Source organism: Amblyraja radiata, chromosome 32 (assembly GCF_010909765.2).
Source record: "Amblyraja radiata isolate CabotCenter1 chromosome 32, sAmbRad1.1.pri, whole genome shotgun sequence".
Classification (NCBI taxonomy): domain Eukaryota; kingdom Metazoa; phylum Chordata; class Chondrichthyes; order Rajiformes; family Rajidae; genus Amblyraja; species Amblyraja radiata.
The window spans coordinates 5,881,221-5,953,309 of NC_045987.1; the positions used below are offsets into that span (position 1 = coordinate 5,881,221).

Below are 72,089 nucleotides of genomic sequence, written 5' to 3' on the forward strand. Positions count from 1 at the left end.
TACTAAACGTTATAGCCTTTATCCTGTATCTGTACACTGTGGGCAGCTAGATTGTGTAGTCTTGTATAGCTGATCATGTATAGTCTTTCCTCTGACTGGTCAGCACACAACAAAAAGTTTTTCACTGTACCTCGGTACATATGCCAATAATAAACCAAACTAAGCCGAACTAAGAGAAACTATGTCAAAGGGTATAGAAGTGTGAAAACGCAACACCTTCTGATTCAGGGACAGTTTCTTCCCAGTTGTTATCAGGCAACGGAATCATCCTACCTCAACCAGAGAGCAGTGCTGAACTACTATCTACCTCATTGATGACTCTCGGACTATCCTTGATCAGACCTTACTGGCTTCACCTCGCACTAAATACTATTCCCTTATACATTGTAAAGGGCTCGAATGTAATCATGTATTGTCTTTCTGTTGACTAAATCTTTTCACTGTACCTCGGTACACGTGACAATAAACTAAACTGAATCTCAAGAAACAGCTGCCGAATCTCTGGCAGGAAGCGAAGTCACCCTTCAGTTTTCACACCTGTCAAAATCTTTGAAAGTTTCTGATTGTCTAACATTCAGAAATATTTAGTTGTTATAATAAAAATGAAAACTATAGGAAAAGATATATAAATTATTCAGGAATGTAACGTGCAAAAAGATCAAATTGTTTAAAATCAATTAAATAAACTAAAACTATTTAAAAGCGATATTAAACTAGATAATTTCATATATTTTAGTTATTTCATTCCATTCTCATGGTCAAAATGGTGTTTCTGTGTCGGAAGGAACTGCAGATGTTGGTTTACACAACACAGACACAAACCTCTGGAGTAACTCAGCGGGACAGGCAGCATCTCAGGATAGAAGGAATGGGTGACGTTTCGGCTCGAGACCCTTCTTCAGACTGAGATTCAGGGGAGAGGGAGACACAGAGGTATGGAAGGGTAAGGTGTGAAAACAAGAGATCAAAGGGGACAAAAATCACGGAAAACGTAGAATAGATCATGGTTGGATGACGGGAAGGTGACAACGAGGCGTACAATCAGTAAAATTTAATCAGGACGACAGTCAAACTAGTCGGAGAACTAGGATGGGGAAGGGATGGAAAGAGAGGGAAAGCAAGGGCTACTTGAAGTTAGAGAAGTAAAGGGTCTGTCCCACGATGCGAGTTTACCCAAGAGCTCTCCCGAGTTTAAAAAAAAATCAAACTCGTGGTAAGTACGTAGAATGTACGTAGCGGGTACGTCGGAGCTCGTGGATGCCTCGTAGCGGCTCGTAATGCTAACGGCTGGTACTCGGGAAACGCAGAAACTCGTGAAGTTTTTCAATAGTGTGAAAAATTACCAATAGTAAAAAATACTCGTGATGAGGGGCCACGAGTTTGATTTTTTCACACTCGGGAGAGCTCTTGGATGAATTCGCATCGTGGGACAGGTCCTTTAATAATCATACCGCTGGGTTTCTAAGCTGTGTTCCTGTGTCAGGGTCTAACCTGCAGGCTGCCCAGATTGTCCAAGTGGATAACCCAGCCATGTGCCAAGTAATTGCTGCAACATCATGCCCCACTGTTGAACTCCATGTGCAATCCAACTTAAAAATTAATTTCCGAACATGCCCACAACTGCTGACTGTGAAGTTCCTTCCCCTTCCATCCAAGGGGCGCAGTCCAGCGTGCAACAATGCATTAGTCAGCTGAGTGGCGCAGCTGGTAGAGACGCCACCTCTTTAGCGCCAGGGACCCGGGTTCCATCCTGACCTCGGGTGTCACCTGTGTGAGGTCGGCATGTTCTTCATGTGGGTTTCCAAATCAGCGTGGGTTATTGGTAAAGGGCCTGTCCCACTGTACAAGGTAATTCACAAGTTCTCCCGAGTTTTCCCCTGATTCGAACTCGGAGAATGTCCGTAGAGGGTCCGTAGGAGTTTGTGGATGTCCCGTAGCGGTTCGTAATGCTAACGGTGGGTACTCGGGAAATCCGGTAAACTCGTGACGTTTTTTCAACACTGTGAAAAATGTCCACGAGTAAAAAAATACTCGTGATGAAAAAAAATTGTTACTTTTTACTCGTACGAGCCGCTACGAGGCATCCACAAACTCCTACGGACCCGCTACGGACATTCTCCGAGTTTGAATCAGGGGAAAACTCGGGAGAACTTGTGAATTACCTTGTACAGTGGGACAGGCCCTTTAATTGGCCACGGGGTATTGTCCCCAGAGTCCAGGTGATCAGTAGATCTGAGCAAAGGTGATCAGAACGTGCAGAGAATTGAAAAATTGGATTAATGTAGGATTGGTGTAAATATGATACAATACAATACGAAATGATACCACACAGTGCGATACGATATGATGGCGATAGGATACAATACGACGATACGACTCGCTACAATGCGATAGAACTATATTTATCCCAGGAGGGAAATTATTAGCCAACCGTCATAAAAACACAATATACATGAAACATGAAATTAAAGTGACGAGTAGAAAGGATTGGGGATGTGCAAAGATTGGGGGGGGGGGGAGGGAGTCAATCTACCCCACGACAGAAGGAGGGAGGAGTTGTACAGTTTGATAGCCACAGGGAAGAAGGATCTCATGTGGCATTCAGTGCTGCATCTTGGTGGAGCCAGTCTGTTCTCAAGTTGACCAGTGTGTTATGGAGATACAAAGTGGATGGTCACCATGGGGGTAAGGGGGGATTAACTGTTTCCATGCTGTTTCTCTCAATAACGAGTGTTTTGTTGCTGGCTTACTGCATCCTCTGTTTAAAGTTCCCCCCGACAGTGGACGTTTTTTTAAATATTTATTTCGAGAAGAGTACTTGCCCCCAATCAACATCAGTGAATGTCAAAGTGCAAATGGTTGAGAGCTTTAAGTTCCTAGGCGTAAGTATCACGAACAACTCTGCTGGGCCGAACATATTGAACCTGGGTCCAAAAAAAGCACATCCATGCCTCTAGTTCCTCGGAAGACTAAGGACGTTCGGCATGTCTCCAACAACTCTTACCAACTTCTACTGATGCACAAGACCACAAGAAAATGCAGAGAGTTGTGGATGTAGCCCAGTCATCGCACAGATTTGCTGTGACATCGGGGTGGTAGGAGAAATTCAGCGCGGCCAGTTTAAAAATTGAGCAAGGGCCAGCCTGAGTATTTAACGTGGCTGTGGAAAGGGCGAGTGGCAGCTTTGTGGAGCGAGTGAGCGAAGGCTGTGACACTGCAATCTCCCCTGACTCTCAGTCTGAAAAAGGGTCTCGACCCGAAACATCACCCATTCCCTCTCTCCACAGATGCTGCCTGTCCCGCTGAGTGACTCCCACATTTTGTGCCTATCTCTGGATCTATGGTCACTCGCTTCGGTCTAGACACGATGATGGTACAGGAATGATTCCGTACATGTGCAAACCTGCCCCAGGCAGTAAATTTGCAACAATTTGAAACTGTGAACACTCAAATTCAAGAAAATATTCAATGAGCTCTGTTTAAGTTTATAAGGTGCCTGACATTACTAGTAATTCCCATATATAGTGTGTTGTGACCTTAACAGGACTCTGAGAAATATCGTAAACTCACCAGTAAATGTTGCGGCCCGCTGCCTTGTTTTTCCAGCTGCTCGCTAAACTGAGGTTCTGTCCAAAAGCAGCTTATGCCTCCAATAGTCCAGGACACGTCAGACATGTTCATAAGAAATGAAGTTAAGAAACTTGGAGGGCGAAGTGTGCCTTTGGCAGTCTGGGCTAAACACACACAGAAATGCTGACTGCCATTTGAGTGAGCTGGGGAATTTGGAGAATAAGTCACCAGAGGAATTGGACAGATGAATAGACACAAAACCAGAGATGAGATGAGCCATGAACTTGTTGGACAATGGGTTGGGTGCTGAATCTTCATCAGATCGAGTCTCGACCCGAAACGTCACCCATTCCTTCTTTCCAGTGATGCTGCCTGACCCGCTGAGTTACTGCAGAATTGTGTGTCTATCATCGGTTTAAACCAGCATCTGCAGTTCCTTCCTACACATGGTGTGAAATAGCTTTAAGATGTAGCTTTAAGGTGAGAGGAGTATTGTTTGCAGGGGATATACAAGGTTTACATGGTGACTAGAATACTCTACCAGGTGAGGGGGGGGAGGCAGATTAGATAGCAACATTTAAGAGGCATTTAGATAGGCACAGGAACGGACAGGGAATAGAGAGATACAAAATATTTGCAGCCTGATAGGATTAGTAATCAGGAATCTTCCTACCACAACCTGAGAGCAGTCCTGAGCTACTATCTACCTCATTGGTGACCCTCGGACTATCCTTGATCAGACTTTGCAGGCTTTACCTTGCACTAAACGTAATTCCCTTATCATGTATCTATACACCGTAAATGGATCGATTGTAATCATGCATTGTCAATCTGCCGACTGGTTAGCACGCAACAAAAGCTTTTCACTGTACCTCGGTACACGTGACAATGAACTAAACTGAACTAGTTTAGACTTGCATTCAGCACGAAAGTCTTGGACCTGAGGGTTTGTGCTGTTCTGCACGCTCCATTCTTTCTAATAGGTTTCTTTGATCAAGGTCCAAGTTCAGAGCTTTTCAAGGAAAGCAGAAGAATTATTATCCATTTTCTAATAAGCCGTGCTGACAGAAATTCAATATGGAAGTTCTTGACTGTACCGGGATTTATGTTCTCGGAGAAATCTTATAGTTCTCACTCCTTGACAGACCAGGTTCACTTTCCCTGCCAAAGGATAAGGAATTTACACTTACAAATTGGAATTCTCCTAAGATATCTTGAGAGTAGAGTTGGATTAAAGTTGAATGTCCTTCTAAATGCTATTGCTGGAATCAATATTCCTCCAATTTTAGTTAAGATGATGGTACTGTTCTATGTTCTATTAACCAGGGGTCAAGATAAGGTATGACCTTTCAGGACAGTCTTGGCAAGAAATCTCTTCAGGCAGATCATAGTCAATTTTTGGAATCTATTGCCCAAGGGAAAGTCAAGGATTACATACAAGACATAGATTTTTTTTCATGTTAAGGAAATAAAGGATTTCAGTGTATTGCAGGAAAATAGTCAGCCATAATCCTTTTGAACGGCGGAGCAGATATGAGTCTATGAGCATGGGCAGGTACTTGAATATGGAAGGCATTGAGGAATACTGGCCTGTTCCTGATACTATTTCTCATGTTCTCATTATCACCCACTTTTGTCACCAAATATAACCATATAACCATATAACCATATAACAATTACAGCACGGAAACAGGCCATCTCGGCCCTACAAGTCCGTGCCGAACAATTATTTTCCCTTAGTCCCACCTGCCTGCACTCATACCATAACCCTCCATTCCCTTCTCATCCATATGCCTATCCAATTTATTTTTAAATGATACCAACGAACCTGCCTCCACCACTTCCACTGGAAGCTCATTCCACACCGCTACCACTCTCTGAGTAAAGAAGTTCCCCCTCATGTTACCCCTAAACTTCTGTCCCTTAATTCTGAAGTCATGTCCTCTTGTTTGAATCTTCCCTATTCTCAAAGGGAAAAGCTTGTCCACATCAACTCTCTCTATCCCTCTCATCATTTTAAAGACCTCTATCAAGTCCCCCCTTAACCTTCTGCGCTCCAGAGAATAAAGACCTAACTTATTCAACTTTTCTCTGTAACTTAGTTGTTGAAACCCAGGCAACATTCTAGTAAATCTCCTCTGTACTCTCTCTATTTTGTTGACATCCTTCCTATAATTGGGCGACCAAAATTGTACACCATACTCCAGATTTGGTCTCACCAATGCCTTGTACAATTTTAACATTACATCCCAGCTTCTATACTCAATGTTCTGATTTATAATCACTCCTTTTATTAAATCTCATCTCTACTGCCTTCCACCCCCAACTTTCAGTCTTATTCATATTAAGCATGTAATTATAAAATCATAGTAATGTTTGTTTTTAACTTGCTGGTTTTAATTATAATGTGAAATGTTTCTAACTATAATGTGAAATGTTAATCGGTGTTTGCATTTGTGTTTAATGTTTCTCAGTCCTAATGAAAGTTCTAACCGAGTGAACACCAACCCATTTGCAACAGTTCTACGTCATTCCACTTTCTCATCCATGCCCTACACATTTGCAGCCTTTTTTTTACAGAGGCCAGTTAACCTCCCAACCCGCACGTCTTTGGGACGCTGGTGGAATAACCCTCATCCCAATAATCCCAATAACCCTTTCTGGCTTAAGTCCTCCCTCCACCACCTCCAGTTTAAATTCCATTTGGAATATTTTGGAGGACCAAGAAACCAAGAAACCAAGAAGAAGAAACCAAGAACCTGAAACACCCAGAGGTATCCCATGCAGTCACAGAGAGAGCGTGAAAATCTCCACATAGACACCACCCGAGGTCAGGATCGAACCCGGGTCTGATAACAGCTGGGAAGAAACTGTCCCTTAATCTGGAGGTGTGCTCTGTTCCTTTTGCCTGATGGGAGAGGGGAGAAGAGAGGAGAAGAGGGAATAGCTAAGGTGCGACTCATCCTTGATTATACTGCTGCCCTTGGTTTGACTGCTGTAAGTCACTGTTCTATTCACTGCATCTTTATGGAGAAATTATCCAGCTTTTATTGGGAGAACAGTCCATAATGTTGGATTCATCTGGTCATTAAACAGATCCTGTTTTCTTGACGTAACTTTAAATCCTCTCCATTGACTATTGACTTTGAATCACATTCACCATTTCCAACTCACTGGTTGATGAAATACAGTCAATTAATTCTCAGTATCTGAAACAGTTGAAGGTAATCTCAAAGGTACACAAAATTGCCGGGGAAACTCAGCGGGTGCAGCAGCATCTATGGAGCGAAGGAAATAGGCGACGTTTCGGGCCGAAACCCTTCTTCAGGCTGATCTCAAGGTAATCTCAAGCCTGGTTGTCTGCAGTAATTAATCGTGGCATCATTCAGCTACATGTCCAGTATTCTCTGAGCAGCAGCATTAATAAGTATCGTAGGAACCACATCTTAAGTTCAAGTGAACTCCAAACTGCAAATTCTGCAACTTTAATTCAGAGCCATTCTACGTGAGTCAGATGCTAATTCTTTCCTATCGTGCTATATTATTGCAAGCCTAATGCGCTCGCCAAATACATTTAATTTAAAATCTGCAAAAGCAGCAATTAGCACAAAGTGCATTCGATTCTGGTTCTTTGACTCAGCTGAACTGAGGGTTCCACATCAGCAGTGTAGTTCTGCTGTCTTGTCTTGGTGACGGGATATGAGGTTACCTTACAATGCGGTACCTAGCAAAGGTTTTGTTTGTGATTGGCAAAAGTGTGGGAACCGGGGTGCAGGGAGCGGGGGGGGGGGTGAAACAAAGAAGGGTCTGGCGTGGGGGGACCAGCGTAAAGGGAGCGGGGAGGGGAACAAAAAGGACCTGCCGTGGGAAACTTTGTATCTTTGTCAGTGCCCTTTATGTGTCAACTATTTACATACCTTGTGCTGCAAAACAAAGAATATCACTGTGACTTGTTACATGTGACAATAAAGTATCAACCATTCATTCACATTATACAAGCGTGAAAATAATTGAACAGAGCAAGAATATACGAAGCTTTCTGATTTTGCTTGAAGATTGTTTACTTAGGGAATTTCTGCTGCCGTCTATTAGCATCTTTAGTTTAATTTAGTTTAGGTTAGCAATACAGCGCAGAAAGAAGCCTTTTTGCCCACCAGCGATCCCCGCACATTAACACTATCCCACTCACACTAGGGACAATTTTATTTTACATTTACCAAGCCAATTTACCTACAAACCTGTACGCCTTTGGAGAGCGGGAGGAAACCGAAGAGCTTGGAGGAAACCCACGCAGGTCACAGACTGCGTACAGACAGCACCCATAGTCGGGATCGAACCCGGGTCTCCGGCGCTGCAAGCGCTGTAAGGCAGCAACTCTACCACTGCGCCATTGTGCTGCCCACGTTTGAGGTTGTCTGGCAATTTAAGACACATTGCAATAATCGAAGCTAAATCTGTCACATTCTCGTTGGTTCAATATGAAATCCAATCATCCTTCCCTACAGGACCATGTGTAAATGATATCAAGACCACAGGAGCTGCAGTCTTTGAGTTAATATTGTCACATTTAATAAAATTTCATACCATGGACTATCGTGTAAAACTGAACTAGATACATATAGAGTGGGATACATTATCAGAGTGACATTCCTATTTCAAGAGGCAATGGTTCAATAGTGTTTTATTTGTCACTGGACAGTAAAATTTATTTTGCGTATATTACACCTTTGTGTCCGTTTGTGTAAACCATTGTCTGCAGTTTTTGTGTTTCTACGTTAAGGAATTGGGATGCGGACGTGGCCTTTTTTGGCGCCCTTATTCAAAGTCTGGTCGGCCGCACGCTCGGTGGACTGGAGCAGTTCCCGCGAACCGACGTCCCTCTCTTCCCCTCGCCCGGCTGTCTTTGCGTCCCGGGGTTCGCCTCCTGCGGCCGACCTTGAAGGCACTGGAGGCATTAACCCCGGATCACCCTCCAACTGGCCTGTGCTCCTCGCGCCCAATGGCTCCAGCTCTCTCCCGGTTACGACGTCTGATGAGCCTTCAGACGGGATCCCAGCCCCTAAACGAGCCTTCATAATCATAAGACATATGAGTGTCATATGTACTGAATCAGAACAAAGAAATTCTTACCTGCTGCAGCACAACAGTATGTAAACGCTGTACTGTGTGACAGATACATCTTCTAGATGAGCTGGGATGCATCCTCAGTGATGTGACCTGGGGTCATCGGGTGTTTTGGGTCTCACAACATCAGCCACCCTCGCCCAGGCGACCCAGCCGGGGTTGAACAAGCCCCGACATGCATCCCAGCAGCAACCGCCCACGGATCAGCCCTCTTAATCCAAAGCCACCTAGTGGCTTTCTCTGCGGCTTCACTTGCGGATTGAATGGCCCTCTTCTTTGCCCAACTGATTGAGGACTTTGCAGAGTGAGCGTCTTGCAAAGCCTCTACAGTCCACCTCCATGGGCTCATAGTATGTCTTCCAGACTCTGTCCTGGCTCATCTCCACCAGCTCCCGGTACTTTGCACGTTTCCTCTCGCTAGCCTCTTCAATACTCTCTTCCCAGGGCACTGTCAGCTCCAGAATGATCAGTTGTTTTGTCACTTCGGAGATGATGATCATGTCTGGCCGGAGTGATGTTGCTGTGATGTGTTGTGGAAATTTCAGCTGTTTGCCCAGATCGACGTGCAGCTGCCAGCCGGTGGCTGTGTAGAGGTACAATATATCATTTACAAACTGTTATTAAAAAGTTAAATGAATAAAATCCCGAATATAGTGCAAAGCAAAAGCCCGTCCCTAATATAACCGAGGCAGTTTGTAGTTTGAAGTTTAGATGGTGCCTATAATATTCGGGAAGCTGATGGTTGTTGGGAAGAAGCTGTTCCTGAACATAATAGGTCACGGTTTTCATACTACAATACCTTCTTCCTGATGGCAGGAATGAAATGATGGTCGAGTGGGTCATTGATGATGTTGGCTGCCTTTATGAGGCAGTGCCTCTGATAAATCCCTTCGATGCTGGGGAGGTCAGTACCCATGATGGACCGTGTAATCCCCTTCTTCCTGGGCATTCGAGTTTCCGAACCAGACCACAATGCAACCAGTTAATATGCTCTCCGCCGCTCACGTGTGGAAGTTGAAGTGAGTGTTGGTCGACATACCGGATCTTCCCAATTTTCCAAGGAAGCAGAGGCGTCTTACAGTCATTGAGTCTTCCAGCACAGAAACAGCCTTGGTGGCCCATGCATCTTGCACGGACCATCAAGCACCCATTTAGACTAAACCCACATTGTACTCCCCACATTCCCACCAATGCCCCATTCTACCACCTACTGCACAACAGAGGCAATTAACAAACCCACTCCAAATCCATCAGATGAGGGAAGAAGCAGAGCACTCAGGGGAAGAGTCCAAGGGTACAGAGAGAGCATGCAAACCTCACAGAGAGAGCGCATCCGAGGTCAGGATTAAGCCTGGATCTGTGGAGTTCTGCCACAGCAACTCTATTGGCTGCACCACTGCACACTTTCACAAACAGAATGCAGAGAAGATTAAGAGGAAAATGGTTAATGCAATAATATGATTTAATTGCTATATAACAAAGTGCTTAACTTGATCATTTAAGCTGCCCTTAATTATTCCAGTCATGGTTTTACTGACAGTGCACAGAGTCAAGTATAACTCACGGCTCAGACTGCGAATCAAGCACATCAGCTGCCACGCTTCCACCCTGTCTGCATTCACACACCCGCAAATACCCAATACTCTAAACTGATGGTTTTCTGCAGATATCCAGTATAACGAATGCTTTGCAATTAATAAACCAAAGCAAACTGATTTTACATTGTCGATGGACTCAAAAAGCTGGAGTAACTCAGCGGGTCAGAAAGCATCTCTGGAGAAAGGGAATAGACATTTTGGGTCGAGACCCTTCTTGCGACTTTCCTTATATTGCGTTTTTAATATTATAGACAAGATCCCAGTAACAGAATGACTGCCATTGTGGAATACAAAATAAACTCAGATTTGATACCTTTCATTAAACGTGTCGCTTTTATCATATTACTCATTCGGATAAATTCCCCTAATTGATGTTTTTTTGGGATTAATCGTCCATTTTACAAAACAGATCGTGTTAAACAAGACACAGGTGCAGAAGATTTAAAGCTGGATTAAAGTGGGTCTAATTGGCCACACGTATTGGTTATTCTTTAACCTCTCATGAACCTTAGTACCTAAGGTACACAAAAATGCTGGAGAAACTCAGCGTGTGCAGCAGCATCTATGGAGAGAAGGAAATAGGCAAAGTTTCGGGCCGAAACGTTGCCTATTTCCTTCGCTCCATAGATGCTGCTGCACCCGCTGAGTTTCTCCAGCATTTTTGTGTACCTTCGATTTTCCAGCATCTGCAGTTCCTTCTTAACCTTAGTACCTACATTTATTTGCAATATTCTTCAGCCAGCTTAGTTTAAAGCTGGTGCAGATTTAATACTGGCAGCCATCTCTATATTCAGCAAATGCCCATGGCAAACTCCAATTAATATTTTTTTTAATTCTGTAGGCAGTAAGTAGGCTTAAACACAATGAAAATGCACTAAACCAGCTGAATAAGTTCAGGATCACGAGATAAAAGCAAAAATCATTCAGTATTTACTTTGGAGACACAGTGTGAAAACAGGCCCTTCGGCCCACCAAGTCCATGCTGACCAGCGATCACCCCATACACAAGCACTATCCTGCAAACTAATTGTACTTGTAATTAATTTATTAGCCATGTATGTAAAAACACACAAGGAATATGATTTGCCATACAGGCATACCAAGAAAGCAACAAGTCACAGAACTACATAAAAATTAACATAAACATCCACCACAGCGCACTGTGATGGAAGGCAATAACATATTATCTTTTGCCCCATTTCTCCTACGGTCGGGGCAGTCGAAATATCTGCAGTCGGGGCGATCGAAGCTCCCGCAACCGGAGATCGAAGCCCCCGCGATCGGGCCGGTGGAAGTTCCTGTGGCTGGAGATCCCGAAGTCGATCCCTAACCAAGGGACAGCGAGCATCGCGGTGTTAAGTCCGCAGGTTCCCACGGTTAGAGCTCCCAAAGTCGAACCCTGACAAAGGGATCATCAGCTCCACGTTGTTAAAGCCCTGTCCCACGGTATGAGTCCATTCAAGAGCTCTCCCGAGTTAAAAAAATAAAATAAAACTCGTGGTAAGCACGTAGAATGAACGTGGCGTGTACGTCGGAGCTCGGGGACGTCTCTTAGCGACTCGCAACGCTAACGGCAGGTACTCGGGAAGACTCGCTAATGGCAGGTGAGCTCGGGAAGACTCGTGAAGATTTTTCAACATGTTGAAAAATGTCCACGAGGGCCGGCCCCGAGTACCGACGAGCGGCCATTACCGTAAATCTCCGAGTTCGAATCAGGGCAAACTCTTGGAATGAACTTGTACAGTGGGACAGGGCTATTAGGCCGCAGTGCGGATGGAGATATGATTTGGAAAAGTCGCATATCCGTCAAGGAAAGTGATAAAAAAAGTTTCCCGCACCCCCCACATAATAAAAGATACATACAAACATACATATAACAACAGACTAAAAACAACAAAAGAAGTAAGGACCAGACAGACTGCTGGCGAGGCTGCCATCGTACGGTGACAATTTCCAATTCTTACCGAAGCCGACAAACCTGTACGGCTTTGGAGTGTGATCTATCTCTCCCTCCTAACCCCATTCTCCTGCCTTCTCCCCATAAACCTCTGACACCCGTACCGACCAAAACAAAACATTTACTGAGCTTTCACCTGCAGTTGCTTTAGACATTGGTAAACATTTAACCAGCGCTTGGAATATCGTGTACAGTTCTGGTTGCCGCACTTCAGGAAGAGTGTGATAGAAATGGAGACAGTGTAGAAGAGATTCGTCAAGATGGAGGGGCCGTATTATAAGGAGGGATTGGCTAACCTTGAGTTTATTCCCATAATATGGGGGCTGAGGTGTGACCATTTAAAGGTTTACAAAATAATGAGGTAGTTTCGATCTTTTCCCCAGGGCAGCAGAGTCTAAAACTAGAGGGCACAGGTTTAAGGTGAGAGGATGAAGTTTAAAGAAGTAAAGTATTTTACAGAGGGTGGTGACTATCTGGAATGGGCTGCCAGAGAAGATGGTGGAAGCAGATACTATTACAATGTTTAAAAGGCATATACACAGGTATTTACCGAAGATAGACACAAAAAGCTGGAGTAACTCAGCAGGTTAGGCAGCATCAAGGGGGGAAAAGAATAGGTGATGTTTCAGGTCGAGACCCTTCTTCAGAACCAAAACGGCATCTATTCCATTTTTTCCCAAGATGCTACCTGTCCCGCTGAGTTACCCCAGCTTTTTGTATCTATCTTCGGATTAAACCAGCATCTGCAGTTCCTTCCTACACATATCCTTGGTTTCTTTTCCCCAGAGCAGTGCAGGAATATTAGCCACCGGTTTTAGCGATTGCATCCCACACATTGAAAGATATTGTCTTTAACAGAACTGAATGTACAGAGTGGAGTACATCTGGCTGTGAGCAATATGCTTAGCAATGCTTCTCCCCTGATGTTAGTAGGTGTCCAGCAGTACCATTGCTTTCTGATTAGACAAGTAAGAACCTCACTGTTCCGTTGTCGGTACACTTGACAATTCAACACTCTTGACTTTTGACTCCTGATTTGTAAACCAAATTCCATTGCAGTTGCAACAACTAAGGTTGAATTCACATTGGCCGCATTTACTGCCTACCACTAGCCTAATGCGGTATAACTTGTGCTGCAGCCACTAGATTACATTAATTGTGTTGTAGGACTCCCTGGTTGATCTGACGGAAGATTGCAGGGGATGATGTGTTAACATATTAATGTGCTACTGCGTGCCACAAGTATTTCATTACTCACAAGAAAGAGGCAGCTGGATATTTGCTTAGCTTGAGATCGGGGCCTCGGCTGTTTTAGGACGAGGTCAAGCAGAATGCTGCACTGCTGGTAGCTCCAACTTCCTGTCAATATTTCCAATTCTCAGTTGACTTTGCAGTTTCCTATCCCCAAACCTGCTGACTCACAGCTGACTCTTTGCATGCGACAAATTAATCTGTTGAGAAGAACGATGGTTAGCCTGTCATGTCCCCACACAATTTTAATCTTTTACTTAAAGCAGCTGTCAACATGTGTAATTACTTTTTGGATCTCAGGAAACGTCCATGTGAAATGTCACAACCACATCACGAGGATGTTGCCAGGACTCCGGGCCCTGAGCTACAGGGAGAGGTTGAGCAAGGCTGGGACTCTATTCCTTGGAGCACAGGAGGATGAGGGGCGATCTCATGGAGGTGCACTAAAATCATGAGCTGGATAGATCGGGTAGACGCACAGAGTCTCTTGCCCAGAGTAGGGGAATCGAAAACTGGAGGTCATAAATTTAAGGTGAGAATTAATAGGAACCTGAGAGGTAACTTTTTCACACCAAGGGTAGTGGGTGTATGGAACGAGCTGCCGGAGGAGGGACTATTGCAACGTTTAAGAAACAGTTAGACAGGTACATGGATAGGACCGGTTTAGAGGGTTATGGGCCAAACGCAAGCAGGTGGGACTAGTGTAGATGGGACATGTTGGGCCAAAGGGCCTGTTTCCACACTGTATCATTCTATGACTATGACATTGTTTTGATGACAAAATTGTGTCTTTTTCCATTATTTTGAAACAGTAGGAATTAAAGAATGGATGGGGAGCCTCCATTTTCTCAATCAGTAATTCTATTGCCCCCCTCCCCCCTATGAAAGTGGAGTTATACAAGTAGAAATTGCCTCAGGTCCGATCATCAGATTGCACAGAACCTCTTTTGGAGAAGTGACTAGACCTTGTATTAGGCTTCTGAATGCTGAATCTGCGAAGGATTAAAGTTCCTGGCACGAACCAGCTACAGACAACTCAAGAAGAGGCTGAAGATGGGTCTCGATCCGAAACGTCACCCATTCCTTCTCTCCAGGGATGCTGCTGCCTGTCCCCCCGCTGCGTTACTGCTGCATTTTGTGTCTATCCTCGGTGTAAACCAGCATCTGCAGTTCCTTCCTACACATCAGAAATTCCCATGTGTACATCGGGCAGATTCATGTTGTACTCTGAATACCCCAATAGTTGAAAGGCTTACTGTAGGTTAAGCATAAAATATGCCTCCTTTGCTTACACATGTAACATACTGATGGCCTGATGGTGATGTGTCTTTATGCCCCTGTCCCACTTAGGAAACCTGAACGGAAACCTCTGGAGACTTTGCGCCCCACCCAAGGTTTCCGTGCGGTTCCCGGAGGTTGCAGGTGGTTGCCGGAGGTTGCAGGTAGTGGAAGCAGGTAGGGAGACTGACAAAAACCTCCGGAACAATCCCATTGCTCCAAAAATCTGTCATAAACTCCATTAAATGATTGAGATCAGTGCACACTGTTGTATTCATGTTGCAACCAAACATTGTGACTTGAGGGTACACAAAAATGCTGGAGAAACTCAGCGGGTGCAGCAGCATCTATGGAGCGAAGGAAATAGGCGACGTTTCGGGCCGAAACCCTTCTTCAGACTGATGGGGGGTGGGGGGGAGAAGGAAGGAAAAAGGGAGGAGGAGGAGCCCGAGGGCGGGGGGATGGGAGGAGACAGCTCGAGGGTTAAGGAAGGGGAGGAGACAGCAAGGGCTAGCAAAACTGGGAGAATTCAACGTTCATGCCAGCCGGACGCAAGCAACCCAGGCGGAATATGAGGTGCTGTTCCTCCAATTTCCGGTGTTGCTCACTCTGGCAATGGAGGAGACCCAGGACAGAGAGGTCGGATTGGGAATGGGAGAATGTCAAAATTATGACTTGAGTCCTACTTGAGCCATTCCTGGAGTCATTGGTTAGCTCCTGATTCAATTGACTATCCCAATACTTTTACCCCATTAGTGAAGCCCTATTTTAGCTTCTCAGTAAGAGATAATGTGGTGAGTTTCTTCATAGTAGCAATGGATAGGTTTCTGTGGTCTTGTCCGCCACCTCCCCTCTGAAAGAACTTGTATCTGTGTTGCCTTGATACTCGCTAAGCAAAATTGAAACGAGAGCTCACATGTCTTGGTGTGCAGGTTCACCATGGAACAACTGGCAAGCCATAGTCCCAAGCCACACAGTGGTGCAGTGGTGTGTTCATTGCATGCTGCCCAGATGAAAATGAAATCCCTCCACATATTCCAAGGGACGATACAATGGATACTTACTTTTCACAGCATTAATAGAGAAGAAGAGAAGAAGGTCATAAGGCCATGTGATAGGAGTAGAATTTAACCATTCGGCCCATCAGCCTAATTCACCATTCAATCGTGGCTGATAAAAACATAGAAACATAGAAAATAGGTGTAGGAGTAGGCCATTCGGCCCTTCGAGCTTGCACCGCCATTCAATATGATCATGGCTGATCATCCAACTCAGTATCCTGTACCTGCCTTCTCTCCATACCCCCTGATCCCTTTAGCCACAAGGGCCACATCTAACTCCCTCTTAAATATAGCCAATGAACTGGCCTCAACTACCTTCTGCGGGAGAAAATTCCACAGATTCACCACTCTCTGTGTGAAAAAAGTTTTCCTCATCTCGGTCCTAAAAGATTTCCCCTTTATCCTTAAACTGTGACCCCTTGTTCTGGACTTCCCCAACATCGGGAACAATCTTCCTGCATCTAGCCTGTCCAACCCCTTAAGAATTTTGTACGTTTCTATAAGATCCCCCCTCAATCTTCTAAATTCTAGCGAGTACAAACCGAGTCTATCCAGTCTTTCTTCATATGAAAGTCCTGACATCCCAGGAATCAGTCTGGTGAACCTTCTCTGTACTCCCTCTATTGCAAGAATGTCTTTCCTCAGATTAGGAGACCAAAACTGTACGCAATACTCCAGGTGTGGTCTCACCAAGACACTGTACAACTGCAGTAGAACCTCCCTGCTCCTATACTCAAATCCTTTTGCTATGAATGCTAACATACCATTCGCCTTCTTCACTGCCTGCTGCACTTGCATGCCTACTTTTAATGACTGGTGTACCATGACACCCAGGTCTCGTTGCATCTCCCCCTTTCCTAATCAGCCACCATTCAGATAATAATCTACTTTCCTGTTTTTGCCACCAAAGTGGATAACCTCACATTTATCCACATTATACTGCATCTGCCATGCATTTGCCCACTCACCCAGCCTATCCAAGTCACCTTGCAGCCTCCTAGCATCCTCCTCACAGCTAACACTGCCCCCCAGCTTCGTGTCATCCGCAGACTTGGAGATGTTGCATTCAATTCCCTCGTCCAAATCATTAATATATATCGTAAATAGCTGGGGTCCCAGAATGAGCCTTGTGGTACCCCACTAGTCACTGCCTGCCATTGTGAAAAGGACCCGTTTACTCCTACTCTTTGCTTCCTGTCTGCCAACCACATCAATACTGAACCCCCAATACCGTATGCTTTAAGTTTGTATACTAATCTCTTATGTGGGACCTTGCCGAAAGCCTTCTGAAAGTCCAGATATAACACATCCACTGGTTCTCCCTTATCCACTCTACTAGTTACATCCTCGAAAAATTCTATAAGATTCGTCAGACATGATTTACCCTTCATAAATCCATGCTGACTTTGTCCAATGATTTCACCACTTTCCAAATGTGCTGCTATCCCATCTTTAATAACTGATTCTAGCAGTTTCCCCACTACTGACGTTAGACTAACTGGTCTGTAATTCCCCGTTTTCTCTCTCCCTCCCTTTTTAAAAAGTGGTGTTACATTAGCTACCCTCCAATCCTCAGGAACTACTCCAGAATCTAAAGAGTTTTGAAAAATTATCACTAATGCATCCACTATTTCTGGGGCTACTTCCTTAAGTACTCTAGGATGCAGCCTATCTGGCCCTGGGGATTTAACGGCCTTTAATCCATTCAATTTACCTAACACCACTTCTCGGCTAACCTGGATTTCACTCAGTTCCTCCATCTCATTTGACCCCCGGTCCCCTGCTATTTCCGGCAGATTATTTATGTCTTCCTTAGTGAAGACAGAACCAAAGTAGTTATTCAATTGGTCTGCCATGTCCTTGTTCCCCATGATCAATTCACCCGTTTCTGACTGCAAGGGACCTACATTTGTTTTAACTAATCTTTTTCTCTTCACATATCTATAAAAGCTTTTGCAGTCAGTTTTTATGTTCCATGCCAGTTTTCTTTCATAATCTATTTTCCCTTTCCTAATTAAGCCCTTTGTCCTCCTCTGCTGGTCTATGAATTTCTCCCAGTCCTCTGGTAGGCTGCTTTTTCTGACTAATTTGTACGCTTCATCTTTTGTTTTGATACTATCCCTGATTTCCCTTGTTATCCACGGATGCACTACCTTCCCTGATTTTTATTTTTATTTTTATTTATTTTTTTTGCCAAACTGGGATGAACAATTGTTGTAGTTCATCCATGCCGTCTTTAATGCCTTCCATTGCATATCCACCGTCAACCCATTAAGAATCAATCGCCAGTCTATCTTGGTCAATTCACGTCTCATACCCTCAAAGTTACCTTTCTTTAAGTTCAGGACCCTTGTTTCTGAATTAACGATGTCACTCTCCATCCTAATGAAGAACTCAACCATATTATGGTCACTCTTGCCCAAGAGCTGATCTATCTCTCCCTCCTAACCCCATTCTCCTGCCTTCTCCCCATAACCTCTGACACATTAGATAGATACTAATCAAGAATCTACCTATCTCTGCCATAAAAATCTCCACTGACTTGGCCTCCACAGCATTCTGTGGCAAAGAATTCCACATTCACCACCCCCTGACCAAAGAAATATCTCCTTATCTCCTTCCTAAAAGAACATCCTTTAATTCTGAGGCTATGACCTCTAGTCCTAGACTCTCCCACTAGTGGAAACATCCTCTCCACATCCAGTCTATCAAAGCCTTTCACTATTCTGTATGTTTCAATGAGGTCCCCCCTCGTTCTTCTAAATGCCAGCGAGTACAGGCCCAGTGTCGACAAACGCTCATCAACCTACTGATTCGTGGGATCATTCTTGTAAACCTCCTCTGGACTCTCTCCAGAGCCAGCACATCCTTCCTCAGACATGGTGCCTACAATTGCTCACAATGTTCCAAATGCGGCCTGACCAGCAGCTTGTAGAGCCTCAGCATTACATCCCTGGTTTTGTATACAAGCCCTCTTTAAATAAATGCGAGCATTGAGTTTGCTTTGAGAGGAAGAGGAGAGTGTTTTTGGTGATAGGTCCCAGGTAGAATGAAATTCTTACTTACAGCAACACCACAAACTAGTTGTTGAACATAGAACACAGGACATTACAGCACAAGAACAGGCCTTACAGACCACAATGTCCATGCCCAACAAGATGCCAAGATCAAATGAGTAGGAAGGAACTGTAGATGCTTCTTCTTGCGTATGGCGTGCACAGCCTAAAGTTGTAGGACAACTACTTCTATTTGATCTTATTTGATTGTGCACGCCAAGTTGATTGCATTCGTCGAAACAGGGCGGACCACGTGACGGTTGCAATCTCCCACCCCCTGTAGATGCTGGTTTACACCAAAGATAGACACAAAATGCTGGAGCAACTCAACAGATCAGGCAGCATCTCTGGAGAAAAAGAATAGGTAACGTTTCGTGTCGAGACCCTTCTTCAGATTTGAGAGTATCAGTCTGAGGAAGGTTCCCTCAGTCTAAAGAAAGGTCTCAATGTTGAAATGTCACCTATTCCTTTTCTCCAGAGATGCTGCCTGATCTGTTAAGTTGTTTCCAATGCTTTTAATGTGCCCTGGCACAAAGCATGTCAACACCCCCCCGGACCCACTCTAAGTTCTCAACACAATTCCCAAAATGTGCTGACCAGAATTTCTCACAGTCAGTGATTTATACAATTTTAACATAACATCCTTGCCTTTTGTACCCAAAATCTTTGATGAAAGCCCAAGGGTACCTTTGTTGACAGTATTTTTATTTTTTCCTGCCACCTTCAAGTATCTGTGTATGGAAATCCAATGAAGGGAAATAATAACAACATTACTTTAATGAAGACACAGGTAGAGAGTCATTCTCGTTACCTGCACCTTCATTAAAGTTGAATTGTGATTATCTATTTATGGAATTTATGGAATTCCCTGCCACAGAGGGCGATGGAGGCCAAATCACTGGATGGATTTAAGAGAGAGTTAGATAGAGCTCTAGGGGCTAGTGGAGTCAAGGGATATGGGGAGAAGGCAGGCACGGGTTATTGATACAGGACGATCAGCCATGATCACAATGAATGGTGGTGCTGGCTCGAAGGGCCGAATGGCCTCCTCCTGCACCTATTTTCTATGTTTCTATGTTTCTATCTCTCTTCAATGCTCCAGTTGCTTTACTGCACACCCGACTTAAGAAGTTTGGTCTGAAGAGGGGTCCCGGCCAAAGACGTCGCCTGTCCATGTTCCCCAGACACCGCCTGGCCCGCTGAGTTACTCAGGCACGCTGTGTTCTACGCAAAAGTCCAGCATCTGCAGTCCCTGTGTCTTCTCTTAACAACAAACTCAACTTGACATGAAATGAACATTTTGTCCTGAACCAGAACATGACATCACTTTCGTTGCCAACTTTCACCCTGATCTTTGCGCAACGTAGACGTTTTATTCCATATGTTATAAAGCAATTCATAAGTAACGGGAGAAATGATTAATAGAACATTAATAACATCTCACGACCGACTAAAGTTTTAGAAGATACGCTGTAAAATATTTTGGAAAAATAACTTTTACAAATAATTTGTGCCCGTTCTATTTATCCATCATTGCGAGAAAGGTATTGAAGTACTATAGGTAGATCAAAACAAAATATTTTAATCTGCCTTGTAATCCAGCAAATTTATGGATTAAAAAATATATATTTTATGTTCTCTATGAATATTGTGTTTAACAACCTGCTATGCTGCTGCAAAGAATTTCATTGTTCCATTATCAGTACATGTGACAATTAAACACTCTTAACCGTGGGGCGCTGTTGGGCGGCACAGCGGTAGTGTTGCTGCCGGCCCCATAGCAGAAGCGCCCACATCGCGTGGCCTATAACTGGAAGTATATATCCATCTATAAAAACTGCGCAGCGCATTACAAACGCTAACCTGCCCTCCTTGGATGACATATACAAGGCCCGATGCTTGCGCAGGGCCATAAATATCAAGAAGGACACATCCCACCCTGCCAACCACCTTTTTACTCTGCTACCCTCGGGGAGGCGACTCAGGTCTCTGCAGGCTCGCACCGGTAGACTAAAAAATAGTTTCTACCCATGTGCGGTAAAAGAGCTTAACTCCAATAGTGAACACTGGGAAGCAAGAAGTAACTTCGAGGAATACCGCTAAATTCTTTTAAACTTTTTTAAAAATGTATCTATTATTTTACTATTAACTGTACATATGTGTATTGGTTGTTGTGATGTATTTCGTTTAACGGAGGAGAAGCAAATGGAATTTCGTTGCTCAGTTTTGTGCAATGACAATAAACATATTCTATATTCTATATTCTATATTCTATATTCTATATCCCGAGCTAGTTCTGCCACCACCATCATCCACTGCAACAAGTGATGGCTCCCATTTATTGTCGCCGGAAGCTTGCGTCCTTTTCAGGACGGACGATGACAGCGATGTCAACATTTGAAACGTGGAAGATGGACAGGAAAGAAGAAGTGTTGCTGCCTTACAGCGTTTGCAGCAATGGAGACCCGGGTTCGATCCTGAGTACGGGTGCCGTCTGTACGGAGTTTGTACGTTCTCCCCGTGACCTGAGTGGGTTTTCTCCGAGATCTTTGGTTTCCTCCCACACTCCAAAGACGTACAGGTATGTAGGTCATTTTGCTTGGTATAAGTGTAAAAAAATTGTCCCCAGTGTGTGTAGAATAGTGTCAATGTGCGGGGATCGCTGGTCGGTGCGGACTCGGTGGGCCGAAGAGCCTGTTTCCGTGCTGTATCTCTGAACTAAACTAAACTCCAGATTCGGTAAGTTATCGAGATGTGACAATCTTCTGCAATGTGCACTTCAACCACTGTGGGGAGCTGTTGAATTGCAATGGCAAAATAATGTGTACCAATCATGCTGTGAGAAAGACAGGAGCAAACAGGAATAGATTTATTGCTTCATAGCACCCTTGAAATCCGAAGAGGATTGTACCTATTCTGATCAAAGGGGGCTACCTAGGCTAATCTAACCTCCAATTTTTCAGTCCCTCATACAAACAAACCTCCCTTCCATTCTGAAGGTAGATAAAAATGCTGGAGAAACTCAGCAGGTGAGGCAGCATCTATGGAACAAAGGAAATAGGCAATGTTTCGTTCCAAAACGTTGCCTATTTCCTTCGTTCCATAGATGCTGCCTCACCCGCTGAGTTTCTCCATATTTTTGTCTACATTCGATTTTCCAGCATCTGCAGTTCCTTCTTAAACATCCCTTTTCCATTCTGGGTTCCTCCGTTGTCAGAGTGAGGCCAAATGCAAATTGTTGGAACAACACCTCAAATTTCACTTGGGCAGCTTACAACCCAGTGGCATGAATATTGATTTCTCTAACTTCAAGTATTCCTTACATCCCCTCTCCCTCCATCTCTCCCCCACCCTAGTGGTTGTACTAGTTTCACCGTATAACTCGTTTTCACTCAGCCCACAGCTCTCAATAGCATGTTTCGTTTATCATTGTTACTTTTTTGCATATCTTTCATTCATTTGTTTTAGATCTCGCTATATCACCGTCTGGATCTTGCGTTTCCCTTCCCGCAAGCTCTCAGTCTGAAAAAAGGTCTCGAACCGACACGTCACCTATTCCTTTTCAGCAGAGATGCTGTCTGACCCGCTGAGTTACTCCTTCTTGGGCCTCCCTTCCATTTTACCCCATTTATACTTCACGCTACCTCGGCAAGGCCATCAGCATAATCAAGGGCGAGTCTCACCCCGGTCACTCCCTCTTTTCCCATCTCCCATCAGGAAGTATGAAAACTCACACCTCCAAATTCAGAGACAGTTTCTTCCCAGCTGTCATCAGGCAACTGAACCATCCTACCAACAACTAGAGGGCAGTCCTGAGCTACTTACTATCTATTTCATTGGAGACCCTCAGACTATCCTTGATCTGACTTTATCTTACACTAAACATTATGACCACCGGATGGCGCCGTGAGAGGCAGCCTCGTCTTGTCCATTTATTCTTTGGTGTTTTTAGTCTGTTTTATTTCTATGTTTTAGTTGATCTTTAGTTTTTGTATTATGTGGGGGGGGTGGGGGAAACTTTTTTTTACGTCTTCCCCTGACGGAGATGGGATTTTTTCCCATCGTATCTCCGTCCGCAATGCGGCCTAACATGGTGGAGCTGGCAGTCCCTTTGTTAGGGATCGGCTTTGGGAGCTCCAGCCGCAGGAGGCTCGACCGCCCCGATCTCGGGAGCCTCGGCCGCCCCGATCGCGGGAGCTTCAATCGCCCCGACCGCGGGTGAAAAGGAGGAAGAGGGTAAAAGTTATTCGCCTTCCATCACAGTGAGGAGCACGAGGTCACCGAAAGCAAGATGGATGCTGCCTGCGCTGGTGGGGACTCGGAGGGATTGCCGTGAGTGCGGTGGTATCGGTGTTTGCGGGGACATCGCGACACGGGAGCTTCCTGGAGTCTGGTGCGAGTACGGACGGCTTTCTGACTGTTCGGGCGGACAGGGACTGCAGAGAGAGCGACAAGCAGTCGGTACAACTGGTCACATCACGATAAATAATAATAATGATGGATGGGATTTATATAGCGCCTTTCTAATACTCAAGGCGCTTTACATCGCATTATTCATTCACTCCTCAGTCACACTCGGTGGTGGTAAGCTACTTCTGTAGCCACAGATGCCCTGGGGCAGACTGACGGAAGCGTGGCTGCCAATCTGCGCCTACGGCCCCTCCGACCACCACCAATCACTCACACACATTCACACACAGTAAGGGAGTGTGTGTGTGGCCCGGACATTGGAATGATGGCTGTGGGTCTCCGCTTATGCTGTGTGCCCTGGGGATTCTCACACGCCGCTGTTGTGGCTGTTTATGTTTGATCGTTATGTAACATTGAGCATTGTGTAACATTGTGCCTCCGTACTCTCCTGAAGTCCAGACACAGGGCATTCACATCCAACGATACAGTGGCCTACATGAAGACCAGATACGACCTTGGTAAGGCCATCAAAAAGGCCAAAAGGGACTTCTGCTCCAAACTGGAGGACGAGACAGATGTTCGGCAGCTGTGGCAGGGTCTGAATGCAATCACCTCCTACAAGGCAAAACCAGGAGGCAGCTCGAATGCCGGTGTAACATCACTCCCTGACGAGCTCAATGCGTTTTACGCACGCTTTGACAGGGAGAATACTGATGTGCCTTCCCGATCCCCCATTCGCTGTGATGGCATTTCAGTCTCAGTCACAGAGGCCGATGTCAGGAAATCCTTCAGAGGGGTGAACCCCCGAAAAGCACCTGGACCTGATGGTATACCCGGCCGTGTTCTAAAAACCTGTGCGGACCAACTGGCGGGAGTTTTTACGGACATTTTCAACCTCTCACTTCTGAGGTCTGAGGTCCCCACCTGCTTTAAAAGGGCATCAATAATACCGGTGCCCAAGAAGAGTAAGGTGACGTGCCTCAATGACTATCGACCAGTGGCACTAACGCCGGTGGTGATGAAGTGCTTTGAGAGGTTGATCATGGAGCAAATCAACTCCTACATCGACAAAAACCTGGACCCACTGCAGTTCGCATACCGCCACAACAGATCAACGGTGGATGCGATCTCGCTGGCCCTCCACTCCGCACTGGACCACTTGGACAACAAAAACTCATATGTCAGGCTGTTATTCATTGATTACAGCTCGGCATTTAACACAATCATCCCCTCCAAACTGGTTACCAAATTCGCAGAACTGGGTCTCTGCGCATCCCTCTGCAACTGGATCCTCGACTTCCTCGTCCACAGACCACAGTCTGTTCGTATTGGTGGAAATGTGTCAGCCTCAATAACAATCAGCACGGGAGCACCTCAAGGCTGCGTGCTCAGCCCCCTGCTGTACTCACTCTATACCCATGACTGCGTAGCGAACCACAGTGCGAACTCCATCATCAAGTTCGCTGATGCCACCACTATTGTGGGGCGTATCACTGATGGGGATGAGTCAGAGTACAGAAGAGAGATCGAGCAACTGTCCATATGGTGCCAGCGCAATAACCTGGCCCTGAACACCAGCAAAACCAAGGAACTGATTGTGGACTTTGGAAGGAGTAGGAGGGGGACCCACAGCCCCATTTATATCAACGGGTCGATGGTTGAAAGGGTCAAGAACTTCAAATTCCTGGGCGTGCACATCTCTGAAGATCTTTCCTGGTCCGAGAACACGAACGCAATTATCAAAAAGCTCATCAGCGCCTCTACTTCCTGAGAAGATTACGGAGAGTCGGATTGTCAAGGAAGACTCTCTCTAACTTCTACAGGTGCACAGTCGAGAGCATACTGACCGGTTGCATCGTGGCTTGGTTCGGAAATTTGAGCGCCCTGGAGAGGAAAAGATTACAAAAAGTAGTAAACACTGCCCAGTCCATCATCGGCTCTGACCTTCCTTCCATCGAGGGGATTTATCGCAGTCGCTGCCTCAAAAAGGCTGGCAGTATCATCAAAGACCCACACCATCCTGGCCACACACTGATCTCCCTGCTACCTTCAGGTAGAAGGTACAGGAGCCTGAAGACTGCAACAAATAGGTTCAGGAATAGCTACTTCCCCCATCAGGTTATTAAACCTGGCTCGGACAAAACTCTGATTATTAGCAACCACTTTCTGTTATTTGCACTACCAGTTTATTTATTCATGTGTGTATATATTTATATCATGGTATATGGACACATTTATCTGTTTTGTAGTAAATGCCTACTATTTTCTGTGTGCTTAAGCAAAGCAAGAATTTCATTGTCCTATACAGGGACACATGACAATAAACTCACTTGAACTTGAACTTGAACTTGTTGCGTTTTTTGGTGGGACTGTATAGTAAATCAAATTTCATTGTACCCCAGGGTACACGTGACAATAAGGGACTATTGAACTATATATTCATGTTATTCCCTTTATCGTGTATCTGTACACTATAAATGGCTCGATTGTAATCGCGTATTGTCTTTCCGCTGACTAGTTGACATGCAACAATAACTTTTCACTGCTAGGATTGTAAGTCCATGAACTTTGCAGTACAGCTTATGGGAGGGAGAATTTTACTCCCTAATCATTCTACTAAGGAAGTAAAGGCTATGATGGGCTTTTTTGATTGAGTAACTATACTGTTAATTACCAATGGCAATTAAAATACAGTTAATTTAACAATGAAATACACCATAACAACTGCTCTGTTACAGCACAGAGGAGTTGATATCAATATAGATCAGCTATGATTATATTAAATGGCATGGGAGGCTTAAAGAACCTGACAGCCTACCTCTTGTGCAAGAAGGAACTGCAGATGCTGGTTTGTACCAAAGATAGATTAAAAAAATGCTGGAGCAACTCAGCGGGTCAGGCAACATCTCTGGAGAAAAGGAATAGCTGATGTTTTGGGTCGGAACCCTTCATTAGACCTTTCATCTGAAAATGACATCACAGCCATCCAGGCCACACACACACTCCCTCACCGTGATGTGACCAGTTGTACCAACCGCTTGTCGCTCTCTCTGCTGGTTTAACCATGCTGGTTTAAATCAAAGGTAGACACAGAATGCTGGAGTAACTCAGCGGGACAGGCTGGAGTGAATGATGGTGACGAGATTCCTCTTCGGAAGAGTTGTGCGGATGGAATTCACGAGGATGGGATTCTTGGCGGCTAGCTGTCTTTTTCCAAGAACTCTGTGGGAGAATAAATCCCAATGGGATTCTTGTTAATGCCATTCCAGCTTGTGGGAATTGTGCTGATGGTGTTCCTACTGAGATATATTCATGTGGATGCGATTCCTGAAGGTGACATTCCTGTTGTGATTCCCATTGATAAGGCCACTGCTGCAAGATTCCTGTTAGTAAGATTCCTGTTGGATTGGGGTTACACCTGTCCACGGAAATCTTGTCCATGGGAGTACTGCAGGGAAGGTTCCTGTCAATGAGGTTCCTGGTTGGAGAAATATCTTGATACGGTTCCTATTCATAAAATAATGTGATAGGAACAGAATTAGACCATTCGACCCATCAAGTCGACTCTGTCATTCAATCATGGCTGATCTATCTCTCCCTCTTAACCTCATGTTGTGGAGATTCTTGGTGATTGGGCTTCTGGTAATGGGATTCCTGATGCTGGGATTTCTATTGAGGAAATTCCTGCTGGTGGAATTGGGATCCCTGAGATTGGTATCGATGGAATTGGTATTGATGGAATTCCTGCGAATAAGATTCCTGTCGACAGGATTCCCACGGATGACATTGACATTGATGGGATTTCTGTCGGAAAAAAAAATCCTAAAAACTAGGATTCCTGCTGGGGAGAATCGCTGCTCTTCGGGAGATTCCTCTGGTCCTATTGTCCGCAGCGTGCCCGCTCCTGGAGTGAGAATTATTGTTCGCTGTTGAGGTGGTGAGTCTGTGGAATTCTCTGCCTCAGAGGGCGGTGGAGGCCGGTTCTCGGGATGCTTTCAAGAGAGAGCTAGATAGGGCTCTTAAAAATAGCGGAGTCAGGGGATATGGGGAGAAGGCAGGAACGGGGTACTGATTGGGGATGATCAGCCATGATGAACACATCGAAGGGCCGAACCGTTATAATGGGTGACTTCAATCTACATATAGATTGGGTGAATCAAATTGGCAGGGGTGCTCAGGAAGAGGATTTTTTGGAATGTATGCGGGATAGTTATCTAAATCAACATGTAGAGGAACCAACGAGAGAGCAGGCTATTTTAGACTGGGTATTGAGTAATGAGGAAGGGTTAGTTAGCAGTCTTGTTGTACGTGCCCCCTTGGGCAAGAGTGACCATAATATGGTTGAGTTCTTCATTAGGATGGAGAGTGACATTGTTAATTCAGAAACAATGGTTCTGAACTTAAAGAAAGGTAACTTTGAGGGTATGAGACGTGAATTGGCCAAGATTGACTGGCAATTAATTCTAAAAGGGTTGACGGTGGATATGCAATGGAAGACATTTAAAGACTGCATGGATGAACTACAAAAATTGTTCATCCCAGTTTGGCAAAAGAATAAATCAGGGAAGGTAGTGCATCCGTGGATAACAAGGGAAATCAGGGATAGTATCAAAGCGAAGGATGATGCGTACAAATTAGCCAGAAAAAGCAGCATACCGGAGGACTGGGAGAAATTCAGAGACCAGCAGAGGAGGACAAAGGGCTTAATTAGGAAAGGAAAAATAGATTATGAAAGAAAACTGGCAGGGAACATAAAAACTGACTGCAAAAGTTTTTATAGATATGTGAAAAGAAAGAGATTAGTTAAAACAAATGTAGGTCCCTTGCAGTCAGAAACAGGTGAGTTGATCATGGGGAACAAGGATATGGCGGACCAATTGAATAACTACTTTGGTTCCGTCTTCACTAAGGAAGACATAAATAATCTGCCGGAAATAGCAGGGGACCGCGGGTCAAAGGAGTTGGAGGAATTGAGTGAAATCCAGGTTAGCCGGGAAGTGGTGTTGGGTAAATTAAATGGATTAAAGGCCGATAAATCCGCAGGGCCAGATAGGCAGCATCCCAGAGTACTTAAGGAAGTAGCTCCAGAAATAGTGGATGCATTAGTAATAATCTTTCAAAACTCTTTAGATTCTGGAGTAGTTCCTGAGGATTGGCGGGTAGCAAACGTAACCCCACTTTTTAAGAAGGGAGGGAGAGAGAAAACGGGGAATTACAGACCAGTTAGTCTAACATCGGTAGTTGGGAAACTGCTAGAGTCAGTTATTAAAGATGGGATAGCAGCACATTTGGAAAGTGGTGAAATCATTGGACAAAGTCAGCATGGATTTACAAAAGGTAAATCATGTCTGACGAATCTTATAGAATTTTTCGAGGATGTAACTAGTAGCGTGGATAGGGGAGAACCAGTGGATGTGGTGTATCTGGACTTCCAGAAGGCTTTCGACAAGGTCCCACATAAGAGATTAGTTTACAAACTTAAAGCACACGGCATTGGGGGTTCAGTATTGATGTGGATAGAGAACTGGCTGGCAAACAGGAAGCAAAGAGTAGGAGTAAACGGGTCCTTTTCACAATGGCAGGCAGTGACTAGTGCTCAGTGCTGGGACAAGGCTCAGTGCTGGGACCCCAGCTATTTACAATATATATTAATGATCTGGATGAGGGAACTGAAGGCAATATCTCCAAGTTTGCGGATGACACTAAGCTGGGGGTCAGTGTTAGCTGTGAGGAGGATGCTAGGAGACTGCAAGGTGACTTGGATAGGCTGGGTGAGTGGGCAAATGTTTGGCAGATGCAGTATAATGTGGATAAATGTGAGGTTATCCATTTTGGTGGCAAAAACAGGAAAGCAGACTATTATCTAAATGGTGGCCGACTAGGAAAAGGGGAGATGCAGCGAGACCTGGGTGTCATGGTACACCAGTCATTGAAAGTGGGCATGCAGGTGCAGCAGGCAGTGAAGAAAGCGAATGGTATGTTAGCTTTCATAGCAAAAGGATTTGAGTACAGGAGCAGGGAGGTTCTACTGCAGTTGTACGGGGTCTTGGTGAGACCACACCTGGAGTATTGCGTACAGTTTTGGTCTCCAAATCTGAGGAAGGACATTATTGCCATAGAGGGAGTGCAGAGAAGGTTCACCAGACTGATTCCTGGGATGTCAGGACTGTCTTATGAAGAAAGACTGGATAGACTTGGTTTATACTCTCTAGAATTTAGGAGATTGAGAGGGGATCTTATAGAAACTTACAAAATTCTTAAGGGGTTGGACAGGCTAGATGCAGGAAGATTGCTCCCGATGTTGGGGAAGTCCAGGACAAGGGGTCACAGCTTAAGGATAAGGGGGAAATCCTTTAAAACCGAGATGAGAAGAACTTTTTTCACACAGAGAGTGGTGAATCTCTGGAACTCCCTGCCAAAGAGGGTAGTCGAGGCCAGTTCATTGGCTATATTTAAGAGGGAGTTAGATGTGGCCCTTGTGGCTAAGGGGATCAGAGGGTATGGAGAGAAGGCAGGTACGGGATACTGAGTTGGATGATCAGCCATGATCATATTGAATGGCGGTGCAGGCTCGAAGGGCCGAATGGCCTACTTCTGCACCTAATTTCTATGTTTCTATGTTTCTATGAATGGCCTACTCCTGCACCTATTGTCTATTGTCTATTGGTGCTCCCACCCCGTTAACTGGATACCCGGGATGTTGCAGGTGAGGTCTGGACGGGATGGGATGGGTTGGGACAGGCTGGGATGCTCCAGGTTGGGTCTGGTTGGGTACCTGCGGGCGAGATAGGGCAGGACAGGGTGGGACATGATGAGACAGGACGGGACTCGAACCTCCCCCTACTCCTCCTCCTCCTACGGATGTGCAGGAGGCGGGACGCTCCCTCACTCCCTCTCTCCCCTCCCCCCTGGTGCCAGGCGCATGCCCACCGCTCCTCTTCCCCGCAGCGGATCGGGACCGGGACCGGGATCGGGATCAGCTCCGCACCGCGGCCCCCGGGGCTCGGCCGAGTGAACTGGCCGCGCCGTAGGATGGCAGCGTAGAGGCGGCGTTGGCGGCGGCGGCGCTCCGTGCAGGGAGGGAGGCAGGGAGGGAGAGAGGAGGACATCGCCCGCCTCCCGCTACCGTGGGAAAGCAGAACCCGTGCCCCGTCCATGTGGGCACCCAGGCCGGCCCCAGGATGAGACGCGCCCGCAGGATGGTTCATCTGCTCGCCTTGTGCCGCATCTCCAGGGCTGTGCAGGTGGGTACCCGCCCGCGGCTGTGAGTGGGCTCTGGGGTGGGGAGATGGCGACATCGATCAAGGGGGTGGACCCGGGGTTCAGCGACTGCAACACTAGTTGTCTTGGTGCCACCCCCCCCCCAATTCAACTAAACCACCGCCTTATCAATAGAAAATTATCACCAGTTCAAACAGGATAAGTGACCGAGAGCTTTGCAAAACGACTTGGGTTTTTTTCCCTTCATGGTCTTAAAGTATAAAAGGGGTTTAGAAAGGGAATCTCCGAGCTTATGGAAGGGGTAGATGAAGACATCCTTGTCAATGGATCATCTCAGTGATGCTCAGAGATCTCTAAGATCATAAGTGATAGCAGCAGAATTAGGCCATTCGGCCCATCAAGTCTACTCCGCCATTCAATCATGGCTGATCTCTCTCTCTCCCTCCTAACTCCATTCTCCTGCCTTCTCCCCACAACCTCTGACACCAGTACTAATCACAAATCTATCTATCTCTGCCTTAAATATATACACTGACTTGGCCTCCACAGCCTTCTGTAGAAAAAAAAATCCACAGATTCACCACCCTAAGGTTTGGACCGGCGGGAGATTTCAGAGGCTGAGAGCCCTTGAGATAAGGGGCAGATTTGTATGGGGCAGATCGGTGTTTTTAAAGAAGATAGGCACAAAATGCTGGAGTAACTCAGCGGGACAGGCAGCATCTCTGGAGAGAAGGAATGGGTGATGTTTCGGGTCGAGACCCTTCTTCAGAAGAAGAGTCTCCACCCGTAATGTCGCCCATTCCTTCTCTCCTTTCTAAAGGTGCGTCCTTTTATTCTGAGGCCATGGCCTCTGGTCCTAGAATGTCCCACTAGTGGAAACATCCTCTCCACGTCGACTCTATCCAGATCTTTCACTGTTCGGTAAACATTCAGTATACATATCAGATAAAATTCTAGAAATATCAGTGAATCACTGAAGGGGCTGCACGGTGGCGCAGCGGTAGAGTTGCTGCTTTACAGCACTTGCAGCGCCAGAGACCCGGGTTCGATCCCGACTACGGCCGCTGTCTGTACGGAGTTTGTACTTTCTCCCCGTGACCCCGTGGGATTTCTTTGAGATCTTCGCTTTCCTCCAACACTCCAAAGACGTACAGGTATGTAGGTTAATTGGCTTGGTATAAATGTAAAAATTGTCCCCAGTGTGTGTAGGATAGTGTTACTATGCGGGATTGCTGGTCAGAGCGGACCCGGTGGGCCGAAGGGCCTGTTTCCGCGCTGTATCTCTAAACTAGACCATCTGATATCCACACAGATTTGTGTGAAAGTTGGGCCAGTGGTTTTAAATGTCAATGTTTATTTGTCTTACGGCTTATCACTGGTCCCAGGACCTCGTGCCTGCACCTGTTAATTCTCCGCTTCACCTGACCTGTTTCCTCTGGAGTTCTGTACTTTGTTTCCATTGAGTTCAGTTTATTGTCACGTATACCGAGGTACAGTGAAAAGCTTCTGCTAACCGGTCAGCGGAAAGGCTATACGCGTTGAGCCTTCCACGGTGTACAGATACATTATCAAGGGACTAACACATTATTAAGGGAATAACTTGAATAGCTTTGAGTGCAAGATGAAGTGCAGTGAAGTCCGATCAAAGATAGTCCGAGGGTCTTTGTACTGACTCTGTGATTAGAACCTCAGGCTTGAGTAAGAAAGGATTCCAGGCTTAGTAGCCAGTGCCATCTCAGGGCCGTGATGTATTCATCAGTTTCAAAGGATTTAACATCATCTGACCCCAGTAGATTAGTTTAATTTAGTTTAGAGATACAGCGCGGAAACAGGCCCTTCGGACCACCGAGTCCGCACCGACCAGCAATCCCCGCACACTGACTCTATCCTACACACATTGGGGACAATTTACAATTATACCAAGCTAATTAACCAACAAACCTGTACGCCCTTGGAGTGTGGGAGAATACCGGAGATCCCGGAAAAAACCAACGCAGGTCACGAGGAGAAGGTACAAACTCTGTACAGACAGCACCCACAGCCAGGATCAAACCCGGGTCTCTGGTGCTGGAAGGCTGCAGGAAATATCCATTCCAATAGTCGCTTATGTAAAAGCTGGCACCAGCAAATTATTCAGCCCATACTGCTGTTATGTCTGCAAGGATACCTGATATACAACACTCTGAATACAAAAAACATAAAGTTCTGTGAAGGTGCTACATGACCATGCTTCTTTACTGAGGCAGTACTGGATTTACAGGATAGGACTGAGGGAGTTCTGGACCTGAGGGCAGCTGTACTGTGACAGGGAACACCTTCCTGTAGGAGGAGCCATGATAAGAGCAGCCATTGAATTGCTGCCCTTACATCGTCAGAGACCCGGGTTCTATCCCGACTACGGGAGCTGTCTGTATGTTCTCCCTGCGACCTGCGTGGGTTTTCTCCGGGTGCTCTGGTTTCCTCCCACACTCCAAAGACGTACAGGCTTGTAGGTTGACACAAAATGCTGGAGTAACTCGGCGTGACACGCAGCATCTCTGGAGAGAAGGAACGGGTGATGTTTCAGAACTAGGTTAATTGACTTGGTATAATTGTAAATTGTCTCTAGTGTGTGTAGATAGCGTTAATGTGCGGGGATCGCTGATTGGCGCCGACTCAGTGGGTCAAAGGGCCTGTTTCCAGGCTGTATCTCTAAACTAAACTAAACGTGAGTGAAAGTCCTAACCTTTATTTATTTTTCAAGCAACATCTAAAAATGATGATCTTGTCACTTACTTGGCTAGCCCAAATATCAAAGGAAGACACAAAATGCAGGAGTAACTCAGCGGGACAGGCAGCATCTCTGGAGAGAAGGAATGGGTGACGTTTCGGGTCGAGGCCCTTCTTCAAACTGATGTCAGGGGAGGGGGAGGTACATAGATAAGGGCGTTGTAAGGTGTGAAAACAGGACAAAGAAAATGTAGAATTGATCATTGTTAGTTGGGAAAAGTTAACAACAAAGCAAACAGGGATAAAATGTAAGGTACACAAAATTGCTGGGGAAACTCAGCGGGTGCAGCAGCATCTATGGAGCGAAGGATCCTTCGCTCCATAGATGCTGCTGCACCCGCTGAGTTTCCCCAGCAATTTTGTGTACCTTCGATATTCCAGCATCTGCAGTTCCCTTTTGAACAGGGATAAAATGTAGTCAGAGACAGTAGGACTAGTCGGTGAACTGGGAAGGGGGAGGGGATAGAAAGGGAAAACAAGGGTTACTTGAAGTTAGGGAAGTCAATGTTCATACCCATGTGGTGTAAGCTGCCCAAGCAAAATATCAGGTGCTGTCCCTTCAATTTGTGCTGGACCTCACTCTGACAATGGAGGTGGCCCAGTACAGAATGGTCAGTGTGGGGATGGGAGGGGGAGTTAAAGTGTTTAGCAACCGGGAGATCAGATAGGCTTAGCGTGACTGAGCGGAGGCGTTTCCCCTCACGAGGCCATTCCCTTTGTCCTGTTTTCACACCTTACACTTCCTTATCTATAGACATCCTTATCTATGTGTCTCCCTCTCCCGTGACATCAGTCTGAAGAAGGGTCTCGACCCGAAACGCAACCATGCCTTCTCTACAGAGATGCTGCCTGTCCTGCTGAGTTACTCCAGCATTTTGTGTCTATCTTCAGTTTAAACCAGCGTCTGCAGTTCCTTCCTACACATCCCCGCTTAAATCTTTCCTCATCTCACCAAAGGTGACGCTCTCTAATTTCAGACTCTACGACTCTTTCCCATTTCCTCTCACCTAGTTCCATCTGCCCATTACCCCCTCCCCATCTAGTTCCATCATTGCTTCATATTGCTGTGTACTGGCCTCCCTCCTTCCTCTCAGTCCTGTTGCAGGGCTTTCACCTGAAACCCCTTCTGCCTCCACAGATGATGCTTCGCCCACTGAGTTCTTTGTTCCAGGCGACAGCACCTGTAGTCTCTTTTGTCTTTATCACAAATCGCTGGTGTCCTCCTGTGCAGTTTCATTCTGTGATTCTAAGTATAAATCAATTGATGCAACAGTTTCAAGCCCCAAAATGATGTGCAGTCAACACTGTAGAAGCTATTGTAATATAGTCATACACAGCGTCCTGCTTCAACTATATGGAGAGGATGTTTCCACTAGTGGGAGTGTCTAGGACCAGAGGCCACAGCCTCAGAATAAAAGGGCGTACGATCAGGAAGGAAATGAGGAAGAATTACTTTAGTCACAGGGCGGTGAATCTGTGGAATTCATTAGCACAGATGGCTGGAGGCCAAGCTAATGGATATTTTTAAGGTGGAGATTGACAGATTGTTACGGGTGCCAGGGGTTTATGGGGTGAAGGCAGGAGAATGGGGTTAGGAGGGAGAGATAGATCAGCTGTGATTGAACAGCAGAGTAGACTTTTGATGGGCCGAATATCCTAATTCTGCTCCTACATCATGAACTTGTGAACAGACTCTAATCAGAACAATGGATTATGCTTTAATGTTTGTTTAAATATGCAAATTATCCAGAATATTGCCAGAAATGGAATGGTCTATTTGAGACTTTGGAAATTAATTCAATGGTAATTTGCACAAGGGGAGTTGATAAATACTTTAAAGGGAACCATTTGCAGATTTCATTAAGATAATGGAATTAATTGAATAGCTCTATTCTGAATTCCCCTGGTCTTGAAATGCTGCCCCACGGAGACAGCTGGCGGGCCTCAGTGTAATGCAGCCATCCCTCCTCTAAACCTCACAGCCTGGATCATTCGCTCCATTTTCTGAAGCAGAGTTTGAAGCCACAAGCAAGTCTCCATTTGAGATGTAATCCTCCTCATGCTCAGTTAAACCACAAGATGCCTAGATTGTTGTTAAGTAAGTACAGGGTGAGTTCGGAGTTCAGTTCTGTGGTGAGAGGCAGGTTTTGTAGATTGAAAGAATTGTGTACACTTCAGGCTAGAGCTTGTTGGGTTGTGGAATGGAATATTTTCACTTTCTTTTCCCCTCGCCAAAACAAAATTGGGTAATTAAACTGCATCGACTCTGAGGTTTCACCCGTCCACTGAGATAAATTGCAGCGCGGCCCAAAGTGCCGTGGCCAAATACCAGATCAACACGAGGTTAAAGACCCTACCAGCAATCCCACTCTGTGTTTGATTCTCTCACTGCATATTGATTCCTATTTCAGTTTAGTTTAGAGACAGAGCACGGTGGCGCAGCGGTAGAGTTGCTGCCTCGCAGCACCAGAGACCCGGGTTCATCCTGACCACGGGGGCTGCCTGTAGGGAATTTGTACGTTCCCCACGTGACCTGCGTGGGTTTTCTCCGGGTGCTCTGGATTCCAAAGTCATACAGGTTTGTAGGTTAATTGGCTCTGGTAAAGATTGTAAAATGCCCCTAGTGTGTGTAGAAACTTACAAAATCTTATAGAAACTTACAAAATTCTTAAGGGGTTGGACAGGCTAGATGCAGGAAGATTGTTCCCGATGTTGGGGAAGTCCAGGACAAGGGGTCACAGTTTAAGGATAAAGAGGAAATCCTTTAGGACCGAGATGAGAAAAACATTTTTCACACAGAGAGTGGTGAATCTGTGGAATTCTCTGCCACCGAAGGTAGTTGAGGCCACAGTTCGTTGGCTATATTTAAGAGGGAGTTAGATGTGTCCCTTGTGGCTAAAGGGATCAGGGGGTATGGAGAGAAGGCAGGTACAGGATACTGAGTTGGATGATCAGCCATGATCATATTGAATGGCGGTGCAGGCTCGAAGGGCCGAATGGCCTACTCCTGCACCTATTTTCTATGTTTCTATGTGTAGGGTAGTGCCGCTGTGCGGTGATCGCTGGCCGGCATGGAGTCGGTGGGCCGAAGAGCCTGTTCTGCTATGTATCTCTAAACTAAAAACTAAAGCTGCCAGGGATGCTTTTTAAAAAAAATCCAATACCATCTTGAACTTGACCCCATTGCCATTTTCCAGCGTGCTACTGATCGGTAATTCCACTTTCTTATTATGCTCCCTTTGATATTAACGCAACTTGTGGCAGAGGAGCTGTGCCAAGGATTGTAATGCATCATTATCTGGACGTAAACTATTTGTGGTTTTTGTTTGCAGAAGCGTCTACCTGGAGTCAAGGTGAAGTATCTGTTTTTAATGTGGTTAGGAATCCTACTGGGCAGCTGGGTGCTTTACATGCATTACTCTTCCTACTCTGAGCTGTGTCGAGGTCACATCTGCCAAATGATCATTGTAAGTACCACCGGTTTGGACAACTTCGCCTTTTGCAATCAATACGCATTGAAATTAAAACTAAGCTAGACACAAAATGCTGGAGTAACTCAGTTTAGTCACAGGCAGCATCTCTGGAGAGAAGGAAGGAATCTCTCCAGAAATGCTGCCTGTCCCGCTGTGTTGCTCCAGCATTTTGTGTCTACCTTTGATTTAAACCAGCATCTGCAGTTCTTTCCTGCACGTAAAGATATCTAGGATTTGCTGCTCATAATGTTATCCGTATCCATCTCATACAGTATGTTCTCTCAACGTCATAGAATGCCAGATAACTGTAATTTAGCAACATCATGAGTCGAACGAGAGGGGTATTTCTCGGATCTTTCAATTTTATGTAACTTATTCTAGACGTGAGTTTCCTTCCCAGACCTCTCAATGCAAAAGCAGGACCTCAGCTAAACTAAGAGAATCATAGAAACATAGAAAATAGGTGCAGGAGTAGGCCATTCGGCCCTTCGAGCCTGCACCGCCATTCAATATGATCATGGCTGATCATCCAACTCAGTATCCTGTACCTGCCTTCTCTCCATACCCCCTGATCCCTTTAGCCACAAGGGCCGCATCTAACTTCCCCTTAAATATAGCCAATGAACTGGCCTCAACTACCTTCTGTGGCAGAGAGTTCCAGAGATTCACCACTCTCTGTGTGAAAAACGTTTTTCTCATGCCTAAAAGATTTCCCCTTTCTCCTTAAACTGTGTCCCCTTGTCCTGGACTTCCCCAATATCAGGAACAATCTTCCTGCATCTAGCCTGTCCAACCCCTTAAGAATGAATAATAAGAGGCAAGTAGTAGCATTTAACAACATCAGAAGTCTAAATCACTATGCTTTAGTCCCAGACCCACATAATTGTTCACAAAACTATGAATGTGAAGTTTCATATATCACGGATTTGGGCTCTTCTTTCTGCAGCATTAATACTGGGGCCTAAAACATGGTGATTTTCTATTAAAGGTTCCCACTTGCCTTTCATCATTTGTTCTCTCGGTTTACCAGAGTTCCTAATTACATAAGCACTCTGATCTGGAATGTGATCTTTTTCAGTGCGATCGTTATAAGAAAGGAATTATTTCCGGATCTGCATGCAAGGACCTGTGTGAAGAAAACGAACTGCAGTTTCAACAATGCCTGTCCTCAAGCCCAGTCAATCAGGTACGCTGAACACCTCCGCTCAGTCCGCCTAAACCTACCTGATCTCCCGGTTGCTCAACACTTTAACTCCCCTTCCCTTCTCACACTGACCTTTCTTTTCCTGGGCCCCCTCCATTGTCAGAGTGAGGCCCACCAGTGCAAATTGGAGGAACAGCATCTCATATTTCACTTGGGCAGCTTTCACCCCAGCGGTATGAACATTGACTTCTCTAACTTCAAGTAACCCTTGCTTTCCCTCTCTCTCCATCCTTCCCCCTTCCCAGTTCTCGGATCAGTCCTACTGTCTCTGACTACATTTTATCCCTGTTCGCTTTGTTGTTCCCTTCTCCCAGCTAACAATGATCTATTCTACATTTTCCTTGATCTCCATTCCCTTTGCCCTTTTTTCCCACCTTACACTTCCTTATCTCTGCCATCAGTCTGAAGAAGGGTCTCGACCTGAAACGTCACCCATTCCTTCTCTACAGAGATGCTGCCTGTCCCGTTGAGTTACCCCAAGCATTTTGTGTCAGTCAGGTACTCGACTTATTTGTGAGATCAGTACCAGTGCTTATACAATGGTCAACACATTGTGGTGAACGGCTAGGCTTGTCTGAGAATCAAGATGAGTTAAGAAGAGATAAACACTTAGGATGTTAGTTTCTTCATTCATGGAAGTTTCACCAGGATGTTGCCTGGGATGAATGGTTTCAGTTAAGAGTGCAGACTTCATTTCCCTGGCGTGAAGAGGGTGAGAGAGGGCATGACCGAGGAAAATAAAGTTACAAGCAGTAAACTGCAGAAAACCTTTCCCCATATCAGAAGTTGATAGAAGTCGAGGACATGGATTTAATAAGGTAAGGGGGAAGAGGTATTGAGGGTCAATGAGGGGATTTGTTATCACACAGAGTGGGGAATAACTGGAAGACCCTGCCTTGAAAAGTGGTGGAAGCAGAGTCATTGAAAGTGAAAAGCCTCCAATAGTGAAAGGCCTGGATAGATTGGATGCGGAGAGGATGTTTCCACTAGTGGGGGAGTCTAAGACCAGTGGGGGAGTCCAGGACCAATGGCCATAGCCTCACTATAAAAGGACGTACCTCTAGAAAGGAGATGAGGAGGAATTTCTTTAGCCAGAGGGTGGTGAAAATGGGGAATTCATTGCCACAGATGGCTGTGGAGGACAAGTCAATGGATATTTTTAAGGTGGAAATTGGCAGATTCTTGATTAGTACGGGTGTTGGGTTATGGGGAGAAGGCAATGGGGTTGAGTGGGAAAGATAAATGAGCCATGATTGAATAGCGGAGTAGACCTGAAGGGCCGAATGGCCTATTATGACTTTATGAACATACATATCTTTAGACAGTTGTTTGAATTTAAGTTATAGAAAATGTATTTTTAAGATAGAGCATATGATTATTTTATGAGTGGATGTGTGATAACTGTAATGTATTTTGCAAGCAGGTGATGTTGGACCTATGATTTTCAAAGTGCTTGGTCAACTCCATTCTCACCACTTCGTGATGGTGGAAGATCAATGTAATGAATCCTCACTTTCTTTCCTTGCAAGATCTTCCCTGACCACCCAAGCTGGTGTTGAGAAACTAAATAATCCACCATGCACGGCATCAATATGTTCATCAAATTACTATTTATGGTTATTGAGAAATACAAGTGGTGCAGTGAGAAGGAAGATGGAGGTGGAATGAGACCCTAGGTGGTAATGCTAAAGCCATACTGTAATAATATCATGTTTTTACCTCCCTCAGGTTTATGGTGGTGTTTGGAGAGATAAGGAAGTCATTATTAAGTGCGGGATAGAAGATGCCTTCAAAACAGATCTAAACCTGGAGTCTCTACCTCGGAAGGACCTTGCGTTGTTTGACAAACCGACCAGAGGCACCTCGATGGAGGAGTTCAGGGAGATGCTGCTCACGTTCCTGAAGGTTGGTTTAATACAACTTCCCATCATGTGTCTCAGATTCGGAAACTCAAATCTGCCAGATTGAATCACGATAGTTGACTTGGTCTCAGAAAATCAGATTTTTTTACCCAAAAATGCCCTCAACTTGATGACAACAAATTAGGAACACACACCTGATAAAGAGTCTTTGCCAGTTGCACTAAATTCCTCAAAAGTGAATTTCACCCTTAATAAATGGAAGGATTCTTTAGACACTGTGCCCATCGATGGATAGGCACCAACCTGATAAATGGGAGCTTCATGAACAACCACTTGCCCTTCTGAAACCCACATTGACTTTGTACCTAACCACAAATACTAGAAACATTGCAGCGGCACCAAGTGGTGGGACTGGGAACTCAGAACCCTCGTCATTGGTCGGGTCTGTCATGTAACCCGGGGGGTTCATTCGCGGGCTTTTAAAGAGTAAACAGTTGTTAGCGCTCCTCGCATCGACAGGAGTTGTAGTCGTTAGTTCTAGACTTGGCACGCAGTGGTTTGAGTATTTATTTTGCTAATAAAGAATATTCTGCTCAACCTCACCTGGTCGCACTACAACATTATATTAAAACAGTTTAATCGAGGACTTCCAAAGGTTACGATACCATATATTCAAATCTGACCTCCAGGTAACACTATTCATACCACAATTCATCGATCCATCATTAAACCAACCAGCTCTAAACCACAAATAGCCACTGAACTTCTCCCCCCCCCCCCCCCCCAAGGTTTTGGTTTATTGTCACGTGTACCAAGATGTTTTAAGGATAAGGGGGAAATCTTTTAGGACCGAGATGAGAAAAACATTTTTCACACAGAGAGTGGCGAATCTGTGGAATTCTCTGCCACAGAAGGTAGTTGAGGCCAGTTCATTGGCTATATTTAAGAGGGAGTTAGATGTGGCCCTTGTGACTAAAGGGATCAGGGGGTATGGAGAGAAGGCAGGTACAGGATACTGAGTTGGATGATCAGCCACGATCATATTGAATGGCGGTGCAGGCTCGAAGGGCCGAATGGCCTACTCCTGCACCTATTTTCTCTGTTTCTATGTTTTGTTTATACATGTCATTCAGACCGATCAAATATATAAATACAATCGTCTAACTCAAATACAATAGATGGAACAAATGGGAATATGCAGAGTGCAGAATATAGTTCTCAGCATTGTAGCGCATCAATTCCGTTAGACAAAATCCCTTGTCTCCCGTGAACCTTAATGTGATTATCTATCCGTGTCCTATTGCCAAGAGGCTTAAATTAGTTTACAGCTTTCTCCACTCCTGCATCATATTCCCACCCACACTGAACTCCCACTGATATATAATTTAGAAGGTTCACATCCCAGCATCACAGAGGCACAGAGTCTCTTGCCCCAGAGTAGGGGAATTGAGGACCAGGGGACATAGGTTTAAGGTGAAGGCAGAAAGATTTAATAGGACTCTGAGGGGTACCTTTTTCACACAAAGGGTGGTAGGAGTATGGAACAAGCTGCCAGAGGAGGGTTTCGGCCCGAAACGTTGCCCATTTCCTTCGCCCCATAGATGCTGCCTCACCCGCCGAATTTCTCCAGCACTTTTGTCTACCTGCCAGAGGAGGTAGTTGAGGTAGGGACTATTGCAATGTTTAAGAAACAGTTAAACAGGGACATGGATAGGACAGGTTTGGAGGGATATGGGCCAAACACTAGTGTAGATGGACTTGTTGGTCAGCGTGGGGAAGTTGGGCCGAAGGGCATTGTTCCACACTGTGTCACTATGACTCCATTCCGTTTTCATGTTCTTCCTTTGATACTACGTTTAGTACTCCTTCAATGCTTTCAATAACAATGCTTGCACTTTATTTCAGGCTAGTCTTGGTGATCAACAATCACTGGGAAACCTTGTCACCAGAATAATCAGCATGGCCGACATTAACCAGGATAAGAAGGTATCCTTAGCAGAGGCTAAGTCCATCTGGGCTTTGCTTCAGCTCAATGAGTTTTTGTTGATAGTTTCTCTGCACGAGAAAGAACACACAGCACGGTTGCTGGGCTTCTGTGGAGACCTGTACATCACGGAGAAGGTCCCATACCACTCCCTCCACAGCGTCAAGATGCCACCATTCCTCAAGGCGGTTTTGCCCTCGATGGTGGCCAGGAGCCTGAACCGCTGGTTCGCCCCGGCGTGGCACAAGCGCGCAGAAATCACAATCGGGCTCCTCGAATTCGTGGAGGAGATTTTTCACGGCACTTACGGTAGTTTCTACATCTGCGACGCCGACCTGGGCAACATCGGCCACAATGAGAAATACGATTTCAAAATGGTCAACCTCAGGAAGGTGGTGACAGAAATGACTCTGAAAGATTTCTATAAGGGGCGCCACTGTGAACACAACGCAGACTGCACACACGGGAAGGACTGCATGGCAACTTGTGACAAGCTCGCCAAGCAATGCAACACTGAACTTATACAGCCAAATCTGGCCAAAATCTGCGGCTTGCTGCAGGAATATCTGCTGTATGGGGCTCCCACTGATTTCAGAGATGAACTGCAGAAACACTTACAAACTTGCATGAAACTGAACGGCTTGGCAAGCCAGATGGAAGTTCACCACTCACTGCTGTTGAACAACATCAAAACATTACTCTGGAAAAAGATCTCTCACACCAAATACTCTTAAAGGGCCAGAGACTCTTTAAACATTGTGCTTGGGGGTCTTTAACTTACATAACTTATAAATTAGTATCAATTGTGTCAACAACTTCGTAAAGTTCTAGGCAAGTAGCTGTAGGTCCGAGTAAGGAAATTAAAAATAACCTTTACTTTTGTCGAATCTTAAGCCTGTGAGGGATAAGATGTTATTAAAGGTAAAATGTTGTAGATGCATAACAAAAACATTTATTTGGATGTAAGTTTTTGCTGAGTGTTTGGGAATTATCCCTCTGGTTTCGTACTGAGTTTTAGTCTCAATCATTGTGTAGAACTTTATCAACAGAATGAGATGCCCTTCCTTCAGCCTCTCATTTCCTTTATGCTGTGGCGAATATCGCGAACTTTGGATATGTCGGACTGTAAGTTATTAATAAAATCATCAGTTGACTGAAAAATGACGAGATTTCCAACGTTCGTCTTCTACACGTTGACTTTTACAAAACCAAACACCATCCGGCCTCATCACAGTCAGGATCGAACCCAGGTCTCTGGCGCTGCATTCGCTGTAATAAGGCAGCAACTCTGCCTCTGTGCCACCGTTACAAAATGCGTTGTGGTAACTCACCGAGGCATCTCACAATCGACAACGTACAGCTGAGCATAGGGATAGCCACTGCCTGTAAATTCTTCTTCGTGACCTGGCGCCCTGCCAGAAATATTTCACAGCTGCTTCAACATCACTCAATCCACATTCTGGAACTCCCTAACTAACAGACAGTGAGAGCACCTTCCCCAGAGGGTCTGCAGCTGTTCTTGACTCACTCGCACCTTCTTAAAGGCACTCGGAAATGGGCAGCAAATAACTGCACTGCAAGAACACACAGATAATGAATACAAACTTCCCATCACATTCGTCAACACTTTACTGTTCGGTTCAGTTCAGTTTTGTTTATTGTCGCATGTACCGAGGTACAGTGAAAAAGCTTTTGGTGCGTGCTAACCAGCCAACGGAAAGACAATACGTGATTACAATCGGGCCATTCACAGGGTATAGATACACGATAAAGGGAATAATCTTTAGTGCAAGGTAAAACTAGTAAAGTCCAATCAAAGATAGTTCGAGGGTCCCCGATGAGGTAGATAGTTCAGTACTGCTCTCTGGTTACTGTTGTCTCAGCCAAGTGATTGTGATGTTTTAATGCACCCCCCCAACTTAATCACTGTATCTTAGAAAGCAACCCTGCAAGTAAACCCAGACAGGACACAGCCTCAGTTAAACATCTGTATCATAGCTAAGCCAGGTGTCATCAGAGCGTCCAGAACAGGAATTAAAGCTGGATTTCCCTCTCATAGAGGACGTCTGCCAAAACACTATCACTCACTGATCTCATAACCTGGAAAGTGAACCAGGGCTTCCAAAACCTCTCTTGCAGAACTGGAGTGTACGTCTGCAGCTTCTCACCACAGGCAGAGAAATGTGTCGAATGAAGGTTAAGAGCAAGGAAAATGGATCATGCGGGATGCTGAAAGTGTTGCATTCGAGTCACAGAGTGATACAGCATGGGAACAGGCCCTTCAGCCCAACTTGCCCACACCAGCCAACATGTCCCAGCATATCAGATTCTTATTAAATCTTTTCCCCTTCACCTAAAACCTATATCCTCGATTCACCTACTCTGGACAAGAGACTCTATGCATCTACCTGATCTATTCCTCTCATGATTTTATACACCTCTATAAGATCACCCCCACATCATCCTGTACTCCAAGGAATAGAGTTCCAGCATACTCAACCTCTCCCTATAGCTCAGACCCTCTGGTCCTGGCAACATCCATTACTCCATCATCTCCTGTGGAACTCAAAGGAATTCCCCATTTCACAGCAAACACTACATTGGGGTTTAAGACACTTGGAGCAAGGGAGCTGGCTTTGAGCATATTTGAGATTGTGAATTGCGTGAAATCCCAGACTCTCCCAAGTTGCAAGTGGTTGTCAAGCATTTGCTGTGGAAAATCAGACGGTGCCTATGGACATCAAGCAGAACGCACATCCCAGATCAATGAGATTCCTTCTTGATTAAGTTCTGATGCAGCCAGTAGAGCCACAACCTCACAGTACCAGGATCCCAGGCTCAATCCTGACCACGTGAGCTGTCTGTGTGGAGTTTGCACATTCCCCCAGGACAGTGGCGCAGCGGTAGAATTGCTGCCTCACAATGCGTGACCACGGTTCAATCCTGACTACAGGCGTTGCCTGTGCAGAGTTTGTACCTTCTTCTTGTGACGGCATGGATTGCAGCAAAGTAGCACTGAGGCAGATCAACCATGAATTGGGAGCACACATATGGGGAAAATGCCTTAATCCTGCATCTGCCCGAACCTCCAGGTGGTACTAGTGTTGAATCCATAAAATTAGGTTCACGACCCGCACTTGAGTTCTGACGAGTACCAGCCTTACTCTGGCATGACATTCCTCCATTCCAAATAAGGAATTTCTTTAGTCGGAGGGTGGTGAATCTGTGGAATTCATTGCCATAGACAGATGTGGAGGCCAAGTCAATTGATATTTTTAAGGCAGAGAATGACAGGTTCTTGATAAGTACAGATGTCAGGGGTTATGGGGAGAAGGCAGGAGAATGGGGTTGAGAGGGTAAGACAGATCAGCCATGGTTGAATAGCAGTGTAAACTTGATGGGCCGAATGGCCTAATTCTGCTCCTAGAACCTATGAACTACCTTGCTACCTTGCCCTCAGGATATTTTCAGCATACTGTTTTTGTTACCTCAGTATTACCCATACAGATGCTATCAACTTCAAAGAACTCTTTAAAAATAATCATACTTGAACTCGTTGGAGCCATAGCAATATCCAGTGGAAATCAATCATCAAATAACCAGAAAGGTGATGATTCCTTTCGCTAGAACTAATGGGGTTTGTTTTGGAAGTTCTCCCTACTGCTGAAGTGCATAGTGCCTACCTTATATTTTTGAACTTCCCAAAAGTAGGGTCATTTTCTCACATCTACCTCAAATAACTATTCCCAAGTGGAAGATGGACACAGAAAGCCGGAGTAACTCAGCGGGACAGGCAGCAGCTCTGGAGAAAAGGAATAGGTGACGTTTCTGGTCGAGACCCTTCTTCAGACTGACAGTCTGGGAAAAGGGAAACGAGAGATATAGATGGTGATGTAGAGAGATATAGAAAGAATGAATGAAAGATTTGCAAAAAAAGTAACCAGCTTTTTGTGTCCATCTTTGGTTTAAACCAGCATCTGCAGTTCCTTCCTACACTTACCCATGTGGAGTTTCCTTACATTTTTCCATCAACCTCATCTCTTATGCCTCTGCCCCATAGTGAGAAGAAACCTTCTGGAAGATATAGGCTGCTAAACGCAGACTAATTTAATGTAGTTTTATTTCTTGTTTACAATGGGCCAGGTTTTACATAGAGCTGCCATCAGGCAGAGAGAGGAATATCTCCGCACATTAAGTACTCGGCTCTGGCAACTCCTTCTGGTGTCCATACAGAAGGTCCATTTGGCGTCTTTTGTCCTTTGCCCGGAGAATGGTCATTTTAAAAAGCTTACAATAAAGTTTCACAGCAGATGGCGTGTCATCATTCCCTGGAATGGGATAAGTGATGAGGCTTGGATTGCAGTTACTGTCCACTATCCCCACTGCTGGAATATTCATCTTGGCAGCATCCCGCACGACCACATGCTGCTCAAACACGTTGTTTAAAGTGTTGATAAAGACGATGAGGTCAGGCAGACGCACGCCAGTGCCGTACTGGACGGGTGCATTAGTCAGGAGCCCACCCTGCCAGTACCTGGTGTGTGCGTACTCCCCGCTCTCCTGTGCTGTCGTCTCTATCAGGTGAGAAAACTGACGGGCTCGACCAATAAACAGGATGATTCCTTTCCGATACGCACAATGGGCAGTGAAGTTCAGTGCCTTCTGAAGGTGAAGAACAGACTGATCCAAGTCAATAATGTCCTGTTCCAATCGGCAGCCAAAAAGATATGGTTCCATCAGCCTAAAGAGAGAAGTATCTCCATTAGACTTTACTGTGGACATCGGATACAGTGCGGAAACAGGCCCTTCGGCATACTGAGTCTGCGTCAAGCAGCGATCACCCCGTACATTAACCTGGGTCTCTACCACTGCGCCACAGCTTAGATAGGGCACCTTAGTCATCATGGACGAGTTGGGCTGAACGGCCAGTTTTTATGTTGTATTATTCTACGACTCGAGCATTTTGTCGTTGTGACGTGATATGGTCGCAGAGTCACTGATCTTAGTCCCCCAATTCCTTCCTCACATTGGCCCCCATCCCGCTCATACTATCCTCTACAACTCTCCCGATCTGCCATCAATCCCCAACTCAGCAAGCTCAGTTTGACCAGCCCATTGGTTTGCCCACTCCAAGCCCATGCACAGCCAACACTTACCTGTGCCGACAGCCTCGCTTGTGACCATGGTGCACCCTGGCATCAAACAGGTCTTTCAGAGTGAAGAGCTCACTAACGTGGAAGAAATCAGGATGTTTCAGGGGGTCGCTCAACACTCTGTCTTTCTCTAGAATAGTTACACAGCAGAGGGTTAGTGTTCAGCATGCACACAGTTCAGACTTTACCTTAGATAGACACAAAAAGCTGGAGTAACTCAGCGGGAAAAGTAGCATCTCAGGAGAGAAGGAATGGGTAATGTCACCCGTTGCTTCTCTCCAGAGATGCTGCCTGCTCCACTGAGTAACTCCAGCTCATTGTGTCTATCTTTGGTTTAAACCAGCATCTGCAGTTCCTTCCTACAGACTTTACCGTAAGCTGACAGCACAAGGCCACTGTTCCTGAACCTGTGGGGATCCTGATGATAGATGCCATGTACATTTCTTTCTTTTGAAGAATCTAGATTTATTAAATTTGATTAACTTTAAATCCTGAGCTGCCTTATGGCCCTGTCCCACTGCACAAGTTCATTCCAAGAGCTCTCCCGAGTTTAAAAAAATCAAACTCGTGGTAAGCACGGAGAATGTACGTAGCGCGTACGTCGGAGCTCGGGGACGTCTCTTAGCGGCTCGTAACGCTAACGGCAGGTACTCGCTAACTGCACGTAAGCTCGGGAAGACTCGTGAAGATTTTTCAACATGTTGAAAAATGTCCACGAGAGCCCCGAGTACCGACGAGCGGCCATTACCGTAAATCTCCAAGTTCGAATCAGGGCAAACTCGGGAGAGCTCTTGGAATGAAATCGTACCGTGGGACAGGGCCATTAAGGGAATTCAAACTCAAGTCCGAGATATTAGTTCAGTAACTGAACATTACGATACCATGTCCTGAGCAAGGTTGGAAACCACAGAGATAGAGAAGAGAAACCAGTGATGGATTCAAAACTCCTTATTTAAAAAACAGGTAATAACCAGAAACCAATATAGGTTGTGGAGAACAAGGGTTTTGGGTGAAAAATACTAGATGCAAATTTGGATACAGGCAGCTGGGTTTCACAAAGTTTAAAGAGTTCATGCATTTGGTGACAAACATCATACACACCTTCTTTGCAGCTTCCCTGCTTTTCTCTAGATTGCTAAATTGAACTGCTTCTGAAATTTGAATGATTGCGTGAATTTGATTGAAAGATAGAGCATGGAAAAAAGCTCTTCCGCCAACGGTGTTTGTCTACGCCAACCATCGATCACCCGTTCACACTGCCTCTATGTTATCCCAGTTCAACATCCACTCCCCACACACCAGGGGCAATTTACAGAGGCAAATCAACCTACTTTGTTGCAATGCGGGAAGAAACACGAGCACCTATCCCAACATTTAAGAAATAGTTAGGTAGACAAAATTGCTGGAGAAACTCAGCGGGTGCAGCAGCATCTATGGAGCGAAGGAAATAGGCAAAGTTTCGGGCCGAAACCCTTCTTCAGACAGGTCTGAACTACAGGTTAGTTAGACAGGTACAAGGATAGGTCAGGTTTGGAGGGATATGGGCCAAAAGTGGGCAGGTGGGACTAGTGTAGCTGGGACATGTTGGCCGGTTGTGGGTAAGTTGAGCCGAAGGACTTATTTCCACACTCTATGACCCGGAGGAAACCCACACAGTCATGGGGAAAATGCACAAACTCCATTTCTTTCCTGTCCTGGCTGACGAATTGCAGCAATTTGTCATTGCTCTCTCTAATATTCAAGCTCATCTTCCGCACAAGACCGTCTTCTCAATTTGAAAGCAGGTCCAATTATCCACGTGCCCAAATGTTGTCCAGAGTTAAACTCATCACTGACCTGTTGTTGGCGGTTCCTGTACGACCGGCCGAATGCCCGCAGCAAGCCCATACAGTCGGCCTTTCAGCTGGTGGTTGGAAGCAAGGACGGACCGAGTTACGAAGCCCAATCGAGGCGGTACTGAAAGAATCAGAGAGAAAACATTGTAGATCGCAAGGTGAAATAAAACGGAATCGGCTAATATTGCAGAAGGATGGGACAAAAAGCAAAATGTAACATAGGTGCTAAAGATCTGAAATTTAAAAGGAAAGACAGTGCTGAGATGATGAGCCAGTGAGCAACATCTGTGGGGAGAATTAGTTCATGTTTAAGGGTGATCTATATTAGAGGGGAACTTGTGTAGGAAAGAACTGCAGACGTTGGTTTAAATCGAAGGTAGACACAAAATGGTGACACAAAAAAAAAATTTGTATCTACCTTAGAGGGGAGTTTGTTGGAACATAGGCAGGACTGTGATCGCGGGTGACAGATGAAGAGATCAGTTTCACCGAGACGGAAATGGTCAGTCCTGGCAATAGAGCAGGTAAATGGGACCAAGAAACGATCTGCTGGGGGGCATCTAATGCAGGGACTCGACTCAAGACGTCATATATCCATTCAAGATTCAAGAGTAGACACAAAGCGCTGGAGTAACTCAGCGGGTCAAACAGCACCTCCGAGGAGAGAGAATGTTCGGTTTGGGACCCTTCTTCAGATTGAAAGTAGAGGGGAGGGAACTAAAGGTAATAAAAGGTCAAGTGTCATATGTACCCACACCACAAGATATTGAGAAAAAGTCAGTTATACAGCACATAAACAGGCCCTTCCGCCCAACTTGTCCATGCCCTCCGAGATAGTCCCGCTTGTCAGCATTTGCCCATATCCCTCTAAACCTTTCTTATCCATGTAACATGCACAAACAAAATGAAATTATTAACCCTCAATACTAGAGCAAAATAAATCTGCTATGGCCCTTAGTGCAACCAAAAGCAGTCCATAGTTCGCAGTTGAGGTTAGAATAGAATAGAATAGAATATGTTTATTGTCATTGCACAAAACTGAGCAACGTTAGTGGTGTGTAGAGATCAAGAGACTGATGGCTGTTGGATTGAAGCTACTCTAAACTCTGCTGAACACGGTCCTTCTCACCATTCCACCCCCACAAACACTGCCCGAACTGTCAGGGAGCTGGGCTGTTGCTGCGGTCTCCTGAGAGGGTGAATGGGAGACTGGGCGGCTGGACTACTGGAGTAGCTCAGCGGGACAGGCAACATCTCTGGAGAAAAGGAATGGGTGACGTTTTGGATCTCGACCCCTCAGGATTAGAATAGTGAAAGGTTTGGATAGAGCGGAGATGGAGAGGATGTTCCCACTAGTGGGAGAGTCTAGAACTAAGAGATTCAAGAGACATTTATTGTCACATGCACCAATTGGTACAGTGAAATTTGTGGTCACCATACAGCCATTCGAATTTAAAAAAAGAACACAGAACACGATAGTCTTTAACATAAACATCCCCACACAGCGGAATCAACGTTTCCCCACTGTGAGGGAAGGCCCAAAGTTCAGTCATCCTCCTCTTTGATGTTCATCGTGGTCGGGGCCTATCGAGGTCTCCGCAGTCGCCGTTACAGGTGGCCCGATGCTCAGGCCCTCTCGCCGGGATGGTGGAACTCCGACGTCGAGACGGAAGAACACCCTCAGCAACTTGGAGGTCATAGCCTCAGAATTAAAGGACGATCTTGTAGGAAGGAGATGAGGAGGAATGTCCTTAGTTAGAGGGTGGTGAATCTGTGGAATTCACTGCCACAGACGGCTGTGGAGACCAAGTCAGTGGATATTTGTAAGGCAGAGATAGATAAATGTTTGATTAGTGTGGGTGTCAGAGGTTATGGGGAGAAGGCAGGAGAATGGGGTTAGGAGGGAGAGATAGATCAGCCATGATTGAATGGTGGAGTAGGCTCGATGGGCCCAATGGCCTCATTCTGTCCTATCCCTTGTGACCTGGTGACCCAGGACCGGGCCGGAGGACATTGTGTTTCCCCACCATGATGGCCACGGGTGCCGCTCCCCGGCCGGCCGGCCGCGCTCGGCGGCTCCACTCACCGCTCCGCACAAACCACGTCGCCATTCAGCTCCTGCTTGGTTCTCAACAACGTTATGAACATGAGCGGAAAACTCGCAGCACCTTCCGCCGCCGCTCCCGCACCTCACCAACATGGCGTCGCACACGTCCAGACCTCACCAACATGGCGTCGCACGGATTGACCCCACCAACATGGCGTCGCACTGATTGACCTCACCAACATGGCGTCCCGAACTCACCAACATGGCGTCGCACTGATTGACCTCACCAATATGGCGTCGCACGTCCAGACCTCACCAACATGGCGTCGAGTTGATTGACCTCATCAACATGGCGTCGCACATCCTGACCTCACCAACATGGCGCTTCGCGGCCTGACCTCACCAACATGGCATCGCACGTCCAGACCTCACCAACATGGCAGCGACCTCACGTCCAGACCGCCGTAAACATAGCGCAGCTCACCTCAGGTCCTCATCAACATGGCGCCTCGCGTCCAGACCTCACCAACATGGCGCCGCTCACCTCAGGTCCTCACCACATGCAGCCCCTCAACATGAAGACCCAGGGAGCTACAGAGGCTGGTGTACAGAAAGGGGCACATAGTGTTGAAGTAACTCTCTCAAGCCCACAACATCAGGGCGGCTCACATGCCAGCCCTCAATATGTAGCCATAAAAAGCAGCAAAAGCTGAAGTACAGAAAGGCTGATGTACATAGTGCTGTAGTAACTCTCAAGCCCTCAATATGTCGACTCAAGGGTCTACAGAGCCTAGTGTACAGAAAAGGACACATGTAGGCATAAAATGCTGGAGTAGCTCAGCAGGTGAGGCAGCATCTCTGGAGAGAAGGAATGGGCCATATTTCAGGTCAAGTCAAGTCAGGTCGAGACCCTTCTTCAGACTGCATAGGACACATAGTTTTGGAGTAATTCTCGCAAGGTCTCAATGTAGACCCAAGGAGCTACAGAAGCTGGTGTACAGAAAAGGACACACAGTGATACAGCGTGGAAACACTCCTTCTGCCCAACTTGCCCACACCAACCAACATATTCCAACTACACTAGTCCCATCTGCCCACTTTTGGTCCATATCCTTCCAAACCTGTCTTATCCATGTACCTGTCTGTTTCTTAAATGTTGGTATATTTTCTACACCCACCACCTTTTGCGTGAAAAAGTTACCCCTCAGAGTCCTCGTAAATCTTTCCCCCTTCACCTTAAACCTAAGTCCTCTGGTCCTCGATTCACCTCAGGAGACTCAGTGCAGTGTTGGAGTAGACGAAATGTGGGTGAAGGAAATGCATATGTTGGTTTTAACCGAAGATAGGCACAAAAAGCTGGAGTAATTCAAACCCACAACACGTAGATACAATGAGTTACAGAAGCTGGTGTACAGAAAAGGGTGGGAGCACATAGTGTTGGAGTAATTCTCTCAAGCCCTCAACAAGGCGCCTACTGATTAAGCTTCATACGCGATTGACCTTACCTACAAGATAATGCGTTGCCCTGGCTTCGAAGCAGAGAAAAGGACTTTAGACTTTACTTTAGAGATACAGCGTGGAAAAAGGCCATTCGGCCCAACTTGCTCATGCCGAATTACTGACACAAAGTGCTGGAGTAGCTCAGCGGGACAGGCAGCATCTCTGGAGAGAAGGAATGAGTGACGTTTCGGGTCGAGACCCTTCATCAGACTGAAAGTTTATTAGGCCATTGTTTCAGTAACTGAGTTACTCCCAACACCCGTGTTACCTTTGGTGTAAGCCACCATTTGCAGATCCTTCTTACACACTAGTCCGAATTATTTAATCAACAACTGCAGGTGTTGGCCCTCCAGGTGCCTATATCTCTCTCTCACTCTCCCCGGCCCCTCCATCTCCCCTGGCCCATTCTCTGCAAAGGGCATGGGCTGCAGTCCGCAGCATGGATCACCCTGGCTGGCTTACGGGCTGCCTCTCGGTCCCTCCCTCTCGGGAACCGGACCGACCGGTTCGTTCTCAGCCATGGAGGAGAGCGAAGGCGAGTGGGAGAGCTTGGTCGCAGAGGGAGACTTACAAGCCCGGGGGGTGGCGGACTCCAGGGGTCGCGGGGGAGTGGCCGAGCCCAGAGCCTTGACCCAGCCGCCCGGCCACAGCTCGGGGGCTCCGGCTGCAGCTAACCCAGGTGAGCGGGGCAACGCTGGTAGGGGGAAGCGTGCCGCCGCTGGGGTGGATCAGGAAAGGCTGAGATGGGTGCACAACTTGACCAGTATCTGCTGGCTGGGAATTAAGGCTTGTTTCGCCCGCTGCACTTCGGGAACCACACGGCTCCACAAGAACAGCAACTCATATTTCGCTTGGGCAGCTTACAACCCAGCGGGATGAATCTTGATTTCTCTAACCTCAAGTAACCCTTGCTTCCCTCTCTCTCTCTCCCCCACCCTAGTCGTTGTACCAGTTTCACTGGCTTCCTGGCGAGTTTCATTATCTGTATAACTCGTTTCACACAATGGACTGCTTCCTTACCATCGTTACTTTTTGTGTGCATATCTTTCATATATTTTCTTCTATATCTCTACATCATCGACTTTATCTCTCGTTTCACTCTCTCCTGACTCTCAGTCTGAAGAAACGTCACCCATTTATTTTCTCCAGAGATGCTGCCTGACCCGCTGAGTTACTCCAGCATTTTGCGTCAATTCGCAGCCACAGTTTTGCTTTTCACCTTTTGGCAAAGTTTCTATACTGTGCAGACACGGGAGACTGCGGCTGCTGAAAATCTGCAGCAAACTAAAACCTGCTGGAAGAACTCAGCAGGTGTGTTGGCAAAGGTGACCGTGTATTCTTTACTCGGTCTGAAGAAGGGTCCCCGAAACGAAACCTCACCCCTTTAATCCCCTGCACAGATGCTGCCTGACCTGCTGAGTTACACCAGCACTTTGTGTTTTGCTCAAGATTCTAGCATCAAGTTCCTTGTGTCTCCCTGTATTATATACTGTGCACCTGTTAGTTGATCCCAGTGGCGGAGCTCCTGAACACTAAACTAGGTTACAGTTGGCAAGGAGAAGCCAGGAACTACAATTGCTGGTTAATACACAAAAGGTCACAAAGTGCTGGTCGGGCAGCATCGGTGGAGAGATATGGATAGAGACCTATCACTCTTGCACTAAACAGTATGGAACAAAAGCTTTTCACCGTACCTCAGTACACGTGACAATAAACTAATCTAAACTAGACTAAACCAAACCATGTTGGTCTCAAGGCTTTGTGTCCTTCCTGGTCAGCAAACTGCCTATTTTCCTCCACGGATGCTGCCAGCGCTTCATTTATTCTCCCGTTCCCACTCTTGGGCCTTGATCAAGAAAGACTGGATGGACTCGGCTTGTACTCGCTATAATTTAGAAGACTGAGGGGGGATCTTATAGAAACTTACAAAATTCTTAAGGGGTTGGACAGGCTAGATGCAGGAAGATTGTTCCCGATGTTGGGGAAGTCCAGAACAAGGGGTCACAGTTTAAGGATAAGGGGGAAATCTTTTAGGACCGAGATGAGAAAAACATTTTTCACACAGAGAGTGGTGAATCTCTGGAATTCTCTGCCACAGACGGTAGTTGAGGCCAGTTCATTGGCTATATTTAAGAGGGAGTTAGATGTGGCCCTTGTGGCTAAAAGGGATCAGGGGATATGGAGAGAAGGCAGGTACAGGATACTGAGTTGGATGATCAGCCATGATTATATTGAATGGCGGTGCAGGCTCGAAGGGCCGAATGGCCTACTCCTGCACCTAATTTCTATGTTTCTATCATGGAAAATGCTGAAGAGTCTGAAGAAGGGTTCCCACCTGAAACATCTTCTACTCTTTTTCTCCAGAGATGCTGCCTGACCCGCTGAGTTACTCCAGCATTTTGTGTTTATCTTCGGTATAAACCAGCATCTGCTGTTCCTTCCTACACATGCTGAAATACCTACTCAGTTTCTGCCTCCAAGTGTTGGCTGATCTGAGTACTTCCAGAATTTCCTCCGATCTTTGGTTCAGATTTCTGGAACCTGCAGTATCTCCTTCTTAAATCTCAATAACAATCACCAACCTCTTCTGTATGCCCTCTGGTGCATGAGAATAATCCCGGGCATTCATTTAATGTCTTGCTTAGAGTGATGAATCCAAGTGGCTGATCCAAATCAAGATCTTGGCCAATTATGGGCTCAGCCAGCTGGTTTAGTTTGAATTGTTTGAATGTGGACGGTGTGGACTCAGTGGGCCAAAGGGCCTGTTTTCCATGCTGTATCTCTAAACTAAACTAAAAGTATCTGCACAATGACTCTCTAACTAAACCCTCCCTATGTATCTGTTACTTCATTTTGAATTTTGATACTTATTTTACGTGAAGTGCCTTGACACTGGCACAGTGGTACAGCGGTAAAGCTACTGCCTTACAGCGCCAGAGACCCGGGTTCGATCCTGACTTCGGGTGCTTGTCTGTACGGAGTTTGTACATTCTCCCCGTGACCTGTGTGGGCTTGCTCCGAGATCTTCGGTTTCCTCCCACACTCCAAAGACGTGCAGGTTTGTAGGTTAATTGGCTTGTGATCAATGTAAATTGTCCCTAGTGCGTGTGTGTAGGATAGTGTTAGTGTGTGGGAATCGCTGGTCGGTGCGGACTCGGTGGACCAAAGGCCCTGTTTCCACGCTGTATCACTGAACTAAACTAAACTAAAAATCTTATCAAAATAAAGTTCGGAGTAAATTAAAAAGGACACAAAATGCTGGAGTAGCTCGGAACATCTGTCTTAAGAAGGGTTCCGACCCAAAATGTCATCAATACTTTTTTCTCCAGAGGTGCTGCCTGACCCGTTGAGTTACTCCAGTACCTTGTATCCTTTTGTTGTAAATCAGCATCTGCAGTTCCGTTTCTACATCACCAAATGAAACACTTTTTTCGATGTTTGTTATAGATGAGAAGACGATCAGGGGCGTGTCCAATGAACTGACGGTTATTGCTGACACAGCTCAACGGCATCGCTTTCCCAGAGCTGAAGACAATTCCTGTGGGCATGAAATGGAACCAAGGCAACAGACGACTGGCCCGGTCTCCCTCGAATCGGACTTCTTTGTATCGATGAAACTTGCTGCCGTTTTAGCTTTCATCTTTGTCGCCGTCACCATCTTATTGGTCTGCTCCAAGCAAAACGAGCCACTTCCCATCCACCCCGCCTCACCGAAGTTCATTCAGCAACACGCACTGAATCAAAAGCTTCATAAACTGAGGTTGTTTTTCCCAAGACAGTCAGACAGTTTCTGGGCAGCACTGGAGAAGATTTTCAATCAGCTTCCCGCTGACCCTGGTCAGAGACTCCAAGCTCGGTTAGTTGGAGTTGGATACGGAGATTCATGGAACACCATGCTTTGCCTCTGCAAGACTATTACGAGTTTATTGCTAGTTGGTGCCGGTGATCTGGGTCCAGATGGGGTGAGTAAAATGTGGGATGACAGCCAGGTTCTCTGGTCACAAGGCGGTTCCTCTCCCAGACCAGGCACCACCAACGTTATAATTGCAGAAATTGTGAAAAATCACACCTGTACTGTAACCCTGAGCCTACATCCAGTCACTGAGCCAACAGATGCACCAACAACCCTCATCTCAGTGGGGTCTATTCAAGCGCAGCCCAAGCAGGAGATATTTCCTTCTAATTTCACGCTGAGAATCTTGGCCAAGGTTTTGCGCCATCTTAACCAAACAGTCCCCATTAATGCAGACATCCCAAACACTATTGTTGTAGTAGTGAATCCGGAGGACCACTTGGAGAGGGGCTTTCTCTGCTGAGTCTGGTCATTTTGATGGCTAGTTTCGCCTCGACTTTATTCGGTAAAGAACTCAGGAAAGAAAAGTATAGTATAAGCAGTTTGTGACTAGAACAAAAGGTGAGTGTTGATAGTGGTTGACAGGCAAATGTGTGGATAACGTTTGAGGATCAGCACTGTGAACAGAGGATCTCAGGTCTCATGGCACGTAGAAAAGTACAGCACCAGAACAAGCCCTTCGGCCCACAATGTCTGTGCCAAACATGACGTCAAGCTAAACTAACCTCATCTGCCCACACATGATCCATATCCCCCCCATTCCCTGCATACCCATGTGCCTATCCAAAAGCCTCTTGAACGGCACTATCGTGTTTGCCTCCGACAAAACCCTTGGCAGCGTGTTCCAGGCACCCACCACTCTCTGTGTAAAACAAACTGGTCCCAACCATCTCCTTTCAGCTTTGCCCCTCTCACCTTAAAGCTATGCCCTGACGATTTATGATTTTTGCACCCTGGGGAAAAAGATTTTCTGCATGTCTACCCGATCTATGCATCAAATAGTAACTGAGGGAGCAGCACTTAGATTAATGTTGGATGTAATGTTGACATTTGCTGCAGTTTGATAAGTTAACTGAGTGTGTGATTCATACTGACCTTGAACTGAAGGATGTCTGTGCTGCCTGGAAATCATTTTAAGATTTGTATTGTAGTATGTTACCAATTTGAAATGAATCTCAGTCAATGTACAAATGATAGTAAAAAAAAAAAACACATTTCAATCTAAAGAACATTATCAGTAAATGTCAATTCCAGCACAAATTGTTAAGTTGATGATATCCAATGGTCCCAAATTGCCAACTTCCTCCACCCCTCCCCACTCCCTGTCCATTTCTCGCAGCCACATTCAGAGTCAGGCCAAAATATGTATCAGCTCCTGGTGAGAAATTGCAAATAGGAGATGTAGCCCAGTCCATCACACAGCCCAGACTTCCTAGCCATTGACTCCATCTACACTTAATGCTGCCTCGGAAAGACAGCCAACATAATCAAAGACTTGTTCCACCCCAGTTGTTCCTTCTTCCTGCTCCTGTTACCTCAGCCTGATTGATCTAAAAGCCAGAATCCCTGCACCCTTCACCGGCTGCCCACCCACACATTCATCAGCATTCATTTTAACTTGTTGCCGAGCTTCCTGCATTCGCTGTGCAGGAATTCATCCTTTTTTCTACTTATGTTGCTGGTACCAAAATGTACAAGGATGTCTGATTGCTCCCCCTCCCCCTTTTTACTGTCGGGTTGCATCACAGCTTGGTTTTGGAACAGCTCTGCCCGAGGCCAAAAGAAATTGCAGAATTGTAGAGGAAGCCCAGTCCATCACACAGACCAGATGCCCCACCAGTGACTCCATCTGCATTTCATGCCGCCTCAGGAAAGCAGCCAACAAATATTCAAAGACTTGTCCCATCCCAACTTCTTGAAGAAGTTGTTCTCCCAACTTCTTTTCCCTGCTCCCATCTAGCAAAAAGGTGCAGAAGCTTGAAAGCACACACCATCAGGCTCAGAAACAGCTTATTCCATTCTGTTGTCAGGCTTCCGAATGGTCCTTCCATAAGCGAGGGTGCTGTCTGATTCACCACTACCCCATTGCCATCATTAGACTGAAGTGGTACAATATTCTGAATTCAATATTCAATATTCAATATTCTGAGAACTATATTCTGCACTCTGGATCTTCCACTTTGCTCCACCTAATGTACTTGAGTTTGATTTGATTGTATTAAGTATAGTGTTATCTGATCTGATTGATTAGCATGCAAAACAAAGATTTTCACTGCGTCTTGGTACATGTGACAATTATAAATCTAAAACTTTGCATCATCAAATAAAATAGCTGTCAGTCCCAGGGAAATGAATGTATATTTTCTGTAAACAGTGAATTTTTTATATAAATTTTATATTAGGACATATATAAATGTATTTTTTGAAATTGACATTAAAATTAAATTGTACAAAACATTTCTCGTCAAAGCTTTTGTTCTGACTTCAACAAAACATCTTCAACATTTCAGAGCTCCTCAGATAGTTACCTTGTGTCATCAGATCATTTGGGGACAATTCCTCCATCGTCTCAGCCTCAATTGATTGTTCTGACCAGACATGGGCACCACCTTGCCATTGCTGAAGCTGCCCCAACAATGACAATTTCCTTTCTGCTGCTCGATGTCATGTAACTGCTTTTAACTCTCCAAAACGTTGACCTGAGGTATACCCAAGAATGATCACGGGCTGATCAAGAGTGTTTTATTGTCGTAAGTCCCAGATAGAACTATGGCATTCTTACTTGCAGCAGCACAACAGAATATGTGAACATAATACACTGTATACAATATAATAAACGAGAAAAAAAGTTTAGTACACACACACACACACACACCCTACACACCCCACACACACACACACACACACACACACACACACACACCCCACACACACACCCACACACACGCACACCCTACATACACACACACACACACACACCCTACACACACACACACACACACCCTACACACACACCCCACACATACACACGCACATCCTACATACACACACACACACACCCTACACACACACACACACACCCTACACACACACACCCCTTCATCTTGAATCCAATCTCACACTCCAGGGTAGGAATCAAATCTAGCCAGGAATCGTTTCCATTTTCTCTGACCGAATATCTATGTCTCTCAGAACCCTGTCTCTATTTGTTCCTCTCCAGCTCCCATTGTTTCCCACCTGCTTTCCACGCACACACCTTCTTTATGAATCTTTGATGAATGGTGACACTGTCTAGATCTAGAGCTCCTGTTTCCCTCTCCCCTGACTCTCAGTCTGAAGACGGTTCTCGACCTGAATCATTACCCATTGATTCTCTCCAGAGATGCTGCCTGTCCCGCTGAGATACTCCAGCATTTTGTGTCCATCGCCTGCTCAGTACATTCTGTTCTCCAAGACCTTCAAGGTGTTTACACTTACCTTAAATCTCCTTCAATGCCTCTGTCAATCTGTAGGGTTTAAACACCCTTCTGTCTTCCTGCTCTTTGGGACTCAGCAGTGTGCATCTTCAGTACAGTGTTTGATGAAGAATTGTGGGGTCCAGGTCCCATCCGTTGCCAATGTACATGGCCATATCCTCCAAACCGCTCCAGGACACTTACGGAAGGTCACATCCACATCTGTGCCACTTCAGTTCGTCTTTTGACTGAGTCCTCAGTAGCTGGGGATGAAAGCATGTCTAGTATGTGGGTAATCGTAAGAATCATAACCGCTGCCATCATGTTATGTTTTGCAGTTGTGACGTCCAAATAAAAAAATAATGAAGGCAGCTGTTTGTGTCGTGGTTCACATTTAATAGCTTCCAACTTCATGGCTTCTGCTCCTAATGTCCTCTTATCTTGCACCTGCTCTGCAGACTTGGTCAGATTGCGTCAGTACGTCCTGTACGTACGTTTATAAGTTCATAAATTCTAGGAGTAGAATTAGGCCATTCGGCCCATTGTCTACTCTGCCATTCAATCATGGCTGATCTATCTCTCCTTCCTAGCCCCATTCTCCTACCATCTCCCTATAACCCTTAACACCCGCACTGATCAAGAATCTGTCAACCTCCGTCTTAAAAATATCCACTGACGGCCTCCATTGTGACTGTGGCAATGAATTCCGCAGATTCACCACCCTCTGACTAAATAAATTATGTACTCAACCGGCATGTCACAGCAATGTGGCTTCAAAAGATGACAATACAACAGGTTCGCCGTGTCCACTTCCGTCATTTGTCTCCCTGTAGCCTCTAATTTTGTTGTACGCTTGTAACTTCTCCAATTCTTCCCCTGCCCTGTGACACTCTGGCCAATTTTACAGTAACCAATTAACCTACCAGTGCATCATTTCAGGAGATTTGGGCCGAACTAGAGTACCTAGAGGAAACCCACATGGTTAACATAACGAACGTGGAAACTACATACAGCCAGTCCAAATTTGGAATCAGAACCCGGTTGCTGAAGCTGTGAGGAGCTCCAACCACCAGGTTTCAACAACCCCTAGCTGGAGGTAATCCTGTTGTCTGCTATGCCTGTAGCTTCTGTTCAAGAAGGCTGCCCACCTCAGTAGAAATACAATCCCTGCTCACAGTCATGGCCTTAAGCATTCTCCCACCGAGTAGAGCTGCTGTGGCGGAGACGCAGGTTCAATACTGACCTTGGGTATTATCTGTGTGGAGTTTAAATAGTCTCCCTGTAACCACGTGGGTTCCCTCTGAGAGCTCCAGGCTTCCTCCACATCCCAAAGACACATGGGGATTAGTAGGTTAATTGGCCAATGTAAATTGCCCCTCGGTGTAGGTGAGTGGTGGAACTCTTTGGGGAGTTGATAAGAATGTGAGATTAAGGTAAGGCGATTGTAATTAGGTGGTCGATGGTCAGAACACCCTGCGTGGACCAAAAGGCATGTTCCCATGCTGTATCTCTCCATGATTGTGACTCCATGATCCAGTTAACAACTGGGTCAGAAGGTGGGGGGTTCAAACGCCAGAAATTTGAACACCAAAACCAAGGCAAGAGGCTCCAGAATTACGTAAGGAAATAATTCAACCTATTGAGACCATGCCATATTTTGGCAGATTAATCGCTTAAAGCCTCATTCCCCCTTCCCCTCTCGTCCTACAACTTATGCTCCCAAGCTCCTCTTTGTTCTCTGTGCCACTGACTTACACCGGAGCATAATTTTCAACATTAACCTTTGGGATGCAGAAGGAAACCGGAGCATCTGGTAGAAACCCACAGTTCACTCCCTCATCACCTGAGGTTAGGAGTGAGCCTAGAACGATCAGGTTGCTGTGCTAACTGCTGCACCTTCATGCGGCCCATTGAAAGAGCCCACGTCGTTGAAAGTGCCATCGTTCAGATGAGACAGCGTCTGGCTGGTCAGGTCACATGAAAGGTCCCATGGCTCCATTTTGAAGCAGCGTAGGGGAATCATTGCCTTTGTCCTGTCCAAATGCATGTCTTGATCAACATTCTTCTACAACTTATCCATTCATTAATGATTTTGAAAGACTGACTGGGCAAAAATAGACGGTGTATTATTTATATTTATAATCATTTATTTATTTGTTCATTATTATTATTATTATTATTATTATTACATTATTTATAATATAACAATATAATTTATAATTGTTTATATAATGGAAAAAAATAATATAATTTATAACAATTTATGATTATTAATAAATGTGATTATTTATAATTATTTATTTAAAATAAATTACAACATTGATAACACTATAATCATTTATATAATGTAAAATAAAATATAATTTATAACAATTTATAATTATAGCAAATTCATTTATAATTATTTATTGATAGTAATTATAACATTGATAACACTTCAAAAGAGCTGCAAAAGTGTGTGGGGATTTCCATGATGGATGGAAAAGGAAACTTATAAATGCAAATCTTTTTACTTCCTCCCAAGGTAATCATCTTCCTGAGACTTGCCTCACCCACACCAGCGTGTGTGCGCCAGAAGATTTACTCCGAGAAATCTGATCTCAGATTTGTGACAAATGAAATTCCACAGGTGCTTTATCGGTTGATTGAAATGAAATATATTAGGTTTCAATTCTCTGAGAAGAGTTAGATTCCAGTGCAAAGAACAGCTACATTTGTTATTTATTCTGTGGCTTATACAATGGACCTACTCATCAAGTGGGGGAAAAAGTGACACTGATCCATGTCTGCACCCTGCAGCCAAAAATATAACAACGTGAAGCAGTACCGAGACTAGAATGTGATGGGAGACAGAAGTGACTGAAGATGCTGGAACCTGAAGCTAAAAAACAAAGCAACTCAGCAGGTCAGGCAGCATCTGTGGAGGGAAATGGTCGGATGACATTTTCGTTCAGGACCCTTCTTCAGTCCGAGTCCTCAGAGGTTCTTTCTGCTGTTTGTTTTTTGCAACAGAAAGTGTTTGACAGCTTACCGGTTGCCTATGGCTGTTGTTTAATGAAAACACACAACTGTTGGAATAAAGCCAGTGAACAGAACTGGTTTCACAAGAGATTTTCCTGAAATATTATCATATTTGTGTTTTAGTATTTTATATTTTTGTTTTACAAAACATGGCCAAAACCGTGAGAAGAACATGAAAATACAAGATTGAATGTTAAATATTATCATATATGTGTTTTAATATTTAATATTTTTGTTTTACAAAACATGGCCAAAACCATGAGAAGAATATGAAAATACAAGGTTGAATGTTAAATAAGACAAGATAAATAAAAAAAGAAAGGGAAATACACACAAATATATATGTATATATATATATATATATATATAATAGTAAATATTTTGCAACTGTCTTTACTGAAGAAAACAAAATCAAGCAAATCCTTAAGCATAATCAGAATGATATTAAGAAGGATAAGAGTTAAATGTTAAATTAGCTAGACAAGTTAAAGGCAAGTATAAGTTTTATTGATCATAAATAAATATTAGCTCATTTATCATCTGAGAAATTAAGTGTCAGAATTGATAAAGTGAGTTCAATAACATGGTAGAATGCAGGCACCCTCTTCATTCAGCTCTGTAGGAGTGTGCAGTTAATATTCCACTGACTTTCTCCCTTTACAGACCATCGTCAACCGACCGGATGTGGAGGAAGAAAATGATCCAGAAGATAGATACAAAAAGCTTGAATAACTCAGTGGGATAGGCAGCATTTCTGGAGAGAAGGAATGGGTGACGTTTCGGGTCGAGACCCTTCTTCAGACACCTGTAATATGGTGTTGACCCGAAATGTCACCCAATCCTCCTCTCCAGAGATGCTGCCTGTCCCGCTGAGTTTCTCCAACTTTTTGTGTCTATCTTCCGTTTAAACCAGCATCTGCAGTTCCTTCTTACACAAGAAAATGAATCAACCTGGTGTTCTTCCCGGAAATATCCATCAGAGGGCGCACATGTCCTTTGTATGGTTCACCAGAGACAAGTTCTATATCCCTCTGTATCTCTCGTTTTCCTTTCCCCCGACTCTAAGTCTGAAGAAGGGTCTCGACCCCGAAACATCACCTATTCTTTTTCTCCAGAAATGCTGCCTATACAAGTTCACACATCGTGGGTTCAGGTCCTTTTTATCCAATTTTTCTTCAACAAATATAACAAAGGGAATGGTCCAATGGAGAAATTAATGGGATCTACAGAGTCTTAGCAGAAAGGCAGGGTCAACGATAACTTTTAAAAAATCTTGAAAGGGGAAATATTGTAAGGCAGAAAAGAGCAGACAAATAGGACTAGCTAATCAGTTCTTTCAGAGATGCTGGGTTGAATGGCTTCTTTCTGTGGGTAAGATTTTATATTTGAAAGGCGTAGATAGAAATGTTCAGGCAGTGTGGTGAAAATTACGATGTAGAAACAAGGAACTGCGAATTGCTATTTATAAAAAAAGACAAAAAGTGCTGGAGTAACTCAGCAGGTCAGGCCACATCACTGGAGGACATGGATAGGTGGCAATTCAGGTCAGGAACCTTTATCAGACTCAGAAAGATTGAAGAAGGGTGCCAACCCGAAACATTGCCTATCCATGTTCTCCAGAAATGCTGCCTGACCTGCTGAGTTGCTCCAGCACTTTGTATCTCTTTTTGGTGAAACTGATAAATAAATTAATAAAGATATAAATTTAGCTCATTTTCAGAAAAAAGCACACAAGACTGCAATATTCAGTGCACCGACCAGCGATCCCCACACACTAACACTATCGTACACACTAGAGACACTTTATACTTATACCAAGTATACAATAGCCAATTGACCTGTATGGTTTTGGAGTGTGGGAGGCAACCGGAGCACCTGGAGAAAACACATGCGGTCACAGGGAGAACGTACAGACTCCACACAGACAGCACTCATGGTCAGGATCGAACCCGGGTCTCAGGCACAGTAATGCAGCCTCTCTGCCTGCCAATGTGCCGCCCTAACTCCAGCAGTGAATAACTGCTCTTACTCTCCAGAATTTTGTCTCCTCCTTCAAGGCACATGCCATTGGGATACTTGACTGGCATCCTGTATACAATCCTCAATCCACCCACCACCAAGGCAGCAGCGCATGCCATCTCCAAAATTCACAGCAAGCTTTTTGCCTCAACCACACCAACCATGTCTCAACTCTGTGACCTCAACAACACTGAAGGGCAAGTTCAAAGGACATGGTAACACCATCACCATCCTCTCTTGGAAGTATTACTAGTCCTTCACTGTCACTGTGTCTAAATCCTGGAACTCCCCAGTACAGGTGAAGCACCTTCACCTGAAGAAATGCAGCTCTCCCCCACCTTCTCAAAGACAAAGCAGGAAGGAGCATTAAATGCAGGATTTGCCAGGACAGCCACATCGGTAAAGGGAGAAAAATAAATCTCTGCCCGATTTTTTTTTGGAACATGCTGAAAACGTTATGTTTAAATGGTAAAGATACGTGAGAAGCAATGTCCTCAGTTGAGGTTAGTTAATTGTCCCGTGTACGAGGGACAGTGAAAAGCTTTTGTTGCGCACTGTCCTCTTCCCAAACTGGAATTAGCTGCAGTAATGGAATCTGTGATGGAAGAGATTTAACTGCGGAATGGTTGAACTTGCCAACTTGTGAAAGTTGTTCAACATTACTGCCTACTGCAGCCAGGTAATATTCAACATGAGAAGCAAAGCCAGTCATTGAAAGGTGTGATCCAGCTTCCAGAGCCAAAAGGTTGGTGTGCATTGAGAAAACTACGCAAAACCTTTTTTTTTCTTTTCAGATAAAGTTGGAACCAAGTAGTGTGGTACCTAGAAAGAGTGGACTTGGACACATGAATAATTGCAGTGATGTAATAAAAGCCCTGACAGATGACAGCAGTGTCAAGAGCCACGCCAAGTCCAGCATGATTTGCCAACAAGAAACATTTATTTCCAGCCTGATACCTGTCTTCTGTCTGTTACTGTCAGTCATTTCCTTCCTGTTTAAGTACTGAAATACGATGTGAATTGGGACCAAACGCAAGTTGTGAAAGACATGCACATCTAGACTGACACATTCCTGGGTGGGTCCCTCTTCGATGCTCTCTCTACTGTCTACACATTCTCTCACTGTGCACATAAACCTTGGCCAATTTAGTAGTTTGTGATTTAGGGCATTTGACTTAAATCTGCGACTTTCTCTGCTCTCTAACCCTCTAATCTCCTTCAATCCTTCCAATCACTCTAATCTTGTCAGACTTGACGACCCTTACGATCTCTAGAAATACCTCCAGCCCGACAATGCCACTTATTGTTGTAACTCTCTTTGGCCTTAAAAGCACCCATGCATTATCTGTTCCAGCTCCATAAGCTTCCCTAAATCTGTAACTTCTTCCTGCTATCCAACTTTCCTTCCCTCTATAATCTCTTCAATCCTATAATCCCCGCCATCACTCTAACTTCCAATACCGATCTTTTGCAGCGTGCAAATTTCCAGCAGTGGCTTTCAGCTGAACAAGCAGTATGCAGGATGCTAAAACCTGCATTCCTGACCTTGCTCGTGACCACATGTCCTACCATCTCATTCTGTGGCTCAAGGTCAAATTTTGTTGAGAGATTTGCTGAATCTCTTAAATTCTCCACCCCAAAGATTTGTAGAAGTTGTATCACTGGAGCAAGTCGATACATTTTCTTAGATAAAGATCGTGGAATTGGGGTAGCTGATATAAAGGAGTAGTTGAGACCTGGTGTGCATCGGCATAATCAATTGGAATGGCAGAGCAGGCTTGACATGCTCTTGCTCTGCCGTTTCTGCTGTTGTGTTCAAATGTTGAGATGATGTATTTGAGCCAATTCGCAGTCATTGACAATACTGTGATTGCAGAACTTGCAGAGGATTGAGGACTGAATGAGGACTGAGTGTCGCCGTGCCCCCCCCCCTCCCCCCCCCCCAGCCCCCCAACGCCCAAACCCTCCCCACCCTCCTCACCAGCACCTCACCAGCACCTGCACCCCCGCCCAAACCCCCTGCCCCGCCCCGCCCCGCCACCATCAAACACACACACATGGGACTGAACTGGATGGAACATGCTGTCATCACAGGTGTTCCACGGCACTTGTCACTTTGCTTGTAACAGCACTACTTGTTATGTGGTATATTTATGGGGCATGTGTATATGTGGGTATTGTTTTATGTGGGCTATGTGTAAGTGGGGAACCATGCACAACTGGACAGGCACTTAAGCATTTCACTACTGGTTATACCTGTATAATTGAGTATGTGACCAATAAACTTGAATTGAATTGAATTGAGAATAGGCTCTATGAAGATACCTCCCTGGGAAATTTCCATGAATGCAGTCAGTTAGAAACTTGACATTTATGATCTAGATTATTGGATAGCAATTTTGAGAGTGGTTCGGACCTTTGAGATAAACTCACCACCTGAGCAACAACTGCAATCCACAGCATGGTCATAAATCCAAGCAACAATTCAGGGACACAAATTCAAAATCTCAGCTGCCATTCCCGCACTATCGTTGGAACGCAGTTTGTGGGTGCAAGTTAGCTGATGCTAATCAAGTTCTCTAGGATTGCAAATCCATTTTATTTTTTGTATAGTCATAGAATCATACAGTGTGGAGAAAGGCACTTTGGCCCAACTTGCCCACACCGACCAACATGTCCCATCTACACTAGTCCAACCTGCCTGCATTTGCCCCATATCCCTCTAAACCAGTGCTATCCATGTACCTGTTTAAATGTTTCTTAAATGTTGTGATAGCACCTGCCTTAACTACCTCCTCTAGCAACTCGTTCCATACACTCACCATCCTTCATGTGAAAAAGTTACCCCTCAGGTTCCCATTAAATCTTTCCCCCCTCACCTTAAACCTATGTTCTCTGGTTCTCGATTCCCTACTCGGGGCAAAAGACTCTGTGTGTATGCCCGATCTACAGTATTCCTGTCATGATTTTGTAGTTCACAATATTTAGTAAGGGTCTGGTCTACATGTTGGTATTGTAAGGGTTATGAAGTAAGGATATAATTCAGTCCATGGTGAATAACTCTGACTTCTCTCAGACAGATCTCCACCTGTTTCCTTGTGCCTCACTGCATAGCCAGATTATGAATTTCCTCTGTAAATATGTAATGCTTCTCTGAAAAAAAAACCGTGAAGCACCTGATCTGAATCTGTGAGTTAAATAACACTTTCTCAGGAAAGGCATTGGCTGCCTCAGCATCTCATGCTTCCAGTTGCAGTTAAGCAGATGTTCACAAACTTAACTCTATGGTCTCTAAATTGGTGTTTTTAGCTATGTTCTTGCAACTCTTGTTTTGATGCTACAGTGATAACTGTTTTCAATTATTTGATCAAAACAGGATATAAAGTGAGAGAGGGGCTTGATTGTGAAGACATTGGGTGACTGCACAACTATTGATATTTTTTTTATAAGACACAAGCTTAGACGCATATCAGAGTGGACTCAGAAAGAGGAGATTGTGCCCATAAACTGAAAGCAATTCTTTGCAGAAGGGAACTATCATGATAGTAACTGAACACAATTCTACTTAAGTTTTCAGAAGACATGATAAGATTTGATGTTACTTCATCAAAAATTCTTCAATGACCTATATGTTAGCCAATTGGTCTAAACGTCAGTTTGATGTTCTAAACTAGAACATAGTTCTATAAAATATAGAGACATAAGAAACAGCGAATGCTGGAATCTTGAACAAAAAATGAAGTGCTGGAAGAACTTAGCAGATCAGGCAGCATCTGCAGAGGGAAAGAACAGATGACATCTTGATTTGGGACCCTTCTTCTGACTGGAAGCCACGTGGGACAAAATGGCAGAGAAGGCAAGTGCTAAGTAAAGGCAAATGGTGGTTGTTTAGATCAGGTTGGTTGAAGAGCAAGAAAGCAGCAGGAATCAGTAGGGTGGAAGAGAGTCTCACAGAACTCCTGTCAGAGAGACGAGTACTTGTTCAAAGCAGGCGTTCTTTGAAGAGATCTTGCAGAGGAACAGTAAAATGGAGATGCTGAGCACAGTCTGAAGAAGGGTTTGGACCCTAAACGTCATCTGTCTGTTCCCTCTGCCTGACCCGCTGAGTTCCTCAAGCATTTTGCTTTTTGCACACAGATTGGGCATTTCAACCCGGATGCATGTTGCTGGAGATTGGGTACAGATGGTTCAATCTGTAGGCCCTGAACCGTTGCTCTGCCTGTTGTACATCCATCAACATTTTGCACCTTGGGCCACCTTCTCCTCTGGCACATTTTGTCAGTCATATAGTGAAGAGATCATTTGCATGTTAAAGCAAATTGTGAACAAGTGCCATGGCAACTTTTTGGGAATGAGCAAATCTCATCTTCATCTGCTCCTCGGATTTGTTGCAGGGAGAGTCTGTGTACATCTGTCAAATCTGTCTAAGTTGGTCAGGAAAAACTCGTGATCTTATAGCCAAATAGAACCAACCGTGACTCTGGCACTTCCTGAATCAAATTTACTGGCCTGATCTAAAAGCAAAATACAAAGTGCTGAAGCAACTCAGTGGGTCAGGCCTCTTCTGTTAAGGAACATGATCAGACAACGTTTTGTATTGGGATCCTTCTTCAGACTAATCTTGCTCCATTACACCATTTCTGTGGCAGTAAAGCTTTAAGAAAAGTTAAGTGTTGCTGGGGCCAATTAAAATAATAACAGTTTAGTTTGGTTTAGAAATTGTGTATTGGTTTAGAAATTTAGAATTGTGTCCAGTTTTGGTCTCCTAATTTGAGGAAGGACATCCTTGTGATTGAGGCAGTGCAGCATAAGTTCACGAGATTGATCCCTGGGATGGCAGGACTGTCATATGAGGAAAGATTGAAAAGACTAGGCTTGTATTCACTGGAGTTTAGAAGGATGAGGGGTATTCTTATATTATAGAAACATATAACATTATAAAAGGACTGGACAAGCTAGATGCAGGAAAAATGTTCCCAATGTTGGGCGAGTCCAGAACCAGGGGCCACAGTCTTAGAATAAAGGGGAGGCCATTTAAGACTGAGGTGAGAAAAAACTTATTCACCCAGAGAGTTGTGAATTTGTGGAATTCCCTAGCGCAGAGGGCAGTGGAGGCCAAGTCACTGGATGGATTTAAGAGAGAGTTAGATAGAGCTCTAGGGGCTGGTGGAATCAAGGGATATGGGGAGAAGGCAGGCACGGGTTATTGATTGGGGACGATCAGCCATGATCACAATGAATGGCGGTGCTGGCTCGAATGGCCTCCTCCTGCACCTATTTTCTCTGTTTCTAAATACAGTGTGGAAACAAGCCCTTTGATCCACCGAGTCCCCGCCAACCCACAATCACCCATACATGGGTGTTTCCCTAAATACAGCACTCAGTAGTGAAACTGAAGGTCTCCACACTTCCAGGTTATTTTCCTGTTTTTTATGTAATAATCCCATTGTTTAATATCCTGTATTTTAAGTAATGTCGATCATGGTGTTCAGCTAAAATAATGAGATGAAGCAAAAATAAACAAATCTGTTTTTACAAAGAAAAATATCAAATATGTCCCTGTGTTTTCTTGCCTTTTTTGGTGACATCTTTCAAGCAGGATTTCATCAATTCCTCAGGCTAATTTATACCAGAAAGATCACATTAATTTTGCAATTAAATAACTCGATATAATCCCAATTTTGATTATGTTTATGATTTTTATCATTTATCACCTGATTTGATGTTTTTTTGCCTCAAGTTTTTGCAGTAAAATGTGAGGAGCAGAGCCCCTTTGGTCACATGTGAAATGCGTGATTTAAAAGCAGTGTAACCGCTTTTATATTTATTGTTTCTTTTTAATTGTTTATATTTTGTGTTTAAGCTTTCCATTGAAATACTTGATAACGAATTGAACTTAAAATCATGAAATAAAAATCTATTTGTTAGCTCATCTATTTTAGCGGTGCCTAATTCTGTTATCCCTCCGTTTTCTGACCTTGTCAATGCTATAATGGGGGGTTTTTTTTGCACTCGTCACGATTTTAAAAGAATTCAAACAACGCAAATAACCCTGACCTGAACTACGGGCCTCGTGGTGGGTTACGTGCCGACATTTTGCAAGGGAGCTTAGAAATCAGTACAAGAGACATTGTCCCAGTGGTCACGTTGTGGGCACTCTGAAGAACGCAGTGTTCCCTTGTTTTCGCTTGTTTAGTAAAAATCTTTTTTGCACTTTTTCGTTATTTTCTCGTAAATGTTGCTTCTAATTTACCATAGTAATGTTTAAATTCCGTTAAACTTTCATTGCTTGTTGCTATGTTGTTGTAAAGTGTGTGCACTGTTGCTAAGGGAATCAAAAGTGATTGGGTTCTAGATAATGCCTGTCCATACCATCCTTATTCGATGTGTACCATGGCCCTATCCCCGAACTCTACCACCCTTAACAACTTTTCCTTTGACTCCTCCCATTTCCTCCAAATCCAAGGTGTAGCTATGGGCGCCCGCATGGGCACAAGCTATGCCTGCCTCTTTGTAGGATACGTCGAACAATCCTTGTTCGAGGCATACCCTGGCCCTATCCCCGAACTCTACCAGGTTCACCTACACCTCCTCCAACCTCATCCATTGTATCTGCTGCTCTAGGTGTCAGCTGCTCTACATCAGTGAGACCAAGCGTAGGCTTGGCGATCACTTTGCCCAACACCTCCGCTCGGTTCGCAATAACCAACCTGATCTCCCGGCGGCTCAGCACTTCAACTGCCCCTCCCATTCCGAATCCGATCTTTCTGTCCTGGGCCTCCTCCATGGCTAGAGTGAGGCCCACCGTAAATTGGAGGAGCAGCACCTCATATTTCGCTTGGGCAGTTTACACCCCAGCAGTATGAACATTGAATTCTCCAAGTTTAGGTAGTCCCTCCTTTCTCCTTCTTTCCCCTCCCCTTCTCAGCTCTCCCACAGCCCACTGCAAGATTTTGCAAGATCTTTCCTCATAATAAGACAGTTTGGTTTCTGTAACACCGCCTCCAACAGTATGTGATGTATCTGTGTTTGTGACGTGAAGCATTAAAAAACATTTGGACAGGGACATCGATAGGATAGGTTTAGAGAGATATGGGCTAAACATAGGTAGGTGGGACTAGTTGGGGCATCTTGTTCAGCATGGACAAATTAGGCCGAAGTGTTTGTTTCCGTGCTGTATGACTTTATGACTCTGAGGCACGTCGAGGCCCGCCTGAAGGCTCGTTTTTCAGTGGGACAGGGATCCCACCATAAGGATCAATGGACAGTGTAATCGAGAGGGAGCTGGAGACGTCAGATGTGAGGAGCAGGGGCCGGTAGGAGGGTGAACCGGGATAATGTCTCCAGTGCCTTCAAGGTCGGCTGCAGGAGGCGCCCCTGGGACACAA

General features: G+C 45.1%; 3 protein-coding genes across 4 annotated transcripts; 2 read left to right on the forward strand and 1 right to left on the reverse strand.

The window, feature by feature from the left end:
- Positions 1-30,215: 30,215 nt before the first annotated feature.
- dipk1b (divergent protein kinase domain 1B) lies at positions 30,216-42,979 on the forward strand. The gene is made up of 5 exons (XM_033048708.1): positions 30,216-30,549; positions 36,628-36,762; positions 37,847-37,954; positions 39,701-39,877; positions 41,740-42,979. The coding sequence occupies exons 1-5, from the start codon at positions 30,487-30,489 to the stop codon at positions 42,550-42,552; spliced, it is 1,296 nt and encodes a 431-aa protein (XP_032904599.1). The 5' UTR covers positions 30,216-30,486; the 3' UTR covers positions 42,553-42,979.
- A 2,941-nt stretch (positions 42,980-45,920) lies between these two features.
- mrps2 (mitochondrial ribosomal protein S2) lies at positions 45,921-58,836 on the reverse strand. Of its 2 annotated transcripts, none has more exons than XM_033048686.1 (4): positions 58,735-58,836; positions 48,808-48,927; positions 46,975-47,101; positions 45,921-46,559 (listed from the first exon to the last, which is right to left on the reverse strand). In XM_033048686.1, the coding sequence occupies exons 1-4, from the start codon at positions 58,769-58,771 to the stop codon at positions 46,010-46,012; spliced, it is 834 nt and encodes a 277-aa protein (XP_032904577.1). In that variant the 5' UTR covers positions 58,772-58,836; the 3' UTR covers positions 45,921-46,009. The 2 variants fall into 2 exon arrangements, with proteins under 2 accessions (XP_032904577.1, XP_032904578.1); XM_033048687.1 differs by lacking the exon at positions 58,735-58,836 and adding an exon at positions 50,893-51,029.
- Positions 52,737-57,404, forward strand: LOC116990747. The gene is made up of 2 exons (XM_033048688.1): positions 52,737-53,032; positions 55,801-57,404. Exons 1-2 carry the CDS (start codon positions 52,774-52,776, stop codon positions 56,667-56,669), a joined length of 1,128 nt encoding a protein of 375 aa, XP_032904579.1. The 5' UTR covers positions 52,737-52,773; the 3' UTR covers positions 56,670-57,404.
- Positions 58,837-72,089: the final 13,253 nt, after the last annotated feature.

Bases quoted from the DNA above. Each gene is read 5' to 3' on its own strand.
- mrps2 (XM_033048686.1), bottom strand. From the start codon at position 58,771: ATGGAGGAATTGTCCCCAAATGATCTGATGACACAAG. The intron at 48,928-58,734 runs GTAACTATCTGA...TGATTCTTTCAG, and splicing joins AAATGATCTGATGACACAAG to TACCGCCTCGATTGGGCTTC. The intron at 47,102-48,807 runs GTCAGTGATGAG...TAACTATTCTAG, and splicing joins ACAGGAACCGCCAACAACAG to AGAAAGACAGAGTGTTGAGC.
- dipk1b (XM_033048708.1), top strand. From the start codon at position 30,487: ATGAGACGCGCCCGCAGGATGGTTCATCTGCTCGCCTTGTGCCGCATC. The intron at 36,763-37,846 runs GTAAGTACCACC...GATCTTTTTCAG, and splicing joins ACATCTGCCAAATGATCATT to TGCGATCGTTATAAGAAAGG. The intron at 39,878-41,739 runs GTTGGTTTAATA...ACTTTATTTCAG, and splicing joins TGCTGCTCACGTTCCTGAAG to GCTAGTCTTGGTGATCAACA.
- LOC116990747 (XM_033048688.1), top strand. From the start codon at position 52,774: ATGGGCTGCAGTCCGCAGCATGGATCACCCTGGCTGGCTTACGGGCTG. The intron at 53,033-55,800 runs GTGAGCGGGGCA...TGTTTGTTATAG, and splicing joins TCCGGCTGCAGCTAACCCAG to ATGAGAAGACGATCAGGGGC.